Raw genomic sequence first — 70,928 nt, forward strand, 5'->3', positions numbered from 1 at the left:
CTTCCCCCTTGTGAACCCCGCTAGTCAAAGGTGATCACGGGGGAGAGAGAAAGAGGCTCTGATCGAATTTGATAATGAAGACGACCCCTCTAAGCTGCTTTGCTCCACATGTTCAAAATCTCTGCAACACTCAATAAACACTAGGAAGCCCCCCTCCCTGTCACTGGAACATTGTGTAGGTATTGATCCCAGCTAACTGGCTCTTTTAATACCTGGGGTCTGTGGCCCGGCCTGGGGAAATGCATACTGACATGTGACGGGAGGAGCTTAACAGGCAAACACACCGAAGAAAAGATGGGCCTCTCAGTTTAGCATTTCTCTCCCATTTTTTCCCAATTTACACATCTGCTGAAGAAAGGAGAATTACGGCCGCTGCACCTGCTGTTAAAGGGACATATACTGTAGACTACAAGAGACCCGGGTACTGTACTGAGAAAAAGCTGTCACACTGTCAAAAACTATTTGTGCAGCAGAGGTGGAGCAAGTATTCAGATCTTTTACTGGAGGAAAAAGTTGCAATAAAACTGTAAAAATACTAGCTATTCTATACTTCTAGAATACTAGCTATACTAACAAGAAAAAGTTCTGGAACAAAAATATCATCAGCAAAATGTACTTTAAAGCGTAACTCTCGCCAAAATGCAACCTTGGGTATTTTTGTGATATCTGAATGCGAATGAATGGACTCCATAGGAGGAAATGTCATTCTTATATGAAGTTCCTTTCTATGGAAGTAAGCTTTAGGAGCTTTTCATCTTTTCTCTCCTCCCTGTTACGTTGCATTCGGAGATCGACTCTTTTTGACTGGCTAGATGGACGGCGACTGGAAAAACCAACAGCTACAGTGAGTTGTTAAAACCTTTCTTTTTAGTAAACTCTGTGTACACAAACAATGTTCTCAATGCTCGTGTTCATGTGTAGATCCCCTGGTGATACTTCGAGCAAAGTTTCATGTTGTGTCGAGCCTTCTTAGGGTTTTAAAAATAGTGATTTTGATGTTTTCATAGTAGTGACCCTAGCACTCTCATTCAAAAGGCCATTTGCCCGAAAAAACGAGAATACGGTCAATCTTAAAAGTGGCGTTTGCGTTCTAATTATGCTTTTAAACAAAAGTTTGACTCGGGTACAGTCACAAAAAGAGCCTAGGTTGCATTTTGGTGAGAGTTACGCTTTAAGTCTTTTAAAAAACATGATCAACGTATAAGTCAACTTCCCAGCATGCATTGTTTGAGTTAAACCTCTCCAGTCTTTTCTTTTTGTAGTTTAAAGAAAACATACATGATGGAAACCTGCTCTGTTTTTAATATATGTTAAGATAGGTCATGTGTGTTTCTTTTCATAATAATAAAAACAACTCTAAGCACGATTAATGGTGGTTGGTGTCGATTTCAGACCCTACACCCTGTTCACCTATAATTTTGTAACTATCACTGGGAGCAGCTTTACATATCTGTGAACTCCAACATCAGCAGCTGTTGAGTTCTGAATGAAGAACTGACTTTTCAAACTGAGAAAATGTAAACAGAAAGCAAATCTGTCTATAATGTTTGTCAGTGTGTGTTGATTCAACTTCATTCACCATCTTAAGGTTCAATTAACTCACTTTTTTAAGGCAGCAGGAGAACTTAAACGTTAAGTTGAACCATCTTAAAAATTACTTACAGTGTGTGCATGCTGTTGGTTAGTTTAATCTGTAACCAATAAACTGATCAAATGTTTTGTATGTAAAATGTTACTGAGCCAAATGACCAATAACTATAGCTGCAGTAAAAAGTACAATGTTTCCTTCTGAAATGTAGTGGAGTAGAAGTAGAAAGCAGAATAATCAAGTAAAGTACAAGTATCTCAAACTTTTGTAGTACTTGAGTAAATCTACGTACTGTTGAGATGTAAAGACAGAACAACATCATCTTTTAACTAATACCTTTTAATAGAAAAAGATAAACAACCAAAATTGAAGAAATACAAAAGGAAACAGCATATTTACAGCCCTCGAGTATTCTTTCAGTCATTTTCAACATAAAACAGTACAGGTTAGCTGGTATTAACTAAATGATAATTGTCTGTGATTAATAACCCAGGCCTAATTTAACAATACTGAACATAATTTTGTCTGCATGGAGGAATAACATGTCATACCTTCTGTCACAGTGCACAGTGCACATGACACAGAGACACTCGTGGAGATAGTATCACTATTTTGTTGTAACTATAAAATACAGTGATTTATTCCATCAACCATACCAAATAGGTGATAAGCAGATACTTTACATTTCTGCTGAGGATCTTTAATATGATCAAGTATTATAGGATTAGTAAGGTTTTGAGAGCCAACCAACAAAATGAACTGGATAAACAGAGTGTCAGTGAGTGAAAAAACAATGTGGAAAAACACAAGTGCATTTACATAGCAATGTTTGACAGACTATCACATTAATGCACTTAAGTGTAACTAAGTGTAACTAAGAACAGGTAACGTGTTATCCATTAGAAGCGATTGCTTTAATAACACAGATGAGGTACTCAGACTTGGGCCCTATACACCAGAGCGTTTATATAGTGCAATTTAGGCTGAAGACACAGCCTGGCATGAATATCATATTAATCATCATTGTTCAGCGGACAATGCCCCATTATTTTCAAGAGTTCTTCTATATAAAGGGTTAATTCATACATTGTTTGAGGCCTTAAAAGAGATACTGCTCAAAATAAACAGATATACATTTTAACTAACATTATTTAGAACTGAAATACTAATAAGCAAATGAAAACACTTTTAATTTGGGCTCCTATTGCTTTGAAGGGACTGGCAGTTCTCCTATTCAGTACAGTTGGTAGCAACAGCAAACCTCCAACTGCACTGAAGCATCCCTCTCACCCCCCCGACACTCTGACCTTAACTCTCTGAGAGCATGTGCAGGCCTCCCGAACTTCTCTGTCTCCCTGACTCTGACATGAAGGTAGGAAGTTGAACTGTGGAAAGGGTAGCAGAGGGGTCTGAGGTCATCTTTTGACCTTTGCATCCTCCTTGATCTTCCAGAACATCAGCTCCATGCAGGCAGATGCATCTTCGCTCGAGTCGTGGCCCTCCACTGGGGGAAAAAAAACAACAGGAATGCAATTATTCCTTTTGTACCTGAATACTGCAGTGCTGAACACGTAAAAAGCTACAGTAGCATGGTTGTTTCTATTAGATTAATACAGATAAATGCTAGTAATCTGGAAACACAATATGAATAAATTAATAAAAAGAAAATATTGTGTCGATGATGTTAAGGATGTTTAAAAGTTATAGAGCAGCTCTGTGAGGCTGTACTAAGGCACCGAGCTAAAAGCTAACACGTTTAGCAGGTATAATGTTGTTTACAATGCTCACGGTTTTAGTTTAGTGTGTTAGTATGCTAACACTTCATAATAAGCACTGATAACAAAGTACAACTGAGACAGACAAATTTATTTTTCAACCTGATGAGACATTTCTCGCAAAACCATAAATATGTTTCCTTGCCATGGCTGTTGATATGTGTATATTTGTACTATATGTGTAATTGTTGTTTAACTCTGTGTGTATTTTTCTTTTTTTCTTTTGAGCGGAGCTGCTCGAAACAAAGTTGTATCGTATCGTATGGTAAATATCAACCTGATGGTGGCGCTAGAGAAAAAGTCAGGGGATCACCAAAGTCAGTAGGATTCTTCTCCTGGGGATCATCAATGTCTGTACAAAAGCTCATTGCAACACATCCAGTAGTTGTTGAGATATCTCAGTCTGAGGTTGTGGGCCGACCAACCGACAGACTCAAAAAATGTTTGCCCCTGAGGATATAGCCACTTTATGGCACGGTTAAGGTTGAAGGATATGGAAAGGAAGAGATTAGGAAGTAATTGCAACACTGTTTAGTTTCCAAAGAGACTGCTGCTCCTTCTTTAGGAATCTTTGACTCTGAAACTGTTTTCATTAGTCCTAAACAGACCTTAAGTAGTGACGGAGAAAAAAAGACTTGTAAAGTTTGAGGCATTTTAGCAAACTGGACTTAATGGGTGTTAACTCTCTGTTGACACATGAGGGACATCTGCTGGTGACAAGGATGCAGGGCAGTCAAACTGTATTGGACCGCACTGCATTAATATCGGCAGCAGATATAAGATGGACAGATTTATAAGATACAGACGTCCTCTGGATATGATGTGATGCACCACACATACATTTTCACAAGTTTGAATTTAAAGCAGTTTACTTACCCATTCCTTGGACTTATCTTATTGTACATCTTCATACAGGATTTACTATGTTACTATTATTGACCGTTACTATAATTGACCGGTGAGAATCCGACTGTTTATTTTGTATTTCTACTAACTGTTGCATCTTTCCATTGCCATTTCCCCACCTACAGCTCCTGTTGTAGCCCCAGCCATTCAAATGAAGATCCTCTCCTAAGCTTTCTTCAACATTTTGGTTTTTGTCCAGAGGTTTTTGGGAGAGTTTTTCCCTGACTTCAATAAAGCTAGGCCTTGGTGGAGACCTGCAGCTGCTGTGTGCCTATTCAGCCCATTCAAACATTGGGCTAAACATATTAACTTGAGGATAAAGGACAAATCCGGCGTGGATACCGAGTTCGACCGTTCTCTGGGATATGTTTTCATGCTAATTGAATGTGACCAGTTTAAATCGCAAACCGCTACTTACCTTATAACGCTAGTCGTTGGTGCACTGGTAAAGTAAAAAGAAATCACTATTTCTATTCCACTAATAAGGCTTAAAATAGCACCACACTTCCACGGTAGCATAATGAGGGTCCCTACATGTAAACCAAAGCATTGAGAACTTTGTAAGTGTACAGACAGTTCATTAAAAAGATAGTTTATGAAGACAGTACCTTTCACATACATGCAGGCGCCATCTTGGCAAAACAGTCATGACCAGTCGAACGACAAACGCCGTGCTTGAGCTATGTTACTGGTTACTGGTTGCACGGCGTTCGTCGTGTCGTCACTGTTTTCCCAAGATGGCGCCGTCTGTATATGTGAAAGGTACTGTCTTTCTAAACTATCTTTTTATGAACTGTCTGTACACTTACAAAGTTCTCAATGCTTTGGTTTACATGTAGGGACCCTCATTATGCTACTGTGGAAGTGTGGTGCTATTTTGAGCCTTGTTAGTGGTATAGAAATAGCGGTTTGCGATAAAACTGGTCACATTCGATTAGCATGAAAACATATCCCAGAGAACGGTCGACTCGGTTCACGTGTGTTATTAACACCTAGGTTCATTTTGCGCCGGATTTGTGCTTTAATTTGACTGTAATCCTTTAAAAATGTTATTCATTGTAACTTGGCAGGCCTGAATCTGCGGGCTATCCTTCAATAAAATGTGCTCAACAAATAAAGATTTACTGATGCTGACTGATCAATCAGTTCATCTTTAGTTGCATGGAATTCGACATGAATCAGTTACAAATGGAGATTATGCTGCTCTCTGGCCTGTTTGTGTAACTAGGGCCATGTTTGTGTGACAGGGGATTATGTTTGATGTGTGTAATGGGGATGGAAGCTCTGTGCGATTTTTCCCACCGTTGTCCTGGATGATGCGTTTGAGGTGGTCGGACATCAGGTTCCTCAAGGCACGTTTGTATGGCAAGCCGAGGCGGTGAGGAAACACAATGGCCGTGTCTACAACGGAACTGTGGATTAGCTGCAGGCGAGGGAGACAGAAAGAGAGAAACAGTGTTTTATGTCAACCAGTTTATTTTTTATTTCAGTCCAGATTTAACAGTAGAAACAAGGACAATTAACGCACTCCTTTCCTTTAAAGCAAGAATCGTCTAGAGTTACTCCTGATTGTAATTGAATTTCTCTTACTGAACTGCTCTGCTTGAATTTGTGCATTTTTTGGCTCTGCAAGAGAAAACATCTGTGAAAACGTTCTCATGTGTGCTAAGTTTCAGTTTTCAGTCATTCGAATTTGTCGAAAAAAGTTACTGAATGAGTATTTGTTAAAGCCGGGATTCTAAATCATTTAAGATTTGCTTAAGAATTAAAGCCTAGATTTTCCTTTAACCTAATCTGTGCAACTTTTTTGCACAGTTTCACAAAACTTTTTTCTTGTGACTGATAGGGGGACCAAAGCAGTAACGGGCAACAGAGAGGAACAATATTCGCATTGTGGAAAAAGCTACCATTGAATGAATTATTGAAATAAAAAAGCACCTTGCAGTTTAATGAAGAGCCACAATACCTTCAGAGCAAGCAGGTCACTCTCCAGACTGTGTCCTATGAGGATGGATTCAGCGCTGAACATACTGAGCAGCACGGCCTGAACATCTCTCAGAGTGATGGTGGTGCTCTCCAAGTCCTCCTCCGTCACACCTGAAAATCTGGTAATTACACACAAGACATATATACTGTGTTTAAAACAGTGTGACTGTTTCAAAAACACATCAAGACAATGACAGTTAAATTCAATAGCAGACACGACCCATGCAGTGTCGAGTTGCGGGACACAAACTCACCGTGTGTTGTAATCGACCACTTTGCTTTCAGGTTTGACAAACGTATCGTAGATGACTTTCAACTCAGAGTCGATGACCGTCACCCTCGTCAGCTCCAGGCCCTGCTTTGTGTAACACTGATTCAGAGGAGAGAAGACACACATTTATGTGACTTTGAATACAAAATATATATATATAAAAAAAAAACGTTTTGACAAAAAGAGACAAATTATTAATTGTATCTTAATTTTACTCGTGCTGTAACAAACGTATTGAGCACTGAGTGTTATTTGTATTAAACTGGCCTATGATATATTAATTCTAAAATCAAATACACACACAAGATGGCAGTTTAAGACAAATTGTGCATTTAGATTAGAGTTTTCTCAGCACTGACTCACCATCTCACAGTCCAAAGCAAACACCCCTCCATTGCCATCTGGTGATAGAGCTTTACTGAACGTTGTGACGTAGCCATCAAATGATTCTTTACGCCCGTCCTGAACATGTTGCTGCGAGAAAAATAATAAATGTTAAGTCTGGGGATGTTTTCTTTTATAAATGTGCAGAAACTTACTTAAAAACTAGTAGATGAGAAGTTTTATTGTAGGTATACTGGAAATGCTTGATTTTAAGTTTGAGTGTTTCAAATACAGGCTCAAGAATATGTCCAGTTGTCTTCAGTAAAAAAGACACAGCTAAGCATTGAAAGTTACACACAACACTGAATTCTGATATTGTAGCACATGTCGGAGTGTTATCCCAGAGAAGTATATCCTTAAAGGCGAAAGACCAAAAACATTTTCATATTTTTTATCTGACTGATGGATATATGAAAGAGGTTATTTTGTCTACACAACTACAAGCTACAGAGATGAATTAACATCTCTGACAGTTTTTTTAACAACAACAACCAAACATTATGAGCTTCACTAAACTGGTCTTTCCTTTAAGGTTATGGCACTATAATTTAAGGTACTTTTAAAGTTAAATTGTTTTCACTTCCTCTCTCCATTAGCTTCTCTTAAATTTCATTTCATTGTTAAAATATGCGTGCCATGACAGCCCATACATCTGACTATTTAACAAGGTTAACTAAAAGTTGTTGGCTTGAAAAGAATTATACCTTGCAAACTTGGCAGCCTGGAGCGCCAACAGCCGCAGCACAGCAGCTGTAGTTGGTCTCCCAGCCTCCAGTGACTAACAGACAGCAAAAACATGAAAGAACAAGTCGGACAGACAGACGTAAATAAAAGTTGAGAAAAGGGGTGGAGAGTTTGGCAGTATGAATTACAATACAAAGACCAAAATGTGCATTTATAAGATTGTTTTTTATTTTCACTAGATAAATGCAAACAAGCTTACCTTTATGTCTGCGCAATCGTCCCCAGTGGAAAATACATTCCTCTTTTCGTATACAGTTGCCACTGGCATTGATCTTATACTCCGTTCCACATCGACAGCATATCTTGTTGAACGCTGGAAAACACATCACAGAGTGTCAGTCAAAGAATTGCTAGACCACACATGTTAACATCATTTAGTATTGGTCATTAGAAATGAGTGAGAGAGCTATGGGGTCATGCAGTTACTCACGATCTGAGATGGCCTTTTTCTCGGGGAGGTTGTAAATGACGGCTTTGCCGGCAGCCTCTGGGCTTGCTCTCGGGTAGCCGTGCTCCTGGAGCTGCTCTTCCGTCATCAGGTATGCCTGCAGCTTCCTGTAGAGTGTAGCTCCTACAATGGGACACAGCAACAAGCTAAACTGATGTCTTTGTGCAATGATGTGATAAAATCTACACTGAAAATGTGACGAAACACAAATGGATGGAAACAGTGTTTTTCATTCTGACAAGTTGATCATAAATACTTATGCATGTGGAGAGACAACAAATGTTGCAAGAAACTTTCAACACAACCTGATAATTGTTGACTGCATTTAACATTTGGCTTAAGAGTTGCAGATTTATACAATTAATCTGGGGCTGCAACTAATGATTACTTTCATAATTTATTTAATCTATAAAATTTGGTTAAAATACTGACATTTAAAGTTACTTATAAGTTTGACCCAAATGTTATTTATCTGTCCATTTGTTTTTCTCGATTAATGTATTTTTGCAAGTTAGACAGTGAGCAGGAGTTTTGTTTATTCCCTCTGACATCAGGTCATGGGGCAGGACGTTTGCTGTAAACAGGACCTGGAGGTTGTCACATGGTTATTTCAACAGTTCCACTGTTAACTGTCTCGACACGTCACAGACACCGAGACTCGTTCAGTTTCTTCTCATTTTTCAAATTTTTTTTTGTTCTCGTCTTTTGGATTTTATCAGACGCATAATCTGCATTTTTATGTTGTTAGGTATGTGATCAGGTTACTGACGAAAAACAAAATGAGAGAAAAATGAGAATGACATGAAAAAACATGTTCAAGAAATAGGTTTACAACAATTCTAGAGAAAGAAAACTGAAAACACTGCAAATATGGTTCTTCTTGTCATCTTGACTAAGAAAGAAAAAAGGAAGAACTAGATTAACAGCATTGCAGTTTTATGAAAACCAGTGAAGTTGCAGTATACATCCTGTCTGTGCAGAAAGAAACATAATATATGTAGTGAAGACTGAAAAGGAATTTAATAAACAGGTATTTATGGCGAAACATGAATATTTAACCCGGCAGCACAGAGGAGCTATACAATCACCACAGTTTCAAGGTGGGCACCCAAGATTAGTGTGACCAATTCAGTATGCAACCAAATGTCTCCTCTTATGGTGTTATGGCGTTAAATAATTGCCAGAAAAGTATTTTTGCACATTTTAAATGCAGTTATCTTTCGCGGCGTGCAAATGCTTCACCTAAACAAGTTCTTTCCAAGACTGTTTTGCAGAGCCAGAGTTGCTGCGTCCGGAGCTTAGCGCCTCCCAGGACGATTGTGATTGGTTTAAAGAAACGCAAACAACCCAGAGCTTTCTTTCTCCTATCCCAGAATGTATGTGTGGTGTAGCCACTAGCAGACCTTACTCCACAGCGCTGTGGAGATAGGTCTGGCTATGCAAGACTATAGTGACCTTGACCTTTGACCACTAAATTCTAATCCTCATCTTTGAGTCCAAGTGGACGTTTGTGCAAAATTTCCAGAAATTCTCTCAAGGTGTTCCTGAGATATCGCATTCACGAGAATGGGACTGACCTGCGTACTTACGGACATAAGAAAACATAAACGTACTGCTCACAACCACGGCTGTCGCCGGTGTGGAAACATACAAATCGGACTTACCAGTGAGTTTCTCCTCCTGCTGTTTACCCATCCTGTTGACAGTGAAGCTGGTTGTAGCAGCAAGACGACCTCCCAGAACTTCTTCGTGGGACTGGGCCCTCCTTTTAGCAACTAACCCCGGGTCCTCTGCAGAGAAACACACACAAACAAAGAAGTTACCACTGAAACGTAGTCTGACCACCGGATACATCCATTACATTTCTGTTCAAATGCTTGAAACTATTTTTGTATGTTCATATATGCACATGTGAGGACATAAACTGATGTGTTATTGTGCAGTGTATCGTTATTATTACAATATACTGTATTTGGCACATTTGATGCAATCCATAGTTTTGTGTGTGTGTGTTTTTTTATGTAACTAAACAAAAGCATCATGTACATGTTGACTAAGAGTAAATACTGTGTGGTATACTGCACAGGGACTGAGGTGACATACTGGTGACAGGCGACGGAGAGGAGCTGCACTTGCTGCGGAGCTTCTTCAGAGTGTTGACAGCTACATTGAGGTAGATGTTCTTACTGCTGCTGCGCTCATACACCAGCTTCTCCTCGTCAAGGGCCTGAAACAGTCAAACCTCTGTCACTGTCAAAACCACAACTTGTTCAACTGAAGCTGACTGTGATTGAATCTCCTCTGCATTCCAGACAGGGTATAATGAGAGCCTGCAGCGTTCTCTATCTTCTTTAAGACATTTTCAAAACTATACATGGTTTCTAAGCTAGGCTAGGTGTTGATGGGACAGAAGAAAAAAAACATCTCTCTGGGTACAAATAGTGAAAACTGGGTGTGAATCATACCATCTGGAAGGCAACGTCCTCTGATGAGCAAAATTTGACACATTCATCTATGAAAGCGTTAAGATAGCGCTGGCGGATGTTGTTGGGAACTTTGGCCCCAAACTCAATGGGGATGATGGGGCGCTTCATTGAACTACTCTGAAAAAGTCCAAACAAATATGGAGGAAATATTTATTTATAATTCAAATTGAAAGTCCAAAGAGAAATTGAAAGTCCAAAAGGAAAACAAAGCGAGATCAAATTAAAAATATTATTATTTTTAAAATTTTCCATTTGGCTTTGGCTTTTGAATTTAATATTTGGCTTTTAAATTTCAATTTATCATTGGCTTTTAATTTTCATTTAATATTTGGCTTTTGAATTTCAATTTAACATTGGATTTTAATTTTCATTTAATATTTGGCTTTTGAATTTCAATTTAACATTGGATTTTAATTTTCATTTAATATTTGGCTTTTGAATTTAACATTGGATTTTAATTTTCATTTAATATTTGGCTTTTGAATTTCCATTTAACATTGCCTTTTCATTTGCAAATATATTTGCAAATGGGCGAAGTTGGGAACCAGAATCAGCTTTAAATCCAGTCCTAATCTAGTCCTCACTAACACGGGCCCAATTATAGTAACTACATGAAAACTTCACGGTTGTTGCATGAAATGTGGTTTGTGTTTAGCTTACATCATCATTTTCTATCATGTGATACAAGACCCAGCCTAGTGGTGAAGCTGCAGACAGATGCTTAACAGTGTGCTCCTCAGCAGTAACCTCCCCCTGCTGCTCATAAGGTGCTTCTGCATCCCTTTGGTTTCAGACCCTCCCACCAGCCTTTGGGCCACGCCTCCTCATTTACATTGACATGTGTCAAGTCCAAATGAAAAGGCAATGTTAAATGGAAATTCAAAAGCCAAATATTAAATGAAAATTAAAATCCAATGTTAAATTGAAATTCAAAAGCCAAATATTAAATGAAAATTAAAAGCCAATGATAAATTGAAATTCAAAAGCCAAATATTAAATTCAAAAGCCAAAGCCAAATGGAAAATTTAAAAAATAATAATATTTTTTATTTGATCTCGCTTTGTTTTCCTTTTGGACTTTCAATTTCTCTTTGTACTTTCAATTTGAATTATGAATAAATATTTCCTCCATAAACAGAAAGAGCACATTTCTCAAGGTTATGCAGGGATGTTCAGACACAAAAACTATTCATAATAATAATAATAATAATATTCAGTAAAAACAACCAGCAGCATTAAATGTTGTGGCCTGGCCGATACCTTCATGGTGGGTGTGTGTGCCACCCTCCTCTGCATGACAGTGGACATGGTCTTTGGCAAGATGCCAGCGGTGGTTTGGGCCTTGACAGTCTGATGGGTCTGGCTGGGGGACAACACTCGACTGGCAGCTGGTTTAACATCTGCAGGACCTGGTCAGACACGCATGTGACTTTCTACTTCAGTCTAACAGTCAAAATAGTTCCATTCAGAAATGATCAGGGGAAAGCAGTGGTACACTTGTGTAAAAATACAAAACAAAAGCCAAATCCTGTTACAATATAGAATAGCGGAGGCACTCATACTTGTTTTAGAGGATGTTGTCTGTGGGCTGGGACGGTGTGCTATTCTCTTCCTCTCTCCAGAGAAACCGGGGCTGGAGCTCTTTGAGGCAGCTTTGACTGAAGCAGAAAGCTGAGCAGCTTGCTGCTGTGCCATCTGCATACGCTTGTAGCAGACCTCCTGGGCTGAGAGTCTCTTGTACGGACGCACCACAGTCGTAGAAGGTGCGTCACTCTGATAAAAACAGAAGGACATTTTATTAAAAAGTGACCACTTTTTTCTTAATACAGAAAGTATGATGTTGAAATGACAAGGAAATAAGTCCAGTTATTCTTTGGCTTCCTGCAATAGAGTCAAAGACCGCAAGGTAGTTTTAATTTCTAATTTGTACATGCAGTATAAGCTACCTCCCTGTGGAATATCTGACTTTGGTAATGATAATGTGAATGCACAACTGCAAATCAGATAATGCAAAAAGCAAGTACATTTTTAATGTTTATATAGATTATGTATGTCTACACTTATCGTTAAATCGCGTACTGTCAAATCATATAGCCTATTTAAAAAATACAGCCTGTACGAGCTGCGCCAATACTTGCATATTGTTCTTTCACTGTTTACTTCCTTGTTTGTTCTAATGCAACTATACAAGCTTCCTGAAGTACCACCATTAATATTTGTGATAAACCAAAACAAGGTCACAACAAGTTCTAGAGTACTGTAGTGACCGGCAGTGGTGGTCTAAAGGTTAGAGAAGCGAGTGTGTGACCGGAAGGTCGTCGGTTCAATCCCCAGACCGACAGGATCAAATCTGAGTGGGGAAAGTAGAAGAGCTGCGCTTGTCCCTCCCTCATTACCACCACTGAGGTGCCCTTGAGCAAGGCCCTTAACCCCAACTGGTCCTGTGGAGCTGCTCAGTGGTTGTGGTTGTACTGGCAGCTTCCAGGTATGAATGTGTAACTGTGTGAATGTGATCAGGGTGTTCCTCCAAAAGAGAGGCTTCCTCTGAGTGAACCTTCCCTGAATAAATAAAGGTTAAAAAAAAAAGAAAAATCCAAGAAGATGTTTCCTTCCTGCTCTCCCTACCTCTGGCCTCATGTACGTGCTACTAAGACAGGAAGTGAGTTTCCAACACAGAGACATACAGGGTCAAGAACCATTGTACACGTACACATGTATTTTCCTGTAATTAGAGTGATTACTTCTGACTTGCTGTATCTCACACATATTGTGTGTTCACCCCTGATTGGTTAAAGCCAAGGTGACAAACTTACACTTCCTTTGGCAACAAAATGGGAGACTCTCTTCTTTTGACCGGGAAAGAGAGAGGTTAATGCGCTCTCTGTGCTTCTCTCCTCCTCTGAATCCCTGGAGGGCTGAGAGGGCACAACATAACATGTTTAACTGGCATTTGCAAAATATGTAATACACTAGTAAAAAAAGTTAGTATTTGGTAATGGAAAAAGCCAACTAAAGTGCAACAGAATGGCGAGAAAGAAGTACCTGTTTAGCTTGCCTTCCCTTGTCTTCCATCTTCACATCCTTGGATTCATTGAAGATCCGCAAACACTCCTCCATGGGATCGGAGTCAAAGTCCAAATCGTCCTGGAAACTAGAGAAGTCGATTCCAACACCGTCGACCTCGTCGTTACCTGCCCCGCTGCCCTCCACACCGCGATCACCCTCATCGTCAGAAGAAGACGGAGTCAGCTCCGACGCTTTCCTCTTGTTCAAACGTCCCCTCCTTAAAGCATCAGCAGATTTTCTCACCAGCACTTCCTCGTGTTCATGGTCATCATCACCGTCATCATCCACCACTATTGGTTCGACCTCCTCTGGGCTCTCATCTCCAAACAGATCAGCGTGACTAAGACTTCGCCGTTTGTCCTTAAGTCTTTTCCCATTTGATGAGCTGACGTTTTGCTTCACCTTATCTTTACTGTTTGCAGAACTCCCTTTAATGTTACTGCTATTGCTCCCGCCACTAGAACTACTTTTACAAATTTTCTTTATATCCTTTTCCCTTTTGCTGCTATCAAGTTTACCATTTTTGTGTTGCCGGTCCTTATACTTGCTTTGTTCCTTTTCCTTCTCTGATATCTTGCTTTTCTTGCTTGCCCTTGCACCATTTTCTGTATCGTTATCTCGTTTGCTTGAGTCTGTTTTTACTTTTTCCACAGCTTTGATCTTACCATCACTTCTCTTTTCGTCTCTGGCTTCCCTCTGAACTTTATCAGGTGTCTTAACCTTAACTGCGATTTTTCTATCATCTCTTTTTCCATGACTCTTGTTCTCCTTCTTTGCAGAGTCCTGGTTTGAGTTCTTTATTGATCCTTTGTCTTTACTGCTGCTGCTACTACTCTTACTACTAGTCGTTTTGTTTGCTTCCTTTTCAAGTTTATGCACTTTCTCAGATTTGGCAATTTTTTTGTGGCTAGTCTGACTAGCCACCTTCTTTTTCTCTAAACTGTCCTTTTGTTTAATATCTTCCTTGACGTCCGAGTCCCCTGCCAAGTCCTCTGTATTCCTCTGTGTCAGTGCATTTAGCATGATATCAGTTTTTTCTTTTCTCTCCTTCCCCACAGCATCCCAAAGTGACCCACTTTTTCCTTTTCTCTGCTGGAGATTGCTTAGCGAGGTGGGTCGATACTCTGTTCCAGAGCTCTCCCCATCAGAGTCAGAGAAAGTGTACTTTTTTGAGTCTACACTCTGCTGCCGTGGTTTTTTCACAGCTACAACATACTCTGACACAGCTGATCCTGGTTGTTTGTGTGCGTTTCTCTGCTCCGTCTTAACAGCTTGTGCATCCCGGTCCCTCTTGCTTTTCGCTGCGATTCCTGCCGAGTAGTTGGACAGCGGGTCATACTCCATATCTGTAGATGGTTTTGAATTGTCCACAGTGTATTTACACTTAGAGGAGGATGTGCTGTTTGAGTACTTTGGACTGGGGGGAGGAGAGGGGAGTTGATGTGTGTGTGTCCGAGACGTAGGCTTTCTCACTGAAGTAGGAACATATTCCATTGAGTTACTATTGTTCCCCTTGTTGTCTGAATCCAAGGTATACTTGCTGCAACCAGGGGTGGGATTATAACCGCCAGTGGTCATCTGATAACTCCCAGGGTCATAGGCCATGTGTGAAGGTGGTGGTTTACTTTTAACAGCATCAGATGTAGACAACTTTGTACTCTTGCTGGGATCGTACGGTTCATCCCCAATCCGAGAGAGCTTCCTCTTCTCCCTCTCCACCTCGCTGCGGACCTCCTCGATGGCCTTGTTGACCAGCTCCAGAGCACCAGTAAGGTCTCCCGAAGCAGCCGGCTTTCCATTCTGCTGCTCCTGGGGCCTCACGACTTCTGGGTTGAAGGGATCATAACCTTGTTCTGCAGGGATGCAAGACAAAAAGTATTAATAAATGAACCAATAAAACAATAAAAGTTAAGTTTTTAACTAGGGATGCACTGATCCAGTCTGCCCAAATATTGACCATTTTAAGTTACATTCAATCAGTGATCAAAGACCACCCACTCAAGTGTAATCCCTGGAGAATAATGCTGTATTCTTATTTAACTAAATATATATAATAATTCTTAATTTGGAAAAATCGGCAGACTGAGTACAGGTGTTCGAATCAGTACCAGTAGAGAAAACGTTTGATCGATGCATCCCTACTTTCCAATACATCTTGAGGTCTTCATCTGAGGATTAATTAGCCAGAGAGAGTTACATAATACAGCCGGCATCACAAGGTGAAGATCAAACTTTGACGCTCAATCCTAAAAAACATACACGACAATATATGCAACTATAACAAGGTCAGATGGTCTATGGCTGAATATTGTTGAGAGGATTCTAATGGGATGTGAATACCAGAAGTTCATTTGTGCAAGTTAAAGAGAAGTCTGGGGGCTAACAAAACAAAATCCAGGAGGACAAGTGGTGTATTATTCTTCAAGGGGAACATACTCAACAGACCAAAACAAAACACACTACCTAATTGTTCACTATCTGCAATACTTGTCTTTGTAAGACATGCACTTTAATTTGGTGCTACAAGTGCAATAACTATCTTATGCTGCCGACACTGCTACCTGCAGATACAGGACCCTTTAATGATACACCTGATCTATTCTTAAATTACAACTTCCTTGTCTTAATTTATTTGTGTCTATTTTGTCTCAATACACTTATGTTGGTGTTTGGTGCCTTATTTTTGTTTTGTTGCTACGTTTATATGTAGCAGATGTTCATAATATATATATTATTCCGTTGTGTTCTTAATACTATGCATCCGTTCTTTTGTTGCTTTGACACTTCCTTGTGTGGGCTCAATACACGTTATCTAGTATTTCCTAGCTAAACCTAAACCTCAGTTTACAGCAACCATGGGGAGGGGAGGGGGTATAACTGGTAAGATGGATATACTGTGGTTATTTGCAAAAAGCAGCTAACGTTAACAGAAATACTTTAAAGCGTTATCAGTTTTTCGACACATTTTCAACACTGCGGTCCAGTCCACACACGTCCTCGCTGCCGACTCCGCGAGCGAAGACGTTCAAGTATTCGTAGTAAAATAATACGCAGCACCTTTCTGTGCGGAGTGCAGGTCTCTTTGCTTTGTAACATCAGATGGTGCTCTGTAGGACGCCCGTCTCTGCTGGCTGTGCCTGAAGTGACAGTACGGTCTGTTACACCCATTTCTGCTGCCTTTGCCCTCGCTGTATTCCGTGTAAAACGGGCAGTCAATCCCTCGGAAGAAGCCGGTGGATCTTATCATCATCCCCAGATGTTGATCTCATGCCAACATGAACACGCTCAGCCGTTTTCTGCGTAGTTTTCGTCGTACTACAGGAACTTGAAGAAGCGACCGAACAATAACAACGTCCCTACGGCGCCATGTTGGATTGGTCGGAGAGATGAAATCTCGCGTGAATTCCCACGTGTCGCGCTCCTTGACGTCAGAGGTAGTACGTTCTACGTACGTTAGTAAAAAAAAAAATCTTGTCATGTGATATCATGGATTAGGAGAAACGTGTGAAATCCGCCACCCCTCATAAGATTACGTTAAATTTAACTCCGGTTGATCCTAAACCGCCCAACGGTCCGCTAAAGAAAACTTAATGTCAACCTTAGTATGTGTAACCAAAACATTTGCTCGTAACGTAAGGTGTGTATTTTTCAGTTAATATTCGATTTAAATTTCACTCCTTTCCACTTTATTCAGTTCTTTACCTTGCTGGGCTTCTGCTAACCAAAAGCTTAATGTTTATTAGCATTAGAAGAAACACCTGTGCGTGCTCCTCATTGTGAAACTGAAAGGAGTTCAGCCAGCTTTGCAAAATAAGTGAGACAAGTTTTTCAACATTTTATTTCACAGGAATCCAGTGAGGGTCTGGTTTTTAAGTCCTCGGTTCAAATGGCCTGGAGAAAATGAATAAATAAAAAAAAAAAAAAAAAAATTTACCCATGCTTTTGCTCACAATAGACAGATATTTTGTATTCAATAGTAGTATCCCGGATGGGAAAGTCAAAGGCTATAAGCATAATATTCCACTTAACGAGGCCCTAGTATTGTGCAGCACACGGGATACATTTTCAGGGCTTGCTGCCAGAAATAAGGGTCTGGGTTAAAATAAACAGTTTTTGGCAGAAAGCTGAATACCTTACATGGCTTCTCTTAATATGAGAGGTGAACAGGTCTGTGAGAAAAAAAAATGATCCCCAAGAAACTTTGCCCGTCTTTGCTGGGGAATTAGCCACTTGTTTTTGTTCAACTATACAAGTTGAAAGTTAAAAACTAAAAAAAAAAAAAAAAAAACGCAAGTCCCAAAACTTGGTAGCCTACCATTTTTAAAAATGGTAAATTCATTTTTGAAATCGCGTTTCCCTAATCACATGCAAGCAGTTAGCGCATTCTGATAGTCTAGAAACTTACATATTTACTTGTCTTTATAAATGCTACATGAAGGAAATCTTTAAAAACATATTCACTTTACGTCAGTTAAGTTAAGGTGAAGGTCATGACAAATACATTTTTTCCCATGTTTCAGCAGGCCTATTTATTCTTGCATTTATTTTTAAATTAACCAGTAACCTAACTTCTTTGTTCTTGCTATGAAAATCACATGTCCTGACAGGTAGGTTAGAAACACAAAACATATAAACACTAGAAACAGCTTCCTAAAATGCTCCATGATACCTACCTCCAGCTCCATTCTCAAATTTCAGACTAACACGTGTTGAGGCTTTTTGTGCACTCCATGCAGACACGTGATCCAATTAGACCCGTCGTGGTCACCATGACTCTCAGGTGCACTGGGCAGGTAATCAGTGACGTAATAATTGCCACTTTTTCAGCCAGTGAACTTGTGTTATCAAAAGTCAGCTCCTCAAATACTCCTTAACCTCAGAGATGTTTTATTTGGTCCATTGGTTTATACAGTATGTTTGTACCTCTGTTTTTTCACTGCTATTGTTGCACTTATTACTTTTTAGAATTTTATAAAGCTATATTTTATGCTACCTGTTTGCACATTGTTTACATTCTGTTCTACAGTAGAAAATCAATACTTCTGAAATCACAGTTTTATGGGTCTTATACGAAATGCATGTTTTAATTGTTTGTTTGTTTTATTTAGAAAGCAAAAAGGGTGTTTAAAAGATAAATACACAGGCATGTTGAGCTGAATGTTTTACAGTTGGAAGTCTCAGGTAGATTTATTGAAGCAGCTAAAAGTTTGGAGGACATAATAAATGTAATAAAAGTAGCTGTACATGATAATGATGCTTCGGATTCTGGGTCAAATTGTGCAGACTGGCTCATAGACCTTTTTCACAGCAGACATGTTGACATTTCATAGTAGGTAAAGCACAGGTGTATCTAAAACCATTAATGATGGCTGCATTCCACTTAGGAGAGACCCTGGTATTGCTGACTCACTGAAATAGCTTACTGGGACACTTGATGACAAGTCAAAATGTCTGCTGTGAAAAAGGTCCATAGTCACATAACTTACTGACACACTTGAATATAATGGAGGCATCATTAGTGACACCTGTGCTTTTCCTGCTGTGACATGTCAAAGTGTCTGCTGTGAGAAAGTCCTACTGCATGCATCTTCCCTGAAGTAAAGTTTATATTTTACAATGTTTATTGTATTTAACCTTGATGCACGAATAATACTTTGCTGTTTGTATCTTTAGGCATGACTGTTGTGAAAAGATGAGATGAAAAGGAAAACCAGGTAACTGCATGCTTAATTACTTCACATTGTCTTGGAATGCCTCACAGTAGAGCCTTCTGAGAATGCAAACTCACACTAACCTTTAGGTTTTATTACGCACTGAGCAAATCATCCTCTTAGACAATTAAGCAGCTGCCTCATCTGTCCATTAGAAATATTTGTTCAAATTTAGCTTAGATTCTGCTACAACCAAGACAGAAATGAAAGTAATATTGGGGTCCAGCATGAATATTTTCCATATTCAGCATGAATATTTTGTTTTAACATGTCCTGTTACTTATCGTATTAGTATCCCTATTTTATCAGTAATATCTGTAATATATTTCTGATATAATTACCTTTTTTTTGGTTTAGCACAAAAAAAAAGAAATAAGCAGTAAAAGCAAATGTAAAACAATAAAGAGGTCTGAGATCTGTCTCATGACTTGGAATCAGATGATCTGTGGCTCACACAAGGTTGATCAGTTCCTCCCTTTTATCTAATGTTTGATGTAATCAAATAAACAATAAAATGTTCTTAATTTATTGGTTAAGGATATAATTTACAGCATATGTATATAATAGATTATCATAACTAAACACCAGGAGGATAGGCCTACTATTTCAGGTTAATCTTGGCAGTGTTGCAGTTGTGAAAAGTGTCCATTAGAGGGAGACAAACACCTGAGAAATCACTAATCCATCATGTTCTCTGGATGTTATTCTCTGAAGTGTGTGTGTGTGTAATGTGGTAAATTACATTGACATCAATTTGATGATTTAATCGAACATCAGTCAAACTTGCCGATTGCTCTGCTGGTATATCTTTATTATGCTTTTCATTGCTCTTTTTTGACCAAACATCTTATAGTTTATCTACTTAGTAATGTTCCTTCACACAGCTGATTTTAACCACAGGAAGACAAATCCTGACTTGCAGCAGTGACGACACACTGGCATTTAGCTAATTCAGCAGAAGTCATTTTGTATTTCCAGGCAGATCGTGTGGTGGCACTCAGGAGCAGCAGCTCTTGCAGCAGGTTGCATCAGTCTCTTCAGATCAGGCCTCTGCAGCTGTGAACAGCACCACCCCCCACCCGCAGCACTCTGGGTGCCTAACAAGGTGAAACCACCGTCACATGTCAGTGTGTGAGGTGACAACTGAGCTCATATTTACCAACAGCCAAGGACACATATCGCAGTCTGCTCAGATATCAGGGAATGTTACGCATTAGGAGATTTACAGCACCGCATCAGATGAAACTGCCTCAACCTTGGCCAAAAGATAAGCCTGCTAGTTAATATGTAGTCTCTCTTGCCAGACCTATCTCCACAGCACTGGAGTAGTTAATATGAAACTAAGGATACAAGGTAGAGCAGCCCTTGACGCAAACTGTACAGTAACCAGACAAACCAGTGTTGTTCAAAGCATTTTATTGCATTTTTTTTTTTTTTTTTTAAAAACATACAAAATTCCATAGCAACAGTCAGAAATGTTGCTTTGAGTGAACTGCAATCATTCACATGGTACAGTAAAGTGCTTATTTTAAATCAAAATATTTTTGTATTTAAAAAGGATGTATTATTTTAAACTTCTTCCCATGAACATGATGGGCTTGGTGGGATACAGCCAGTGTTAATCAGGTCTCAACTCCCAAGAAAGAACGCTGGAGGACTGAATAAACGTTGACAAAATAACCATGTCCATGAAATGAACCATTTATAAAACATTTGATCAATGTTGCTGGATTGTAAATGCTTTTGCCAGTGGGCTACATTCAAATTGTGGAGAGGTTGATGGACTGTCCATTTGAATGAATGGTTTTTAACACTTCCTTACTTCAAAATGACTTAATATAAAAATTGCGAGGCTTATTCCCCCCCCAATAAAAGGCAGTCCGAAAACCTACCGCCATTTGACAAAAGTAGAAATGGTTATGACCAAGAATACTCTAACATTCAGGATATTACAGAGAATGGCCAAAACCTGTGCGTTTGAGTATCCAACCCCTGTCAAAAAGTAGGGACCAACTCATGAGATGCTCAAAAGGGAGAAAAAAAATAAAAATAAAAGTCAGAATACTGAACTGTATAGGTATTTTCAAAACCCCAAGATTGCCTTGATCATCAGTTTAATGCTTTGAGATTACCGATAGCTAAGTAGTTTCCCCAAATGGAGAAGAAACCGCTGCATACACAAATTCAAGTAAGTCTTATTATAAGACATAGAACCCCTTAACGATTCATCTGTAGAAAGGTTTTTTTTTTTAAAACTATTACAGTGTCCTATTATCAGCATAATGACACCAACAGAGCCATTTCCAGAGTACCGTCACTGAAGTGCTGGCAACAGGACATGGACAATCCAAATCCCTCACTTCTAAGGTGATACATGTTCAATGTCATGATTTGAACCCTCTTTGGTGAAATGGCTAGTGTTGTGAGAAGTCATCACGAGTCCATTACCTGTTAGTTTTAGAATGAGCTTTAACTTAATCTGAATTAAAAAAAAAAAAATTGCCAACTCTTACACATGAAAAAAAATAAAAACTTAACACTCGCTTTCACTGGGCATGAACGCTCCAGATCAACTAAACAAACTTTCCATCTCATACGCTGAACTTTTAAAAACACAAAACAAGGAAAACATCCGGTGTTTCACCTGAACTTAACAGCACCTGCATGGAAATCACCATATAGAAAATAAATCTTAACAGCCATACAAAAAAATAATAAAAAGTGGGGGAGGGGGAGATCAGTGTGGCACTGACATGGAGTTTTCAAACATGAAAAATAAAGTAAACTTAATACAGCTACATGTCCGTGGAAGACTTTTTTTGTTTTTCTTTTTGTGGAATGTTTTTCCTATTTTTTTGTTTCTTTTTTGAAAAATACCATCTGCCTCTTAGTTGTAAGGTCATTATTTTGAAAGGGGTGTCTCATATAAAACAAGACAATGGTGAACCTTTGGGGGGAAATGGTCCAAATAAATGTATTCGATCAACAAATGACACTCAAGTCACATCTGCCAAAATGTGCTTTTCAAACCCCTGATAGGAGTTCTAACCTTTACTGCCAAAATATTCAAGGTTCAATATAATGCAATAAATCATATGTAGAAACCAAAATTACAAACAAAAAATAAGTTCTGGTTGTGGCAAGGGGACAAGTCATGAATTCTTTCCAATTAAAGTAACACTGACCCTGTTTCACTTGCCTAGCCATTTAACATAATTGGCTTGTACCAACATACCAGATATACTGCAGAGCTAGCTCAAATTTAATTTTGGGGGGCCATGCATCATAAACCAATTCAAATGGTTTAAATCAATACTATTAGACTTGCCTGATGGTCTCAAACACTGAAAGTGTTGCCACTGATAATTTGGTATAAATGGTGGTGTAATAAACTGAATAATCTGTACAACAGTAAGTCATGGCTGGCTGGGTACAGACAAACATTCTTTGCTCCATGAGCAATAAGTGCATGGCCACCAAGCTAGATGAGTGCATGTTTAATCTCCGACATTGACAGAGGAGGCTCAGTGTTGAGAAATGTATCTTAAAATTGAGACAAAAAGAATCTTTGAAGTCCCCAGCCATATTAATGAACCGCACCAGGCACAGACAGCATTGGCTTACAGCCCCTCCAACCCCTTATGCTGAATCCCTTCGAGACAGGAACAGCCTTCATCTTGGCATTTTGCATAAGCTTGTACGTATCTGCAGATGGGCCATTCATGCATATACATACAGGCAAAGAGAACATTCTAGATAACTTAATTCACAGTGGATCCAGTTGTTAACGTGGGAGCAGCACAACAGGTTGTCCTTTGGTGTCGGAGCTTAATTTCGAAGATAAGTGTTCTGCTTTCTTCTGAACTGAGTTTTATGAAAAAGGAGAAAAAAAAAAAGAAAAAAAAAAATATATACTTCTCTCTCTCTCCCCCAAATCATTAACTGGACCTTGTCCCCGACCTGTACGTGCACATGTGTGTTTGCTATTTGCAGGCCCTGGGCTGATGTGCTTCAGAAGTGCTGCAGAAGGGCAGAAGGCATTTAGAGGAAGGGCTGCAAGCAGCATCTCCTTTTACAGCGAGGCAAGAACGCCTGAATAGCAGAGGAACCAAGGCCAGCTAAGTCAGAGAGAGGGGCCAGAATGGTGAAGAAAGAGTCTCAGAGTAGACCTGGACTTAAATCTAAACGGAAGGTCGGAGGTCAGGGTTGACAAAGATCAGGCACAGTCTCCTACAATAACGAGAGGAGCCAAGAGCTGACAAAGCTCTGCAGCAGAGACGGGCCCTCCCTTGAGCTGGCTGTTTTGCTGCCTGCGCCTGGCCAGCTTGGAGTTGGAAGGAGGAGAGAGGCGCATAGAAGAGCCAGTAGCGGTAACAACAAATGGGACTTCCTGCTGCTGCTGGTCTTCCATGCCATCCTGTTCGGCCAGCTGCCGGTTAACAGCCATGGCCTTGTCAGCAAAGAATGTCAGATCCCTGGCATTGCTGGCTCTAATGGACAAAATCACAAACACAAAAACAGTCAAATTAATTCCAAGGTGCAAATATTTTAGTAGTGTGCAAAGGAATGCAGTCTGCTGTAGCTGCAACAAAGTTTTCTTACCTTTGATGCAGGATGGATGTTGGCAAAGTGTCGGATGCACCCTGAGGAAAAAAAAATAAATGTTAAAAGTTATAAACCTCAAGACTTACCAATTAACCCCAAACATAAAAATGTCTGTCAAAGACATGCAGAAGAGGCTTCATAATTTTGAACCTACCCCCTGCACCCAGGGGTGCTGCAGCACCTGGCTGGCACTCAGGCGGTTTTTGGCGTCCCGAACCAGAAGTTTGGATATTAGGTCTTTGGCACTTAAGGAGATGCGAGCCCAGTCTTTCTCTGGAAACTCATATTTTCCTTCCTGGATGCTCTCAAACAAAGTGTTCTAGAAATGGACATAAAAACACATACCATCAGTCACTTTGACCTGGATGGAGACGATACATTGTTTAAGTGTCACTAATGTCCTGTACAAGATATAGGAAACTGAAGTGCTGAAATAAGTTGTCAAATTCTTACCTGGCAGGTGTGGCAGGGTTCCCCTAATTCCCAGCCACAGTCCCCTCCACATCGGCCTACGAAAGGTGGGTAGCCGCTCAGCATGATGTAGAGGATGACTCCAAGGCTCCACAGGTCACAGCGCTTGTCATAAATTGTGGCTTCCTCACTGAAGGCCTCAACCACCTCAGGTGCCATGTACTCTGCTGAGCCACACTGTGAAACAAAAATAAAGTGTTAGCTCCAGGGATGACAAAAAACACCAAGTACAGCTGAAAGAAAGTTGAGAGAGAAACACATCTCATTTGGCAGCAGCCCACGTTCCTTCATTCAGCTGATACCTCGTGTTTGCAAGTGTTAAAGCTTGGGGCCTACTCTTTGGCTGTGCGGTGGGAGGCGGCAGCCTATGTGACTGTCACATGCTTATGCGCAGTGATGGGTTCATTTAAAATTAGCTATACAGCTTTTCTCAGTGTTAAGGACACCCAAGTAGAAACATCATGTACAATTACATATCAAGGGTAGAGGAAGGGAGGCCTATGCTATAATGAAGCAGGTTAGTGTGTGTAGGCAGCAGCAGTGACTCACTACTTTGACCATCCAGCTGTACAGAAGCCAGGCAGAAAGGGCTGAGGGCAAGGGTTAGCTCAGCTCTGACGGTACCTTGTTATGCAGCTAAGAAAGAAATTAGGCCAAACACTGAGCAGGGAAAAGAGGATTGGGTGTCCTGCAGAGCCAGAGACTGGGCTGAGCCCTCGCCAGTTACGTAACTTAGAAACAAACACCAAATGTCGTTTTAAAACTTTAGGAACAGAAAAGACTAGCAGGTGGCTAGTTCAGCAGGATGCGTATAGACTACTGGTATAAATTCTGAGAACCTGCTCTGATCAGTTATTTTTAACAGTAGCCCATATGCATTTTAGATGAGAATTTGTCCCGACCAAGGCAAAGCCCTCTGGCCTATATTCTTCCATCTGTAGGTGAGCATGTTTACATGGAGCACACATCTATTGTGTCCCAGTACCATATAGCAGCTGTCTCCTAACTCCTCCTACCCTGCTGCACCCTTATGTAATGAAATTTGCTGCACAGGAATCTCATCTCAGACAAAGCTGCTTCTGTAGGAGAGAAAACCCCAACCCCCACATTTCCACCAACAACACCATGTCTGGCGACCGCCTCCACAGACAAGCTCACAGGATTCAGGCCAAATGCAGCTGCCGCAGAAATAAAAGACACGGCACAAAAGGATTTGTTTGCCTACCAAGGTGCCCCAAAACTGAAAGGCAATGAGAAAGCTGTGCTATCAAAAAACTGCCATCGAAACTAATCTCGTTTTAAAGCCACCCAAATACACCGCCAGGATAAAGATAGCCAGTCATGGACTGCCTGCATTCCGCAGTGATAAGAGCTGAAGAGGGTCAGTGAAATAACAGCAATCTCACATTTGTTCTTCCTGTGCTGCTGCAGCTGCAAACTCTTTCTGAATTTGCATCAGTCACATCCTCCTCAAACCTTCCTGTAAGCTACAGATTGTTGCTATTCAGCTACCACAGGATTTTTTAGCGTCGCAACCTGGGGCTTTCCTGAAACCATGTGACTAGTCAGGCCATACTGACACCACTGATGACACACACACACACCTCTGCCATTTGTAAACTACAGGATTATTTTTAAGAGACTTACAGCAAAGAGACCTGTTATGTCGTCATGCAGCTGCATCTGTGACCACAAATAACAGACGCAGTTCTAGGACTTTTTTTTTTTTTTTTTTTTTTTTTTTTTTTAACTGTCTAAGCTGCTTCTCTGTAATGTTTTCATGTTGAAGTTTCACCCAGTCCAACTTAATTCAATTTTATTTATAGTATCACATAACGAGTTCTCAGGACACTTTACAGATAGAGTAGGTCTAGACCATGCTCTATAATTTACAAAGACCCAACAATTCAAGTTAAAAAAAAAAAAAAAAAAACCGTTCTTAACTAAAATTAGCTCTTCCATGTGTTGTCCATTGTACAAGAGAGCACAGACATTTTTTAAACAGCCCCTAGATGAAGATGAATAAAAACGCATTTGGTTGGATCAGGAACATAAACAATAAATGCTAAGCAAATTATATTGTGCAACTGTAGGAATGGGGAGGTGGGGGGGAGGGGGTAGGGTGAGGGTGCCAATATAACAGATAACATTGTTCCTGTGACCAGGAAAACAAGCCAAAACGCATGAGCAGATAAACAGACTGGGTATTTGTACCTCCCAGTTACCCTCCCCCTTCCACTGGTCGAGCCAATCACATCTCAGTTGCTAGGTATAGGGGGAAAGACTAAAATTTCTAGAACAAGCCTTATGCACAGCCTTTGTAAAAAGCACATAAAAAACACAGACGAGCGCGGTTGGGGCCACTGGGTGGAGACTAAGCAGAAAGACAGGAGGGTGGATGTTTTTCTCTTATACCACAGAGAGAAAAGGGAAATGAGCAAGAGTTGGTGTGTTGTGGTTTCATTGTAACTTTATACCACAGGACATGGCCTTGTAAGAGTTACAATGTATTCCCTGCAGCCTTCAAGACAATGACACTGTGTCCTGTCCTCCGGCATAAACTTTTCCTACACTGAAATGTTGCATTAGAGAAAGTCTGGTGGTTATTTCCAAGAAAACTTTAGAATAAAAATAAATATGTGCACTCTACTGCACCAAACACACACGTTATCAAATCAGGCCCGACAAAGACTGTTCAGACTAAAAACAAGAGGCCTCTTGGGCCCCAAAACTATCTCCCTTTCAAATATTCCAGGGATGGGCTCTATCCATTAGTTCTGCTTAAGGAAGATGAAGTTACCAGTGTAGAAACCCCCCCCACACACTCCTACATTCCTGCAGGCTAAACTGCTTCACCTGCTCTGGTCCATCTAGCCAGCCCCCCAGACAGCCAGTAGACCGACTATGTGCTGACATGTTCAGGGCTTTCCAGTTCAACATTACCATTCCCCTTTGAGGTTGCAAGGGTCCCACTTTTGTGGGCAGTGTTCAGAGGATTTGCTTTGTGTTGTGACGACAGCAGGAGTGTTAAACAATCATAACCCCTAAACTCATGTCCCTCAATATTTGCGACTGATAAGCAACTGGTCCATTTCAGAGTCCAACACTGTACTGCCTTAACCTCAAAACCCAACGTTCTCCCTCTCCAATCAGCGAGCTGCCCTGCCGCTAACACCACTGAGGAGTGCCCAATAGTCAACCAGCCAGTTGGACTTGATAAAGACATTGTTTTACAGTCTGAAAACACCCTGCTTATCCACAACGAGGTCACAAACCACTGTAAGGAAAATGTGACCAAGACCATATGACCGATTCATCTCTTCCCTGGTCTCAATAGCTATACTCATACATTGCTTACATGCATTTTACTGTAATAGCACTTTCCCCAATACCATTTATAAAAAGTGGTCTGAACGGTTTGGCGAACAAGACAAGCACAATATGCAGAACTTACAGGAGTGAGGAGTTCAGGGGTGGAAATGGGTGAGCTGTCGCTGTTTAGCTTGATCCCACTGCCCAAGTCAAAGTCACAGATCTTGACCGGGGAAATCTGAATCAATGAAAAAGATACAAGTTCAGAATCAAATTCATCTACACTTTGATTCATCAATATCATTTTGTGAAGAATATCTACTTGTGGGGCCAGAGATTTTCACTGCCACTTATTATCAGGGTTCATATCTTCATTTTAGGGCACGGTTTTAGTTGCCCTTTGCTCAAACATGTTTACAGTAAACTCACCTTGTCTGCACTCTTACAGAGGATGTTTTCAGGTTTCAGGTCTCTATGTGCCATTCCTGGGAAAAAAATGTAATCAATGCAATCAGTCAGTCTTTAATGTTAGTAAGCAATCATGCCAGAATCAAGTATAATGCATTTTCTTTTAAATATCTTTTTTTTTTTTTTTAACAAAAACAAAGCATTGCTTTTTTTGGATGATCATGAGTAGTAATACAATTTGCTCGCCATTTTGTACAAGTGGTCTTACCCTTGTTGTGCAGGAAATTTAGAGCGCTGGCGATGTCCTGCACGACAACACTTGCTTCCTGCTCACTGAAGTGCCGTCTCTTGTGAATTTGTGCCAAGATAGACCCTAATAGGAGCAACAATGTGAGTATACCAGCTCCATTTGCAAGTAAAAAGCATAGAATGAATGCTTTCCCACACAGACAAACAACTGGCTACACACTAGAAACTGTGCACATGCTTTACAGGAATGTTTAAAAATAAACAAAGCTCTGATGCAGGCATCCTGCAGCAGCTATAATTTACTAACCTCCTCTAAGCTTTTCAAACACCAGGTAGAATTTGTCTTCCTCTTCAAAGAACTCCACCAGCTCCAGGATGTTACTGCAGAAAAGAAAGAAAAAAGCACTCTGAGCCAGTTTCAACTAGGGATGGGTCGTCATTTTCGAAGGGTCATTGTCTTTCCTTGTTTTTGACTGGCCCCTGGTAGCACGTAACACATTGCTACTGTGTGTGGCACATTTAGTTCGGCTCTTTTCCTCACAAGGGCCGTCAGTCTGTGGTACCGTCTCCATACATTCATCAGGTAGCATTACTTTAGTTGGTCATGATGGCAAAAGGACATTACCTGTGGCCCTGGCATTGATAGAGCATCTCAACCTCACGGAAGACACGGCTGCGGCTGTGACCCGGTCTTTTCTCAATGATCTGGAACAGAACATTAATGTTCAGCCATGTTACCATAAGAATCTCCCAAAGATAAACATCTATCCATGCCCAGAGCCCATCTGTTAGAGTTTGTTTCGCTGAAGTCCTCCCCCTCAAATTGCACCGCAAAACTCCACTCCTGGTTGTTTTAACTGTATAGCAGAGATTATATATTCCATATACAGAGCTCTAGAACTAGTTTCCTTCTAGACCAGCATTTTCCTAGCCTAGAAATCTAGACACACCCTAGCAACAGCAAATGTAATTTGCACCCAAGGGGTCTAGCAACTCTCAGTTACCTTGCAAGCTGGAAAAAAAAAAAAAAAAAAACCTAACTCTGGCCAGGCCAATCACATTGTGTATAGAGTCGGTGGGCGGGTTTATGGCTGCTGGGAATAGCAGTCTTTTGAATCTGCTTTGGCCGCGACTCTTGAAGACTTGGAGTTAAGCTTTTCTTTGAGAAAAGAACGGCACTGAAGTCATTCTTAAAAAAATAATGATGTGTTTGAGAGTTTTGCCGACCGGATACGGAAAAAGATTAATCTATCAACTAGCTCTGCTACCTTCTTCGTTGCTCTGCCTGGTTGTAGCGCTATCCTATTGCATGCAGAGAATTTGAAAGACAACCGTTTATCCCACCCCTCGGATTGAGCCCCGTCAATGGTGAGTTCCCAGACCAACATCTTAATGTGGGTCTGGCATGACAGTTGTAAAGAGTGATTAAACTACTTTCAGTGTTGCCTGCCAAAGCAGAGACAACAGCATGAGAATGTAACAAGTCACAGGATCTCTATATTTAGCACTTCATGCGTGACCCATATTTAAATCTGAAGCACTCGAGCCATGCATGTTCTTTGAAACATCCCATCAGCTAATCCAAAACTTTTACGATAAACAAAAAATGCTTGCTAAATATAACTGCGCTGCCTGGAACTAAACCACCGAGGGGCCACCAGCTGCACGATGCCCTGCCAAGAGAGACAGAAAGATAGACTGCTGACACCAAAGCAAAAAGGCCTGAATTTTCCAGCCCTGGTTGGTTATTGTCTGCTTGGGAGGCGGTGCATGTTTTTCTTCCTGGTAGCTGGATTACAGCGGCTATTGAAGCCCAGTGGGGCCAGAGTTGCAGTTGTGTGTCTAGGATTAATAGACAGACAAGAGGCATGTGAGCAGTTTAAAGCCTCTGCACTGTTCCAGTCTGAGTCAGCAACACAAAGAGCCCCCAATCAGCTCACTTTCTCCTGACCACTACACAAGCCTCTCACCCTGATAATGACTGGCAGATAACCGCAAAACATAGCTGACAAATGCACTAACCTCATGATAAGCGGACAGTTAGAGAAGTACTAGATTTATGGTTGCTTATCCAAATCACAGATCTGAATAACCGGCTGCAAAACATGGCCTCTGTTCAATCATCAACCCTGGGTTGGGAAAGAATACCTTTAAGGAGAAGTATTTGTTGGGAGAACCAGAGCTTCAGCTAGGCATGCACTACACAGCCCTCTGCTCACTCTTGGTGCTCTAAGGCTTTTGTTGCAATTGCAACACAAGGAACACACACATGAAACTCACTCCAGTCTGGAGGGGGAGGGGAGACAGGACATCTGGCAGGAGCCCCCCTCCAACTCCTAAGTGACCTTCAATAACTGCTGACCCTCGTGCCTCCTCCCCCAGAACCACAAAGTCTCAAGGGACCTAGCAAACCACCCTGGTGTAAACAATGCCAACAGATCATGGTCACATAATAGAATTTGATTCGATTCCCCTGAAATATTAATTGGTATGCTATGGACACTTGTTCCACTGGGATCTATCTATAGATGTTTGAACTGTTGACACCTCCTTTCAAAAGTTTTTAAAAACAGAATTCAACTGCAAATAGGGATTAATTAGATGTTAAAAATAGCTCAGTGTCTCCATGCGATTAGTGAGTTAGGTGCAATTTTCAAAAAGAAAAACAAGCCTCACTTCTACTTTTCTACATTTCAGCAAAGAAAAAAATCCACAATGTTTTGTTCCTAAAAATGAGGACGTAAGCATTACATATAAAAAGTGAAAAAAGGAAATCCCCAGGAGTCAAGACATGTATTAACAAGTCCACACCTGATTTGGACACAGAAAAAAAAAAAAAAAAAAGTAAAAGTAAAACTGTACTGAGCGAGAAGGAGAACAAAGCAGTGTAAACAGCTTGGGCCACAACCCTCACCCAGCACCCCTCCTTCTCTGTGTGGGTTTTGTTTTGGCAGTTTCCAGTACACAATGTTCTTACAACTAGCGTCCTCTGTAAGCAATAGGCGTAATGAAAAAGGGGTGGGTATATCCCTCCCAGCTTTCTGATAGGCTGACCATCTGTAAAAACAGTGAGGGGAAGTGTCTAACAGCAGCTAGTGTTGCACATTAAGAAAGAAAAAAAAGAAAAGAAAAAGAGTACAGCAGTAGCACAACACAGATGAGAGCCAGCAGACATCCATTATAGAGAGCTAAACAAAGAAAAGAAAAAGAAAGTATCCTGCCCCAGGATCAGAACTTCCCTCAAAAGAACGACCAGGGAAAAGTAGGAAACCTGGATCCCGTAGCTCTTCAACTGCATGTAATGCCACAGGGCTCCTTTATGTGCAAAGGCATTTCATAACTAACCAGTAACCACGTGCAGTTCTAGAAATGCAACGTCTCTATACTGATCTCTAGCCATGGTGACCCACACAGACAACAGGTGAGTGTTATGTGGCAACAAGGACAGTCAGACTCATGAGACAGTAGCACTGACTTGCAGGAATCAAGACTATGCATTATGCTAATGTTTTCAAATACATTTCAGTCATCCATATATGTGTGAAAATGTCTGCTTTCTTACCTTGACAGCATACTCTTTATTGGTGATGAGGTTGATGCATGTTTGCACCCTGGCATAAGCGCCCTCTCCTAGTACCTCTTCCTGCAGTCCGTAGACATCTGTAGCACGGAGTTTCATGTTACGAAAATACTCAATATAATTGAAGGAGCAGAATCTCTAAATGCACCGTACAATGTTTTATGAAGAGATTTATAACAGCGACATAATGATACTTGAAATAAAAGCTTTTACCCTCAAATCGTCCAGAGAAACTGTCAGTTGCCCGGCAACGCTTTTTCTTCTTGTTTCTCTTCTTGGCATCTGGGATGTCGATAGGCTGGCTGGAAGGTATGTCTGTCAAAATAGAAGTGCCTACATTATCATGTGCTGGCAAAGAAACAACCTAAAGTTTAAAGGGATACACCACAGTTTGTTGAAATAGGGCTTATCACGGTCTCCCCTAGCTGTAGATAGGTGGGCCAACGCATTTTTTGTACATGCATTGTTTTAGTCCGGTGCAACACCGGCAGCGCTGCCGGTAGTTAGCTTAGCGTAGTGAATGGAATCCTTTGTTGCGAGTTAGCATGTTGTGAGTAAAAGTGACCCAAAAAAAACAAAAACAACCCAATTACTTGCACCTATACAAAAAATGCATTGGCCCACCTATCTACAGCCAGGGTAGACAGTGATAAGCCCCATTTCAACTAACTGTGGCATATTCCTTTAAGTTTAAGACCGCACTTAAGGGAAATTTAAGGTCAGACTAGTGTTGTTGAGAGTAAATTGTACATTTATTTCAAATTGGAGAAACCAGCCTCAGTTAATGAACTAGGTAACTCTTGGTGCAACTACAGCATTATGGATTAACAAAACTCAGATACGAAAGGAACAATTAGTTAAAATACTTACCATGTCTTGGGGAGGAATCAAAATTAAATGACAAATCAATGAGATGGGATCCATTTTTAGTGAAGTCGTCAGATTCAAAGGGATTTTGGCCCTAGGAAATAAAAACAATATGCTAGTTAGGATTTGCAATCTTATCAATGACCCATTTAGCTGAGAGGATAAATTGTTATTCACAACTGATAAAAGCCTTTGCTATCTCCCATTCTGAAACCATAAAATAAGAGAAGACTCCGAACAGCTGATCAGTGGAAACTTTTAAAAAACTACCATAAATATTTGATGCACAGCCACCTAGTAATCTAAAGACCCACAGCAGTCCATCCTAACATAATACAAACAAAAAAAGAATGCAAGAGCAAGCCACATTCCTGCAACAGTTCTTTAACTCTTAGCTGCCGACCTCTCCAGTCACACTTTCAATAACTGAACATGTCCCACCAGGCCACACAGTACATTTGTCAGCCATAAGACGTGGGAGAGCAACAGATGGGTTTATATATAGCGAGGTGAGGTCCTCTCTTACATGCTGACAAATGTTCTCCGATTATAGAGACTTCCCAAAAGGCATGATGATAGCTGCTCTGCATTTTCCCCTCAACAAATCTTCAAACTCACCCTGAAAGAGCGGTGGAATCCAGTGACCTCGGTGATCTTATTTTGCACCATTTTGCTTTGATTTGGGATGATGTTTTGGTGGATGTGCGGCGGCAGTGGTTTTTTGGGATATCAATTTGCACTTCTCCGAAACAAAAAGTCGTTTCAGAGGGAGTAGCAAGTGATCACACTGCGCTGGCTGGTCAGCTTGCTGCTGCGCTTTAAACGGGAGCCCTGTGGACAATACAAAACACACCGCAACGTTATACCCTTATTAACAGAGCAAATGACACCAACGTACAATAAACGTTTCGCCAAGTTCAAATGAACGCTTAACCATGACTAACGTTATAGCAGATTAACATTAGGGAATATTCGTCACACGTTCGTGTGCAATAAAAACAGAGTGCAACAACAGTTAACTGCATCGCCTTAGCTATTGTTGTAGGTTGGCTACATAACGCTAGATAGATCTATGGGTTCGCTACAGCCATTTAGCTAGCTAGCTAGTTAAATAAGCAAAATTAAGCGGTTACGACACGGAGAAACTCATTACAACACTAAAGTCCGGTTAAGATAAGCAAATATGTCGGAAAGCCACGCTGTTTTCAGTCGTAGAGTGACGGTTGAGGCCGCCTCAACAGCCGCAGGGAGGCTAACATTTGTTTAGTCATAACGGCCAAGTCCCAAGCACTGGTCCCGAGTTGATCGTTGTCACAGATTCAATTTTAACGTCAGACAACAAAGGTTAGCGACCGTTATCTCCGTAGTGTTGCGAGAAGAACGATTACGTTTGAAATTGCCAAAACAAAATGGCAGAATGAACAGCCGCTATCCAAAGCTAACGTTACTTTTTTTGTACTCACCCCGTTGTTAATTTTACAGCTCCAGCGTTAGCGTCGTTGTTTGACCCACTGCTTCACAAGCCGCAGAGGACGGTCAAGGGAGGGGGATAGCCTGATAGTGAGTGCGTGGAAGGTGGCGATAAAGCTACGGTTTATGTGTTTTTATAACCTCTCTGCTGACTCCTCCTTGACTCCTCCTTGTCTCCTCCCTCCTCAGAACTGCATCAACAGACGGGATGCATCACGTGCTTTCTAGAAACGGATATGGCGGCTAGATACCATTTCGTCTCGCTGCAACCTTCTCGAGGTAAGAACGGGTAAGAAGCATAAATAGTTGCTCGACGTGGTGCAGAAGACATACAGTAAGAATTAACTTTAAGAGGTACGTCATTTAGTAGTTTAACATCGACTTACGTGAAAACCTGAACATATTTTAGGAAAAGGTCTCGGAGACTAAAGTAACACACGATATGGTACTCAGCCAGTGAGCTCTGTTTTGTTCTAGAGGCCACACCACGGGATGTATAGAGGAACAAAACCGCGAGTACGTGCACATTAGCACAGTCAGCCCCCCACGGCTGTTCTGAAGAAAGCGATCTCAATGGAGGTGGAGAGAGACGGGACTAGCGCAGCAATGCAGCTGTTGACAGACCAAGATCCAGCCCCAGTTTACACTACATGCGTTCAAATCATAATAACGACCTGCTGCTTCATTAGGCCTACGTGTAAAAGTCCTGCACTCCTGCAAATTTTTACTCAAGGACAAGTACAGAATTATGAGCATCAACATGTCAGTTATTAATATAATGCTGGATTGTTATTGATTACTGTGTATGCAGCATTTTTGTTGTGGCTGCTTGAAGTAGCCTAAAGCTTTTTTTTTTTTACTATTTTATACTGTTTGATCTATTACAAACATATTTAAGATAATAATGATCATATATTTTGTATGTAAAACCTTAAACTTAAAAAAGTAATCAGTAACTACAGCTGTCATGTAAATGTGGTGGAGTAAAAAGTACTAACCAAAAGCCAAAGTGCAAAATGTAGGCCTATAAGTGCATTTTTTAAATAACCATCATATTTTTTCTATATATTTTTTAAAATACAGCTAGCCTACTTAAATTACATAAATGGGAAATGTATTCAAAAATGATTCATACAATGTTACAGCAATTAGTAATTTGTAATTGACAGGGAAGGTGATCACGATGGCAGAAACGTGTTCTCTTATAACCCATCGGTGTGTGAGATGCCAAAGCAACATTGCCACAGACATGACAAGTCCATACAGTATGTCCAGAGATTAAGAGGCACAGTAGAGGAATGGCAAACCCCTTTTTGTTATTTCATATTAATATTGTTCTTTTACATGAATTCACCTAATTATTTCCAGAAACTTACTATGTTGCATTATATGCCAAGAAGTGTAAATGCTTTATTGTGCTACGTGCTTTGTTGTCAAACTGTACAGTATGTCCTCATTGATTTGTTATGTTAACTGTATCACTGCATATAATCCCTTGTCCACAGACCTGCTCTGTATAGCATTAATGTATTGTTTAACAAAGGTGTTCAAGTTAAAACCATGTACGGGTTGTTTTCAGAACTCGACTGTCTTGTGACCGGAGCCTTTCTGCCTCTCCTCCTCCTTTCACCTTCTGCCCCTAAAACATAAACCAATAGTAGCAAACATTACGCAAGCTGTTGGCAGACTATCCCCAGCCAGGAGCACATGGTGTAGTCGCAGGTTTAGTAGGAAAACAAGATCATACTTCGAAGTGTCACTCCAGGTCAAAAGGAAGAGGGATAGGCCATCATAAATAACTATAGGTGGTAACAACCCTTATTTTTGATGTGAATGGCACTCAAACAGGAGATACTTGGGAGCGGGTTCTGTTTTTAGGCAGAGTGTACCAGCGTGAAATGTGATAGAGGCGCGTCTCTGTTGTTCATGAGGACAATGCAGTTCAGGGATTATTCCTCTGATATCCTGATGCTGCATGGAGATAAAGCTGCAGATATTTGTTCAGCCAAAGTGTCATGTTGTTATCATCTGTCTCAGTGGATGTGTGCATCTGCATCATTTCCACTGTGTTTAATAAATAACATTCTCTACATATAGCTAGTGTATCACTTAGCAATGCAGTAAGCTGCACTGAAATTGAATACAACACGTTTTCAAAATGGCAATGCACATGTTTCAACATGGGCCAGTCAGCATATATTCATGCAGTGCAGCGCAACATTGTTCAAAATCATACAACTTTATTTTAAACTCTAGTGGAGGTCCCAAATGTTCCTGAGATGCCAAATCATTAGCGAGACCAGTACAGTATTTCCATTTGATGCAAGGTGCAGCCATAAGAAATATGGAGTCTTAGGTTTGAATACTTCACTCAGTGTAAACATCATGTAGCTTTAATGGAGAGCTACATAATGTATGTGATACTGTCAGCAAACCACTAAGTAGAAGTAGAAAACTTTATGTTTAAGGCGTTAATGATAACCCCTAAATGCTGCTATCCTCATATAAATTGTCAAAGCTTAAAGCTAGATCCAGTAGAAAAGCTACACTAAAAACACTTTAAGGGCTAGAAGTAATTTTGATTGATGTTTTGAAATTAACTTCAGTCTCTGGACCAGGAGGATTTGTTGCAAAAACATTCCTGCACTATCCATTATAAACAGTGCAGTACTACCTGCTACATGCGTCTGTGCATGTGAAAAAGTATGTTGTCATAACTGTGAATGTATTCATGAAATGCACGTCTGGCACGTTCAACTGCAGCTGTCGAGGGCCAAGAAGACACATGAGGAACCAGCCATCTTACACGGTTACAATAAGTTGCATAGCTTTCTCTAGTAGGAAGGTCGCAGTGCCCCAGGGTGTTGATCGTACCATTTCTAAAAAAAAAAACTCTAGAGCAAACTTCTTAGAAAACAAGTCGCCTCCAGTCAGGAAAATACTCAAACATAACCTTGTACATGCTTTAGGTTTTATAGAAGAAAGTCCACATACTGGAGCACTGATATGAATCCAACATTCAGCAAACTCCTTTGACACAGAAAGAGTTAGGATTTTTGAAACCACCTTTGTTTTTGTTCCAGTTGTGCTCTGGAAAAAACTTTTGTATTCTTGTTACATAAGAATATATAACACAGCATTTTAAAATGAATCACATTTTTAAATTCTTAGAATCTCCTTTCAGATTGGGTAATACACCAACAACGGCAATACTGTATATCAACACACAGCTCAAATGTTCAGTAATTCCCATTGACTTTTCGAGCTCGGCTGTCATGTTTATGTCACTATTACATTTTTAATAACTTACACAAAGTTTTAGTGTTTACATGTTATAAGTCATCACCTATGCACTTTTTTTTTTTTTTTTTTTTTTTTTTTTTAAACTACTGATTTAAAACTACATAGAGATGGAATGTTATGTTTTATGAATGTCTTAATACAGAGTGAGATAGCCTATATCTATGTTACACTGATTGTATTGTCTTATAGTGGAGCATTGTGACATTGATTAGGGCTGAAACTAATTATTTTCAGTGTTGATTATTTTCTAAAAATATCGTTTGGCCTGTTAAACCTCAGACAAGATGTGACACCTTCAAATAGCTTGCTTTTTCCATGAAAGAAAAAAAAATTCATGGAGTGGAGAAGATGGCATGTAAAATGTTTTGGCATTTCTGCTTGGAAAAAGTATTTTAACGATTATTTATCAAAAGCTGCATGGGCTTAGGTTGGACCAACTGAGATAGCTTTCCTCTGCCCCCCTTACATAATTCCTCATCTTACTGGAACTTTTGTGGGTCCTCTTCAACTGTGGGCCTCACAAAATGATGATCACTTTTCATCCCTATACTAGCTACAGCTCTGCACTGACTCACAGGCCACAAAACCGTTAAGGGTGTGTGCTCATTCCAACATTTGCTGAGTCACATTATCTCCCAAACCCTTTTCTCTACGTGTCAATAATCACACTGTACCATCAAAACAACAGCTAGACCCTGCTGTGTAAACCCCTGCCAGAGTTGGACAAGCTCCAGTCTGATTCGTTTCAGACTGAAATCCTTCCCCTTTGTTCTTGGCGTCTTTCCAGTACTTTCCTCCATGTCTTGCAACCCCTTCAGGGGCATTCTGGTACATTCCAAAAGAGAAAAACACCAGAGGGAGCGAAGAGCAAAAGGCGAATACACACGTAACACATGCTGCCAGAGTACAGTGGAGAGTTGAGGAGGAAATGACTCTGAGAGGAGGGACAATCCTGTAAGAGGATCAGGTTTCAGCAGGCAATGAGGTCATTTCAGTGGTTGATGTTATGGGGCAGATAGTTACATCATGTTGGTTTATTAAGATTTATATTAGCATGTCAAACATTATGTTGAAAGTGGAAATACTATTTTAGCTGTGAATATATTGATAGACCGTTATGGAATGTAACTAAGTACATTTATTCAAGTGCTGTACTTAAGTACAATTTTGAGGTACTTGTACTTTACTTGGCTACTTCCATTTTACACTACTTTATACTTCTACTGTACTACATTTTAGAGAGAAATATTGTACTTTTTACTCCACTACATTCATTTGACAAGCTTAAGTTACTTCATTTGCAGATTCATTCTAATTCAGAATATTATCAACAAATACTGCTGGTGTATTATCCTAGATTAAACTACACAGTAGGGCTGGGCGATATGGAGAAAGTCAAATATCACGACATTTTTGACCAAATACCTCGATATCGATACCGCAACGATAGTGTAGTTTTGACTATTGGTGCTTTCACCAAATATTTACACAATGAGATTTTTTATAAGTAATCACCAGTAATGTGGATATAATGACTAAATGGGTAAAGGTAAATAATAGAACAGTTACAACAGTCTGGTAAGTTCAGAAAATGACATCACTTTACTGTAATGCAGCCTTTAAAACCAGGAAAAGACAACACTTATGGCATATTACGATACCCAAAATCTAAGACGAAATCTAGTCTTATATCACGATATCGATATAATATTGATATATTGCCCAGCTCTACTACACAGCAGTGTATAAGTAGTTCAAAGCAGCCCCACCTTTATGAGATGCAACACTAAAGTGATGTACACATTAATGCATTAATTATTATAATCCAATAATATATGTATTATTCTGAAATGGGTCATTCTGCATCATGAGTACTTTTGTACTCAAGTAAACATTTGAAAGCAGGACTTTTACTGGCCTATTGGTAATTTTACATAAGTAAAATATCTGAGTACTTCTTCAACCATTGCTGATAAACATGCAGTTGCACAAACATCCAGTTGAGGTTACTGTCAGTTAATAAGTGGTGGAAAGTAACTAAGTACATTTATACTAGTATTTAAGTACTTGTACTTATGACTTTATGTTATGCTACCATTTTTCAACTTTTTAATTTACTACATGTATCTGACAGCTGTAGATACCGGTTACCGTGTAACATTTGCTGAGAATCATTAACTCAACTCACTGACAATGAAATATTTTTGTATTAGAATAGTTTTTACAGTCCAGAAAGAACACGTTCTTAGGTTTTATGATTGTCACAAATTGTTGGCTCATGCAATTATATCTTTACGTATGGGTGTTTGTGTGCGAGATTTCTGCTCGTTATTTGCATAATCCAGACCATTATGACTGATAACTGCTTTAACCGGACCAACAGTTGTTCTCAAGCCTATTCATGCAGAGCCGGTTCATTCAAAACAAAAACTCTCTGTGTATTCATAACATCACAGTCTGGCCTGTTTCTTGCATAACCAGCTTAATCGAATAATTAACCCGAATCAGGTCCAGAAAGGCCCTACTTCCCCTCTTCATGACAATAACTGGGACATTGGGCAGATTGCATAAGGGCTACAACATTAAACTGTAGGATTACACTTCTACTCCTCACTACAGACAGGTTTGGGTGTCTGATGCCACCCAGTGGACAGTTTTACATTCAGTCTGTTAAACATGTGCTGCCAGCAGTTTTGGCATGTGAGGTTTGAGTCTCGTGTGACCTTTAGCTGTCAAGTATCTGTAACAAACACCTGCAGGTTTGAAATCTAATAACCTGCCTTGTGGCCTGAGGCCCAATGTGTGCAATGACACAGACTTGATAATGTCTGAGTCACCAACAGCCTATTACTGTATTATTTATTCATTTATGTGTTTATAACTGTTATATAAATGATACCAAGCCCCAAATGTATTTAAATGTTCTACAAAATATACAATATTCTCTGAGAAACATTTTTTATTTTTCTCATTTTAACATTTGTACACAATACTTTCTCTGCCTGAAAAAAAATACTAAATTACTGCATTGATTGTTCAGATGTGAGTGGTAAAACTGTTGTACAGAAAGATCTGGGACAGACAAAAATCAATGGATTAGGTTAGGTTTTAGCCCAGTACTATTAGCTTCAGAAAGGAAAACCATTCAGTTCTAATTTAAATATTGATTACCAAATTCCAATTATAACAGTAGATAATCATTCAATGTAACAACTTGATTTTATAGATGTACAGTAAGAAATACTAATTTTAGAAAAAACAGAACAGACAGACAAAAAGCATCCTGGAATGATTGAGATTCAAATAAAATAGAAAAACATCAACACAAACATACACCTCTTAATACTGTGCTCTGATAAAATGTTTGAAAACAAAAAAAAAAAAAAAAAAGGAACAGAACACCTCATCTGACAAGGTTAAAACCTACAGTATGTGGCTAAAATAGATTACAGTACTTAAATATAAAAATAGACTCTTTTGTTAATTTTGTTTGTTCTTTTTGTTCTGCAGTCCTCTATATGGACGAATGTGTTGGTCTGGCGTGTCATCAGGTCAGTCGGGCTCCCTCAGTGACACATTCGAGAGGTCATCTCTTTCTGCAAACACAATGCACACAGAACGTTGAGTTAGAGCAGTGAAGGAAATACTCCTCAAAATGTTGAGGCGGGGGGAGAGCAACAGATAGAGACCATAACAAACAATTTTCATCTACTGTTGGAGCTGTGAGGAAATTTCAAAAGCTACCGCACACTACCACAAGACTAGAATTTGCCGGATATAAAAAAATAAATAATTGCAAATAAAAAAGGTCAAAACATCTGCACACTAATTGCAAACATCCAGTTTATTGTCGAAGCTTTTGGTCACACAGGCCTTTGTTACAGCATGAGACATGCCGAACACACACAGAACACATAGTCTCTCCCAAGTGGGCGGAGGGGGTCATCAACAATCAATTAACAATCAGCAGACAATCAATCACAGAATAACTTCAATTAGGGAGGTGCAGAAATTCAGCATGACTGATCGTCTTTTCAAGTAAAGATGTAACGATGCATCGTGGAAAAAAATAAATAAAAAATCTCGCTGCAGTTTTTAAATGGCCAAGGACTTAATCTACTTTTGATTTCACTTGTTTGGCATCAGAAGTCACTACGTCTTCTTCGTTTATTTATTTGAAGAGATTCTAGTTTCTATTTGTTGTAGTTATTTTGATGTGGGATTTGTTTTCAAGATGTTAAGATAAAATACAATTTCAGTTGCAGTTTTGATAAGAGACATATGTTGTTTTGCACACTTTATATAAATAAATGAATATTTTTCAGTCATTTGTCTACAGTGCATTCTGTTAAAAATAATCGTGAGAAAATCGTATCGTGAACTTAAAATCGTGAATCGTATCTAATTGTGGTTTGAGTTTATTGTTACATCCCTACTCTCAAGTGAATCTCATTGTAAAATGAGGATTTCTAGAGATCCTCATTTTTTTTGTTTAAATTGGGAAAACCCAGGGAAGTGACACTATAATTATATTTGCAAGTTTCCCAGCCATGTTCAGAAGATTGTCGTCTCAAGAGTCCATGTTTTTTTAATCCTCCATGTCCTCCTTGGCTACTAGCAACTGCGTGGAGGAGGGGTGGGGGTGGTGCGCGATCACGGAAGGCTTGTATCATGTGGACGCGCCGACAGTTTTGTTGTCATTACTTAGAATTCCTCATGGGGGTGACAGAAACTACGCACTATAGCTTTAATACCTTTTATTGGTTTCAGAAAATGCCTGCTCCAAATAATTGCAACACTGCTTAAGTAATGTATTGTTGAGTGTATTCAATTCCATTATTACAGAACATAATCTTATTTATTTTTGTATTGAGCGCCATGTTAGATCCTATCCCTTCTTTGACTCACCAGAGGCTCCAGCTCTTTGTGGTCCGTGAGGTTGAACTCGGTAACAAAGTAATAGAAATGCTTGTAGCAGGTATTGACGTGAGCCTCGGCCCCCATCTGGCTCACGCGGTCAAAGTGGTGGATGTAGACGTGGACAAACACCCGGAACAGACGAGACAAAATCTTCTTAGCCACCTGCATGAAGGTCTTAGGGAAGGGAGTACCTGCGAGTCAAACAGATGGAGACGGGAGAACGCCGCGGTCAATCCAGGATGACCTTTTGCTATTTGCTGCACAGAAAGGAACACATTGGATATACTGATGTATTTAATGCAATGGTTACTGAATATTTTAACTGAGATTATCTTTCAATGTGTTTCTTTGTCCTCTGGAGTCCCTCAGGTTGGATACCAGCATGTTAAAGGACCCAGCCAGTATCACGTCACACGTGAATGGAAAATCAACACAACTTGGTCTGGGGGATAAGCCTCTGCTTGCACCAAGTTATTAATTTAGTACGTTGTTTTGCTTTGACTAATTCAACTAATTCAATAACATTTCAGGAATCTCTTCCAGAGGACACACGCGTTAGAGGTTGTTTCTATTCATAGCCTCCTGTACATTGTGTGACCCATTTTTAAATCCATTGCTTGGATGGTTCTGTAGTTAGATGCCGAGCCACAGCACAGGGCATGCACACATGTACAGAGCTACAGACTGAGATAATAAGAAACTGAGAATTCCACAGCAGCAGAAGATTAACTGGTAGTGTTTGCAATGTGCAACACTGTAGGTAATCTAATAAATGTGGCCTTGCAGATTTAATCTAAGACATGTTTTGGTTACTGGAAAAAAAAAAAACAGTGGCTTCAGATTTCAAATGCCTGTACTCTGCAGAATGTTATCTGTATCTCATTTTCCTTTGTATTCATCACATGGTAATCATTTAAGTGGCTTTTGCTTTGGTCTTTCGTGTGACTAGTGCTGACAGCCATTGAAAGCAAGATTAATCGTTTAGTCATTTAAGAAGTAAAAATACCAAATATTTGCACGTTATGTAACAGTGGTTCCCAACCTTTTTAAGCTTGTGACCACTTAAAAAAAAAATCTCTGTTGCATATGTCTACCAGTTATGACCAGTTCAACAAAAAAATCATTTTGTGTTATTGGAATATTTTTTTCAGTTCCCCAGAATCTAAACAATTCCGTATTTTACAGGACAAAAGGCAAACATTAGAGGCAAATTAGTGTAGCATGAATATGTTCTTTTGTGCTTTCCTCTTTTGGTAATCAACTTACGACCCCTCAAATTGCGACACATAGTTGGGGACCTGACACCCAGGTTGGGAACCACTGAGTGACATCATCTCAACTGTGATAATCTGAATCATTATTAACTGAACACCACTGGGGGTTTCACTGTTTGCACTGATTCTTATTTTATGACGTTTTATGGGGCAGATAATGTTTTGAAATAGCTTAAATGACACACAAGCAGAGTTAGATACCTGACTCATAGACTTGAATCATTGGATGTTGGATCACAGCATGGAGAGTTGAAGAAACCAAAATCACACACCGTCTGTAGCGAAACTCAACACTTACCAACGTTGGTGGGGAAGATGTTCTCATTGTTGATTTGTACCTCAATCCAATCCATGAGCAGGCTCATGTATTTGGGGGCCGACAGTGCTGTCGGCTTCTTGTACTTGTGCTCGTCCTGCCAGCGGTATTCGTACTTGGGCCCACCGGACATGACGGGGCAGGTTTGATCGGTGCAGGAGTCGCTAATGGTGCCATAGATGAGGTTGATGCGGTTGAAGAAGTCGACCACGTGGACGGCCACCCAGTCGTTGAGGCCCTCGCCATGGGGCAGCTGCACGGCCTGCTTCAGGTCTAGCCCTGCGTTCAGAGACGCCTGGGCCTTCTTGTGCAGGTCGAAGCGCTGTGTCCCGGGCTCAAACTTGCGCTTGGGCCGGAATGTCCTGTCTTTGTTGAAGACTTGTTTCAGGGCCATGGACATGATTGCATGTGAGGCCGGGCGGATTTGTTTGAATGCGTCGGGTGGATTATTTACTGTTGAAATGGAAGCAGTCAAAGGGTTGTGTAAACAACCAATGCAGAGTTTTTGTTATGGACTGTCTTTTGGTATTTGTTTTCGACTCAGGCTGTGATCCTGCATATGATTAAAGGAGGGAAGAGAGAGAAAGAAAGGGACAGAGTTTGAATAATAGATGTACATTTTCATTTAAGCGCATACTTCCTGTCAAAGCTGTTTTAGGGTACAACTTATTCCTTTATATTTTACAAAATATTACAACCTATGGCTGAAACTAACAACTTTTTTCCTTATTGATTACTCTTATGGTTATTTTATGGAGTAATCATTTAATCATTTGGTCTATCAGATTTCAGGAAATAGAGACAACTGCCTATCCCAATTTCCAAGAGTCCAAAACCTAAAGAAAAGCAGCAAACCCTCACTATTAAGAAGGCTGAACTAGGTATTACTTGGCATAGAAGCTTTAAAATGACTTAAATTATTATAGAAATAGTTCTGTTGATCTACTAATCACGTAATCTTTTTAAACATGCAATACATCAGAGCTGGCTGGGAAATTACACAACAATAGCTGTGTCCCAGTTTTTGCATTGTCTTGGGCCTAAAAGTTGCTTGCAGAGATGTAACAAATAATAAACCCCTCACCCACCTTCTTAGAAAAATATAAATCTTAATAATCTTGAGAGGTGGCATAAAAGAGGGAGGGCGTGTCAAAATGAATCCATGCTGTTACGGCATAAAGACATATACATGTGAGAGTTAATGATTATCACTAAATGTACTGTTACTGTATAATCTACCACTTAATGGCGAGAAAAGTGAGGAGACCAAATGTATTAATGGCAACCTGAATTCCCCTTTTGCGTCAACTCAGGTAGTCGAAAAAGTCTCAACAGTGACAGCAGCTTGCATTAAAGATAAAACATCGCCTCAAAGGGAACATGAGTCATTTCCTATTTCAGGCACTAGCTAACGTTAATTCCGCCGTGAAACCAAGAGTCTGCGGAATGACAATAAAAGCAACCCGTCTGTATCCAATATAACAGGGCGTTTATTTATACTTTTATCTAAATATCGGCGCCATCATCTTCATAATAATGCGGACTGTGTAACGTTTAAGCACCGTTAAAGGGATAAAAGCAGGAGATTAAACAGCAGGGCACATGACGACTGTACGAAGTTTATTCGTGACGCGACCCGTTAACTCGGTCGGACTTGTTGCTTTCTAAAAGAGCTAAAAACACAAACAAGCCAGGACAAACCCAAATTATTTATACTTAATTCTGATTAAACCTTTAAATAAAAACCGTGTAAAGCATTCATTATCTCGGACGGATGATCAAACGGTGACGAAATCGCACAGTTGAAAGACACTTTCGCGAACTTACTTGTTCCGCCTTCCTGTTCCGTCAGTTTCCTTCGATCTTTTTTTTTTTTAACCGAAAATTATCTTGTTACCGATCAAAAGCTTTACGTCTACAACCTGCATAGACTACATTATCGATACGTGGTGCGACACATGTTGTATAATTACTGTTAATTCAATAAATATGTCACTTTAATAAAGAAACTAACGTCTGACTCCTCCCTACAAAGCGAAAAGTAACGTTATACCCAGGTTATACCCAGAGTCGAGTTAGAGACGTTGATGGAAACTTCCGGTCAGAACATTCAAAATAATGTATCCATTTGACCAATGTAATGTAATGCAACATTTAAATACAGTTATTTGTAAGCACTTAACTTAAAATAAGTAATATGATCAAGCACAGATGTGTCTTCACAAATATTTTTCACACCATATATTTACCCATGATAAAAGGTTAGTTAGTAAGTTCAATTTTATGGTAGGCCTATGATTTGTACTACCGTTTTAGGAGACTTTCTATTTTTTTATTTTTTTTATTAGTAGGCTACACTTTACTGCTGAATGCAGGATTTTAACTTATGCTGGCGCATTTTTCAATTGTGGTATATTAATGTTACTAATCCATGGATTTGAGATTCCATCACTATCCATGCCATAAGGCCGAATGGTTTATTCTGTAAAAACTTTACGCCATTAATTTGAAGACTAATCCATCAACTTCCGGTGTCGCGTGCCCTTCAGTTGTTGCCTGGCAGCTCAGAAGTACTTCCTTTGAAACAATGTGACTGGGCCCTATGGCAGGGGGCAGCCTGACTAACCTCATTTAATTAACAACACAGTTATAATAAACCACAATACATCAGGAAATATCTGCTTTAAAGTCGTTTCAATAATTCAAGATTTATATGTATTTCAACACATACTGCCCATTTTATTTATGCAGATTAGTTATTTACTAAATGGCTATATTTCTCCATTACATTTTTTGGGATAATATTAAAGAAAGACTGCATGGAATCTGCCTTGAGCTTTTCCAGTGCAGATGTATGTATACATAGCAGGTTTCTAGGATGTTATTCCCCATATCTTTCTGCTACATGCTTTATAAAGTTTTGAAACATCCTGGACATCCTTCTGTAAGTTAGAAGTAAGATGAATTAATGATTATATTGTATGCGGTCTATTGTTTTCACTCTATGGTATCTCCAAAAAACAAATAGTGCATGTAGCAGGCTTATATGATTATAAACTCCACTTATAACCTGCATGTTACAGGTGAACTTTGTGTTGAAGTAGACCAAAATCTTACCTTTAATCACTAGCTTTACAGGAATGTTAGAATGATATCAAAGTGTACAGTTCTATCAGTTTCTTTCTACTTATAGTTTATTTTGCATGAAAAGATACAGGGAAAAATCAACTTGTCAATGTACCATATACTCCCATTATACTCCAACATAGCAGAATATAAAATTACTTTGTTCATCAATACAATGACGTCAATATTTAACATTCAAATCCCAACAGACAAAAAGACGGACAGAGATGCTCCTTACATGGCCGACACACTGAAGCCCAATTTACAAATGCACATTTATTGTCACTGAGGCCTGTTAAGCTGTATCGGTACTGTAGTCGAAGCTGGTCTGTGTGCACCGTTCATAAAAAGTTCTTTGTTTTAGTTGTTTATTGGCCAGTTGAAAGGAAGCTTTGTGCAGCACTGGGACAGAATGTGCCTTGTTTCTGTCTACTTGATAGGCTCGGCGGCGGCGGCGGCTGCAGCTTCCTCAGGCTTGGCCTTGTTCGATATGGAGTAATGGTAAGACTTCATGTACTCTGCAACCTTCTTGAAGTCAGGACGCTCCTCATGCCTGGTGAGAGAGGATGGGCCCAAAACAGCCATTTGAAAGGTTGTGATCAAAGGAAGGCAATGCCACAAGATATTATGATGTCACAGTGCTGTTTGACACTGATATAATCTCAAATACAATACATTATATGGTGCATTGTCTTTTTTTCTCACTGAGGAAAATAATGTCCTTCAGCCGCAGCAGTCAGGCTTTACACCTGGTCATAGTCTCGCATTGTCAGACTTATCTCCACAGCGCTGTGGAGTAAGGTCTGGCTACACCACACATACATTCTGGGATAGGGGGAAAAATGCTCTGGGTTGTTTGCATTTCTTTAAACCAATCACAATCGTCTTGAGCGGCGTTAAGCTTCGGATGCAGCGGCGGTTGCTCTGCAAAATGTTTTGGTGTTTAAATTTGCTGATACATGGTTAAAAGTAATTTGCTCTTACCAGTGTATCGCCGTGTGTACTTCGTCCATAGCAAACCCCGCCAATCGGTTCCAAATGTCCCAGTTAGATAGTAAATGCCGTAAACATATTCTAAGTAAGACCTTACAATCATTCCCCAAAAGAAACCGGCAGGTCTGCCTTGCTGCACGATCCAAATTCTCTTAAAAACTTTCTTCAGCGTGCAGCTTGCTAGCTCAAAGTTTGTTATTTCCCAAAGCGAGTAGAGTGTGAGAATGGCAACAGACAGAGAGCAGAAGGTGAGGGACGTCAGGCAATTATCCTGGAAATGTACTTCCGTTGATCCAGACAAACCTGGTCATAGTACAACAACTGCTGCGACAGCTGTTGTGGTTGGCAAGCCCAAGCCTTTTCTGTTGGTCATCATATTTTGTTAATTAAACTGCATTCCATCGGTGGTTTAAATCAAATATCTCTGGTAGAGTTCAGGTTGTTTTCAAATCAAGTCCTTTGGTTCATAAAGGTGTCCCACAAGGCTCAATATTAGCCTACGCCTCTTTATTAATTTATTATTTGTTCTAAACTCCAAAAAGACATATAGTATGCATTTCACAAGAGCATGTTCCTGAACTGGGAAAGACTGTTTTCCAGTAGGCTACAATGCTGCTATCTTGTAATGGGGATCTTGATCCCAATAAATATCCAATATAACTTAACAAACTAATATGGGTGAGTGTGAGTTTCTTACTTGTATGTCCAGCATTCTTTCATCACTTCATACATTCGCTCTGGACATGCTGGGGGACACTCCATGCGGCTCCCACTGTCAATGAAGCGCATCACGTCTGGTCCTTTCATTTTCTAGACAAAAGTAGGACACAAAAAGAGCTGTAATTCAAGTTAATATGTGCAACTGAAATGTTGATAGAATAATGCTCTGCATAAACACTTGTTACCCTGTAAGGTTTCCCTCCGTAGGAAAAGGCCTCCCACATGGTAATACCAAAACTCCACACGTCACTTTTACTGGAGAATTTGTGGTAGTTTATACATTCTGGAGCGTACCACTTTAGAGGCCATTTACCTGCAGTACGAGCCTGTACAACACAACATGTATGACAACAAGCAGCATGTCAAAGAAAGTTAGCCTACATTAGTATTGATATTTAGAGCCAACATACTGTTAGGCTACTTAAAGGGTAAAGGGCCCTGGGGTGCTTTAAAGATGGGCATAGTGCTCTGCAAAATGTGGTAATTTTCATTTTTTTAATGCAACTTTTCTCCACATGACCTTTACTTTAGCTACATTTTAAATAGAAAGGATATAATGGAATATATTAGAAGAAATAAACCATACATATTGGCATCACTACATGTAAACAAATTTTACTTTGGAAAAAATTAGAAAAACGTAAGCAAATTAGCATATCTATTTTTATCAACAGCTATATGAATAAGTTCAATATTTATCTGTAAATCTGCACAACAGCACTTAAAAGTGTTGTCTCCTGTCTTTTTTGTGATTGAGTCCTATATTATTTCACTTAATAGTGATGTGAGTTCATGTATATGTCACAAGTGTATGATTGGTGGATGTGGACGGGTGGGGTTGCCAAGAAAAAAAGAAATCTGTGTAGGGCGAATATTTATCAAACAATGAAAGTCTTGTTGAATTCTACAGTCTAGTGTTCAGTTGTATATTATTTCCTTGGAGTCAGGGATTCCTGGGACTTTCTGATCCCTACACTCCCTCCAGATGTACGTCAGTAAACCAGTAAAAAGGAAATTAATTGAGTGTTTACTTTAGTTTCAACAGAGCTGGTAACACCTTTATGGAGCGCTCAGTAATTCCCAGGAAAGCGATCAATGTAAGATACGCTGTCTGTTTGTGTTAGCTGCGATGCTTGGAATATTTTTGCTTCCATCCGTTAGTGGTTCAACATTTGTGTCACTTTGTCTTGCAGCAGAACATTCTGATGATGTGCACCTTGTAATAGTTGTCATCTGCTCCGAGGGCCTTGGAGAGCCCAAAGTCACTGATTTTCGCGAACTGTTGGTTGACCAGCAGGACGTTACGAGCTGCTAAGTCTCTGTGCACAAAGTTCTTTTCCTCCAGATACTTCATTCCCATTGACACCTGGTGCATCAGATTGACAATGTTCTCCGTGGTAACAGTATCCCTGTGGGGACAAAAATACTGATCTTCACAAAAATCTGAAGATGATGAAGAATATGGTTGTTTTTTTTTCCTTATAGAAATGGAAATTTTTTCTTATTGAAATCAATGGTCTGAGGATAAGAGGGTGTTGAATGTAACCGGTTCCAAACCTTGGGGGTGCATACATCTGAATAGTCAAAGATGATTAAAGAGATCAAACTTATTTTGCTACACAAGAATGTGTAGAAAATTTTCATTTTTGGGAAACACTGGATACTTTCAACACTTAAAGCATCCACAAATGCTTTAAATCAAACTATATCTGAGAAGGAAAAATCCCTTTTTGAACTCCTCATTACATAAAGTAATGTCCATAGAGGGGTAAAAAATAGACATCACTATATTGTAAGGGGTCACATGCTAAATTACATAAATAAAGATTGTGATTTGGGGCTATATAAAAAAAGACTTGAATTACAGTATAGGGTACTTCCCTTACCAAGTATGATATAAATTACATGGAGCAATTGTACCAAAATCCATACTGATAATGTTTATTCCTAAATTATCATATGCCTATGCTTCACTTACTTTTTGGTGGAGAGGAACTTGTTGAGAGGTCCGGCAGAGGCCATCTCCATGACCAGCATCAGATTCTCAGCCTTGCACAGTCCCAGCATGCGGACGATGAAGGGGTTGCTCAGTTGGTGCATGATCTCGGCCTCCCTCATCATCTCGTCCTGCACCAGCTTCTCGTTGTCACTCTTCAGCACTTTAATGGCAACATCGACCTGGCCCCTGAGACAAGACAAACAAAAGGCGTCTGAACTTTAAAGATGGTATATATGCGTTTGCAAAACCATGTGGCATCTGGATGGGCACTGGGCTCAGTAGTGAAACTTTTATACAGCTGTTGTTTGATAATGTTTTAGTCCTCACGATTCAGTCGTGAGGGTTCCTTTCTTGACGCAGCCAAAGTTCCCAGAGCCGAGCTCCAATTCATCTATCAGCAGCTGAGTCCTCTGGATGTTGAACTTCCTCACTTCATTCGGGTTGTGGTATGGGTTGAATACATCGGAGTCCATCGGCAAAACCTCACGATCTGTAGGCACGTCTGGCTTTAAAACTGACGGTGCTAAAGGTGCAAACCACACAGTAAGATTGCAATTGTTGACAGGTTGTTATGTGCTGTACATGCTAAACAGCTGTTAGTATCTTTTTTTATTATTATTTAAACTATATTGTTTTCATGGAAACACTGCTTTCAAAAGCATGTGTGATTGTGTGAGTTTGGAAATGCTGCTGCAGTAACTGTAAAAGGATTGCAGGCAGTGGTGGAAAGTACATTTTTAAGGTACTTTAGCTTGAGCATTTCCATTTTATGTTACTTAATACTTCTACTGCACTACATTTTAGTGGTAAATATTGTACTTTTTCCACTACATTTATCTGACGGGCCAAAGTTACTAGTTATTTTTCAGATTAAGATTTTACACACAAAGTATATGATATATGGTGCATTGTTACAAATTAAACTACCCAACACTACATAAACTTTCCCTCCACCTGCTGATACATGAATGCAACCATAATAATAATGTAATATTAATATAGGTATATATAAGTACATTTTGCTGATAACACTTATATACTTTTACTTGAGTGCACTTGAAAGCAGGACTTTTACTTGTACAACAGGACTGGTGTATCGGTATTTTTACTAAAGTAAAAGGTCTCAATACTTCTTATACTACTGATTGTATCATTGTTTGTGTTTTGTAGCTTTGTTTATACTTCCTTATTCCGTTTTTTATTTTATTTTAAAGGCCCATCTAGGGACAGGCATTGCAAACTTACTATACAATCTGTGGTATGTGTTTTTGGTTTATATACAGATTCCTTCAAACTTATTTTGCAGACAGAGCAGCTAAATATGTGCGTTTACAGTAATGTTGCAGTATAACTGTATGTGTTCTATCTTTTTTCTATTTAAAGAGTGTTTTGCTAAAATCTGCTGCTGGAAATCTAATTTCCTTGCGGGAGTCATCCCAAAGGGATCAATAAAGAGAAGTCTAAGTCTAAGTGTAATATAAGGGGTTTTAGCTAGTTGTACTTCAGGTGACTGACCTCGAGGTGGCGGTGTGTATCCATTTGTGCCGGGCCGCCTCTGAAAGAGTAACATTCCATTAAAATATATCTCAGATAATGAAACATATGCTTACTTAAACCGTCCAGGATGTTGTCAGTACTCACTGTTGCAGGAAGACTGGGTGTCTCTGAAAGATTATAAAACAGATTAGATTTAGGCCTATATCAACAATTTCAGTAGTAGGTGTAACGATGAACAAGGCTGTATGTTACAAATAACCCTCAAACATGAACTGGAAACTCAGCGAGTTTTGCAGGTATTACATAATGTTGACATGACTGAGAAAAGGAAATAAGATGTTCAGTAGACCTACTTCCAGCAGTTTTTCCGTTAACACACGCTTCCCCGAGGTTAGTCACCAGGCCATCAGCTTTCATCTTCAGGTACTCAACCAGCTGGAGAGATTAAAATAACATTACATTTTAATTCTGAAAATGTCCTCAGCTGCAACATAATCACTAGACAATGAACGAGGTATGACCGACCTGCCAGATTGTGTCAAACTTTGTTCCCTCTGGCATTGAATATTTCCCTGATTTATCTTGGAGGATCTGGTAGTGGTACACTGTTTTCCCGTACATCATGGAGAGAGCGAAAGTACCCGACTCCTCTCTGTCTCTCACTCTAAGAAACAAAAAACAGTGTTGCTTAAAACCTGCATAAAGACCTTTGACCTTTGGTTGACAAAGAAAAAGACAAGTAGTGCAAAAATATCCCCATAAGCAACTTACAGAAACTTTCCATCTGGTTGTGCTCCAGAGTAAAGCCGCCTTTCACCTTCCTGCCGGGAGATTTTACCGTGATACCAGGGCATCTTCTCGTGGGCCGTGGTGGCGATCAGTTTCTCTAGCTGAGGAGCTTGACTGATGATGGCCTGCTCCATCGCTTCTCCCTGAGCAGAAGAAAATAGACATGCAGAATTCACACATTGAGAAACAAATTCATTCAGCCTTGTCTGTAAAAGTGTTTGCCACTGGACACCTGATATCCTGCAGATATATTAATACAGCAATCTAAAATAAGTGCACTTCACATTTGTGTGTCAATCACTGCTCATGCACACACATTCATTCTCCCTTGTGGGGAGGGACTGAGAAGTTGTTGATGTTCAAATGTTTTGGCTAAATCCTGGATCGTCCCAATCCTACCTACAGCACCTTTAATTCTTGCCTTTTTTTGTGAAATACTGGATAATAATAATAATAATAATAATAATAATAATAATAATAATGGACCTTTTTCACAGCAGACATTTTGACTTGTCATAGTAGGAAAAGCACAGCTGAAATTGATAACCTTAACGATGGCTCAATTCGAGTCAGCATGCACAATACCAGGGCCTCTCCTAAGTGGAATGCAGCCATCATTAATGGTTTTGAATACACCTGTGCTTTTCCTACTATGACATGTCAACATGCCGTGAAAAAGGTCTATAATAATTATAATAATAATAATAATAATAATACATTTTATTTAAAGGCGCCTTTCTCGGCACTCAAGGACACCGTACAGGGATACATAAGACATTTAAAAGCAGCAAAAAATATAAATAAAAAAAATAAATTAATGATATAAATTTATATTTAATAAATAAATAAATAATGTAACCTATGTGGGCCTAAAACTGTAATTCAAATAACATAATTTAAGAAGTTTATAGGGGGTATGTCTATGGGGCCACAAGCTGGAAATATGTTTTTTTTATATGTTTCTTATGTGCTAATTATGTGCTTTAAAGGAGAATTCCAGTCGATTTCAACATGTAGCTCTGTTGTTTGTAAATTTGTAGTGCTGTCAGTAGCGAGAACAACGAAAGCAATTGGTGCTCTTTTCGGTGTTGTAGTTTGTAGACGGTCCCTAAGCACTCTGCCGTCTCAACACCGGAACTAAACAGAGCTGAATTAGCAACTTCCATACATTTCTTTCACATCTACTGCAGTCAGCTTCAATGTGTTCACTCAGAAGGAATCACTTCACATGGGTAGGCACTTTTAATGACATTACGAACATGGTAAGAGGCTAAAGTTAAGAGGTTGAAATCAACCGGAATTCTCCTTTAATCTGTACAATGTACCTACATTATTACACTATGCATATTTATTTATTTATTTATTTATTTATTTATTTATTACTCTGTGTTACCTCCAACTGTGCAATATGTAATTTATATTCATCCACACCTTACTCATCTGTATATCTTTGTTTATATACTGTCTGTTTATATAAGGGTGTTTATTGTGTAAATATGTTTGTTTTATTACTATTATTATTATTATAACTAATTGTATTTTTTTATATTTCTTATACTTATACTATATTTTTTATCCTATGTCTACTTAATGTGTATTTGTGTTATTCTGATGTGTGTACATTGTTTTCTTTTGAGCTGTTGTAGCACAGGAATCTCCCCAGTGTGGGATTAATAAAGTTTATCTTATCTTATCTTATCTCTTATCTTATATCTGTCAAATGAATGTAGTGGAGTAAAAAGTACAACATTTCCCTTTGAAATATATGGAGTAGAAGTAGGAAGTAAGAGAAAACGGTATCACAAAAGTGTACTAAAGTACTTGGGTACATGTACTGTTAGTTTCCAACACTGCTGAGAGAGAGGGCCATTATAACTTTTCTGGCTCCTTTTGGTCCTTGCTGAGTCCACATACATCTGGAGCCAGTTTGGCTGTTTAGCTGAAGCCCACCGGTGATAAAAGGCTACTGGTCTCAGTGTGTGACTGTCTGCAGCAGGAGGAGAGGAGGAGACAAATCATAAAACTACAGGATTTTGGATTGAAGTCGGACTTCAGAGGGCTGGACCTCAAACTGAGCAAACAAAGACACAAAAATGTGCACTTTCCAAAATCACATGGATGTTCTGCTTATTTTGTCTGTGTGTGTGTGTGTGTGTGTGTGTGTGTGTGTGTGTGTGTGTGTATATTTTTAAAAATATTTCAGTAAGACTGTTTTTTCTGTAAGGGTCCTTGATGGCCGGCATCAAGGACCCTTAAAGGCTCTGACAAATCAACCCGAAGGCAGTCTAGTTGTTGCTAGACGCTTTTCTCACATAGCCAGACATTACTCCACAGCACAGAGGAGTAGCTAACGTTAGATGCTGGCTATATTGACAGTCATAAAAGCCCGTGCTCACGCGGAGCTCTGTAACCTACTGACAGACACACTTTTTCGGTTTAAAATTACAGTATGAACCGCTAAAAACACAACAACCTCACTGTCCTCTCCACACGCCAGTCAGGCACACTTCCTCGGCTTAGAATTACAATACGAAACGCTAAAAATACCACTACCTTGCCGACGGAACACACTTCATTGGCTTAGAATTACGGCAACAATCGCTAAACACACTGCAAACTCACAGTCCTCTCTTTCCGATTTAAAGCCCCCCTCTCGTGGCTTAAAATAACTCACCGTTGTCGGCTCGAGCCGCTGAACTACACGTTGTAAACAGCCATGGGCTGCATGCCTGGTCCTCCGGTAACGTTAGCAGGGTTAGCATGGCGGCGTTAGCCAGGACCAGTCGGAATCACTTTACTGGCTATGTCTCAATTGTTTTTGCGAGTAACCAACTCGGTTACTCTAGCTATATAATTCAATGTGAGTACACAAATGTTGAAATGACAAAAAAATGCCCGTCCCTAGTAGCTGTGATAAATTAGCCTGAAGCTAATGCTTACCTGTTCAGGAGGAAATAAGCCAACTCTGCGTCCTTTTGGGATCTATCTCTATCTCTCCATCTTTCAAATACATCTCCAATATTTACCAGGGGGTTGTTACGTCTCTGGTCACGCAACTGTTAGAAACATGCTGTTTTCTTTTTTTATGTCATGTAGAATCTATCTCCCTTGATCCTGTGTGTTTGTTTGCTGCTTTCATGGCTGTACTACCGTTACAGCTGTAGCGCGCTGGGTTTACGTTTTTACAGGTATATCTGGCAACCCGGCCTGCCTGTCAAACTGGGCCATAGATAACAACACAGATCAAAACATAAACATAAATTCCGTCACGGAATGTAAATTTCAAAAAGAAAAAATACTGACATTAGCATTGTTGTCAGAAAAGATAGTATTTCAGTTTAACATGTTTCCTTATAAGGCACTGGTGTCATTTTTGGATTTATTACAGTACAAATATTACATATTGGACCTTTAACAGAAAAGGAAATAGTTATTATTGTGGAGAAAGTAATTTGTGTTAACTGATCAGTGGAAGAAGTATTCATATCCTTTAGTTAAACTACCAATACTACAATGTAAAAATACTCCATTACAAGTACAAGTCCTGCATTTAAAATCCTACTTCAAACAATTATCAGTAAAATATACTTATATCAAAAGTAAAAGTAGTCATTCTGCTGTAAAATCTCCCTGTGACATTATTAGATTGTTATTACCGATGCAGCAACGTTAAAGCATTTCTCTGTTGTAGCTGGTCGAGGTGGAGCTAGTTTTAACTTCTTTATTTACAGGACAGGTAATCTAGTCCGGTGGTTCCCAACCTGGGGTTTGGGCCCCTCCAAATCGTCATCAGATAAATCTTAGTGTTCGTAAGATGATTAATACAAGAGGGAAGAAGAAAAAAAATCGAGCTACACCTTTTTTTTCATATTTTAAACTTTTAGAAACTTTGGGAAAAATTGGATTATATGAGCTCTTGTTAACTTCTCAGTTATCATTGGAAACAGTTATTCAAATAGAAACTTTGTGAGAATGGTAGAGGGAAAATTTCTCTTTGGTGCACAGCTAATAGCTGTTGTATTTTGTAAGTTTATTATAAATTGTATATAAAATCTTAATCTTGTCAGTAACTACATCTGTCAAATGAATGGAGTAAAGCGTAAAATGTTTCCCTCTGTAATGTAGTGGGGAATACACACAGAGCTACATAAAAATGCATATACTCAAGTAAAGTACATACAAAATACCTCAAAATAGTATGTAAGTACAATACTTGAGCAAATCTAATTAGTTACATCCCACCACTGGAAACTTTAATTACTAAATCCTAATTTTCCCTAATTTACTTATCTCTTGCATTTACATATTCGATTATACTACAACTTATTTTAACTTCTTGAAAAGTAGGAACTCGTTCACTTTTAGAGTCTACAAACTAAAGGCCATTAAAGGTAACTGTTCCACAGTACTCAACAGCCTCAGCAGAGCCTCACCTCCAAGTTCCAGGTCTGCTTCACGTACTCCCTCAGCATGTTTTCTCTCAGGTTGTCAAAGACGCCGGCACGTATCGGTGTATCCGGGGAGCGGTGACAGGGTTTCTTCAGGATGCACACCAGCCCATCAGGGTCTTTGCTGTAAAACTCACAAAGTTCTGCAGGCCCACAGTGAGGCTTCCCTCCTGAAATGCAGTAAGTACCGTTAAGCTGCTTCTCTATGGAGTAATGGTGAAACTCCAGGTTCCACACAACAGACAGGACGTAGCCTCCCAGACTGCGGAGACACTGTCGCAGCAAGAAGATCCCGTCGGCCATCCCGGCCAGCTTTAGGTGCTGCTCGGCATCTGAGCGACTGATGCTGCCGTAGAAGAAAGGTAGCTCGGCCGCCGGGTCAATGGACATGGTGAGACCTGGGAGAGATGGACTGGACTCTGGCTTGGAGTCCTGGGTGTAGATGGTGGAAACTAGAAAGATAGAAAGAGAAAACATTTAAGCAATGCCTGCATTAAAAAAAAAAAAGGAATATGCTGGTTCAAAAAGCCCAATGTGTGACTAGTACACTCACAGTGTGTGACAGTTGAAAATGGACAACATTCAATGCTACAAGTTTTTACAAAAAGCAAAAGACACTAAATCAGAGTACTTCTATGTTACTCACCAAGAGAAAGTTTGTTTTTCAGGACTTTCAGCTCTGTGAGGTGCCCTATGTCTGGATGAGATATTTAGCAAGAGTTAAGCACCCACAGGTTGTGACTGCATGAAGCTTGCAGACAAAAGCCACAACAGGAAGTTGCAGTCCGCCCTCAAAACCTCCATTCTCCAGCATCTAGTTCTTCCGTTAAACAGGTGCTTTTTCATTCTAGATAATTCCTTCTGCTTTAGAGACTCAAGTTTGTAAGTTTTCCTTTATGAGAGGAAAACTGTAAAGGGGAATTTTACCCCCCTCCATCGTTAAAACAACTACAATGCGATGTGTCTGGTAGGATTCTGATTTAGAGCATCTGTATAGGTGTCTGAAGACATAAAGACGAGTTTAAAATTAGGCTGGTTTTGACTGCAGTGTGGAATGGTTATGTGATAGCGGGCGAAAAAAAATTCTAAACAGAAATTGACAGGGATCACAATACGTCAACTCACACCACACAGAGAGGAGATAATCTCAATATGTAGAAGTGCTTGTAATAAGGATTGAGATAAACTAAAAAGAAATAAGAAAAAAAGGTTAAAGCTTAAATCATTTCCACCGCAGTGTGTTGGAAACTTATGCTAAATTTGATGTGATAGATTTAATCTCCTTCAGTTTCCGGTCTAGGTGTGAATGGAAAGTGTGTTCATATATTTTGTCTTTATTGAATTTAAAGGTCTAAGATATTCCCTGTTGTGCTGAAATGATTAGTAGTTTAATTGAATAGTTACAGAAAATCAATCAACTATTTAACTTAACTTAAGATGAACTATTTTGATAATTGATTTATCATTTAAGTAATTTGTATAAGTCATATATATATATATATATATATATATATATATATATATATATATATATATATATATATATATATATATATATATATATATATATAAACTCACATTTACCTGAAGAGTTTGACATTTGTACATCTGTAAGAGCCAAATGACTTTTTTAGATTAACACCTCATGTTGTAACATACAGAAAAAAAACATTAAGTGAGTGAAAACCTCAGTTTCCTGGCTACATACGTGCCCACATCCACAGTGGACAGCCAAACAGAAAAACACAGTTGCCACAAGACAGAAAACCCACCACAACAAAGACCTCCAGACTATGTGGACAAATGGATAGCTCACATGTCTGCAGACAGGCTGTGACATCACAAGAACGCTTCATAAACTACACCCATACCTTTTTGGTCAAATTACTGCAGTTTGTTGTTTAATCGATTAGTAACAGAAAATTGACTATTTAAATTAACTCAAGATGAACTATCTTGATAATTGATTAGTCTTTTAGATCATTTATAAAGCCAATATTTGCTGGTTCCAACTTCTAAAATGTGATAATTTGCTCATTTCTGTTTTTTTTTTTTTTAATGATTACAAAATGGAATATCTCTCAGTTTTAGACTGTTTGTTACACAAAACAATCAATGTGAAGACATCAGCTTTAGCTCCTGGCTTTTTCAACAACTGTCTGAACTAAACAATTAATTGACAACCGTATTCAATAATGAAAATAATCAAATACTTATTTGCCACCCTAATTTCCTGTACAACATGGATTTTCTGTTGAGACTATACAGATAGGCTATATAGAGATGTAAATAATTCCCTTTAATCTGTTTTCCATGGTTTTCCTTTTATTTATATTCCCAATAAGCACAAAGCAAGACTGATAACAGTGATACAATTTCTAAATTCATCACCGACTTCAACGATATTACTTGAACAAACTTAAACTGAAAGAGAAAGTAAACTTGATAAACCAACAAACCCTGCTAACACACCAGGACAAGAATATTACTGCTGTAATTTACGACACGACCAAACTCACAAAGACATTGACAGTTTTCCAACGAGACATAAAAACTTCTAAAAACTTCCAACTATGACAACATTCAGGTCTTTGCTCAACTCGTGTTCTTTTCAAAATATGATTTTTATGGCTTTTCTTCTTTACTTGCATGCTATGAACCACAAAAGCAAAAGGTGGAGAGAGATGAGGTGCCATATTGACAGCTTTGAACCCACAGTGTTGTGTCCTGTCTTTCTACTGAGCCTGCAACTGTTTTCATCAAAAGATACTTTAAAAGACAGAAACTAGCTGAATGTAATGTAAAAAAAAAAGGTGTTGCAGAGTGATAGTGAGCCAGTGAGCAGTGGAAAAAGTCCTGAGTCACTCTGTTTTCAACAAGCAGAGGGCATACAGTCAGTGACACACGCCAAAATCTACAGGACTGAGTGTTTGTTTTCTACAGAGAAGACAGGGTGAACTTTTTCTGGCATGATTTATGTAATGTAATAAAAAAAAACTTTTTGTGTTTGTCATATGGTCAAACTTTTAAATGTTTGTAGAGAAGTAACTGTTCCAGGTCGATCAATCTTGATGTCACTGATGGCAGAGATGGGAAGTACTCAAGTAGATTTTTCAGATATTTTTACTTTACTATTTATTTTTGTGCCGACTTTTTACTTTTACTCCTTAGATTTTTAACACAAATATCGATACTTTCTATTCCTTACATTTTACAAAATTGACTCGTTACTTTAGTTTCAAATAATTTCAGTGGAGTTACTGTTACCGTTTTTCGCGTCATCAATACCGAATTCAATCTAATTGGATGGGAATATACTGTACGTTGCACTTGACGCACCACTACAAGACGACTCGACAGATTCGGCGGCATTCATTCGCGGGAAATCATTGCGGCTTGATGGCGGTAATGTTAGCACATAGTAGTATGGACGGCGACATGATTGAAAATGAAGAAAACGGAGATCCCAGAGATTCGGCAGACAAACAGCAAGACATTCCCAATCATCCTTGGCCTTATCTGACATTTGAGTGATCCAGGTAGCTTTGCATAAAAAATGGTTGTCATTCGCAAGGCTACTTTTACTTTTATACTTTAAGTAAATTTCCAAGCATGTACTTTGTTACTTTTACTTGAGTAAAGAAGTTTAATCAGTACTTCTACTTTTGAACACAAGTATCTGTACTTGAGTTTGGGAAGTAAGTACTTTTGCCATCTCTGATTGATGGAGAGGTTTTGTGAAGCATGAAGAACTAAGTGAAACCAAACACAAGAGCTAATATATTAATTCTGATTGATCCTAATAATGAAGAACAATACAAGTTCAGGCATACAACTTTCTTATCCAGTAAAATATTGTGACCTAAACATTGGGGTGCCCAGCATTCACAATTATACTCAGTAAACATAACTATAAGCAAACATAAGTAAAAAGCTACCAAATATAGGCCTACTTAAAGTATAACAAGACTAAAATTCTGCAGCCATGCTAGCAGCTATGGGAGACTGTCCTTTGGTACAGCTGTGTTTCAAGCTAAAAGCTAACATCATCATGCTAACATGCTCACAATCACAATTCTAACATGTTGATGTTTAGCAGGTATAATGTCAACCATGCCAGTTTATTAACATTTAATAATTAAGTCAGTCCTGTTGTGCAGCAAAACCTTTGGCCTCATAACTGTTGAAGAAAAAAATATGTTTTTTCATGTTTTTTGCCCTATGTAAGAATAGTGACAAGTTTAACTGTCAAGAAAACACTCAAAGGGCACTCAAATAATAATCCTTAGAATTGGTCTAAAGACCAGGGTGGAAAATTTGAGCTAACTTAGCCTTAGCTCTGTAAGTGATGCAGCAATCTAGTGAATCCAGTGATTTAGCTAGCTAACCTTTTACACATCAACACAACTTTTATAATTATATCAAATATGTTGAAAATATGTTGAAATATTTTGATTGGACCAACTTTCTTTCAAGCCTAACAGGGTGGAACTTAAGAGATGTAGACAGAAATGTTGATGCATAACAGGAATTACCTAATTAGCACTCAATCCATCCAATAGTTGTAGAAATATCAGTCTGGACCAAAGTGGTGGACTGACTGACCAACAGCCCTTGTCATTCATAGAGCCACTAAGCATTACTACAAATCCTTAAAAAACAGGTATTTATGTACAGGATCATTAACCCCATTAAATTATAAACACTACAGAGAATATTTCTACACTGTGTTTCTCTATTTACTATAACATGACACTCAAACATCTAAAAAATGGCCAGACTTCATTAGCATGCTAACGTTAATCTCACGCTGATAGGTCAAGTAGGAGTAATGTAAATAGTAACCTCTTTATGTAAAGAGTAAAAACACAAAATGCAAAGCCCCCCCATAGCGTCGAGACTCAGCAGCTCAATCAGTGCAGAGAAATTTAAACTCTTTTACCCTCATGAATCATATGTATATACCACCATGAGGTCAGTGATTTTGTTTGCTTCTTTAACTACTAAAAGCTGTTTTCTGTAGATTACATTGTTCATATTGAATCAACAGCATTCCCATGATAACTATTCAGCTATTAAAGTTATTTTAGGTCATGATTATTTTGGTTGTGCTATCAGGAAGTCAGCTTGTTGTTATGTAACTCACAGCATTCCTCCATACATACATCAGCGTTTGAGACTGTGTAAGCATCCTTCAACAGATAATGAGTCATTTAAACCTTCATACATGAAATGATTTTCCACAAACTGCCCTTTGTCTTGGTGATGATTTAAAAACAAGTAAAGACGTGGGCGGACTTGGATAAGAGGCTCATCTGCATATCAGATCAGGGGCCGAAATGCCCCAAACTGAAGCATATCTTCCTGCATCAATGAAAACAATTGTCATTCCAATAAACGGTTTGCATGTGTTTCTTTGTCATGATTCCACACCAAAATGAGCCTGTTAAGATCTAAAATCGCACTCAAAAAATTGCAGTTCTCTCTAAATACTTTATCTTACAGACAAAAAATAACACAAGCACCTCAACAGTTGTTTCATTTCTGTCAGTAAAAAAACAAACCCTCACTCATTATAATGAGGCTTTTGTGTCAATTGTGGTTTAATCTGAAAGAATATATAATGTTCAAATTGTCTGTGAACACTCTCACACTTAAACTGTGAATTAACAAGCACATTTTGTACATAAAACCTTCTTTCTGCTGTCCAGGCCAATGTCGTCAGACTGCGGCTAGAACATTTAGCAGATATGCTTCAGTCCAGGACTAAAAATACATCCAGTAATTTCAAGAAAAGTTACAAGCGATAAAAGACACACACAGACCTCTTTACCCATTTTTGGTTTTCTATTCCAAGGCACAATGAAAGCTGCTATTTATATTTGTGCACATGTAATCTCTACTTTTATAAGCCAGCGCAACAATGCCTTAACCCAACTATGGTGCACACACATTTTTATTCTCTTTTAAAGCTCAGACAGAGCAATGGAAATACAAAAACCCCCATTTAAACTGGAGATTATTTGCCTGAACTCAAAAGTTAAATAAGAATATAAATGTCATAGATTATTGTAGGTTTACATACTCAATTTGGACTAAATAACTGTGAGTATTACTGTGATGATCATTGATATAAAAATGTTAAAACCCACTTTTAACACCGTAATGTAGGTTTTTGTTGATATATTTCATCATTTCAATAAAACTTCCTCAGGCCTAGTCTTAACCTTATCATATTGTCACCTACTATATCATCTTTTAGTAGTTTTACATAGAAAATATGTGAAATCCAACCATATAAAGTATGTCTGCTGGTAAATCAGATATAACAATAAAACCTACTTACAGTATGTGTCACTGCTTCACCGCAGCGATGTTGTTGCTTCAGAGACAAAGATATATCTGTCTGACAGCAGTTTAAGGTGCTGTGAACAAGTGGGGGTTAGAGACAATGACACACACACACACACACACACACACACACACACACACACACACAAAGGCAATGCATACACAGGACTCTTATGATCTCTTTAAATCTTGATTGACCTATTACAAACTGTAGAATACTGTCTCCAAATATAAAAGCCTGATTAATTCAACATTAAAGGAATAGTTTGACCTTTTGGGAAATATATTTATTCACTTTCTTGCTGAAAGTTAGATGAGGAGATTGATACCAATCTCATGTCTTTGTGTTACAAATGAAGAGGAGGAAGAGACGTTTAGCATTTAAATAACCTTCAAAGCTCACTAATTTACATGCTAGCCTAAATCTCGTTTGTTTTATCTATATAAAAACATCCAAACAAAAAGTGTAAAATGACAAGTTGTGGCTTCACAGGGGAGTTGCCGGACTATTTCTTGGACGTGCTTATTGATGGATTTTATTTCGCCTTTGTACAGAACCAAGATCCAGTCTTTGTGTAAAGCTAAGCTAACAGGCTACTGACTGTGGCCTCCGATTTAAAGGAATAGCTTGACATTTATATGCTTATTCGCCTTCGTGCAGAGAGTTAGACATGAAGATCGATACCACTCTCATATCTGTATGTTAAATATAAGGCTAAAGCCGGATATCTTAGCTTAGCATAAAGACTGGAAACAAGGGGAAACAGCTAGCCTGGCTCTGTCCCACGGTAACAAAATCTGCCTACCAGCAGCGCTAACGCTCAGTAATTACTATAACAACTTATATCACATTTGGTTAATGAAATAGTTCTACATTTTGGGAATTACACTTATTCAACATCTTGCTATATGAAGCTACTGGTGGAAGCCAATTAACTCAGCTTAGCATAAAGACTAAAAGCAGCTTCCAGTCTTTTTTTTTACACTTTAATTTTGTTCTTAAGCTAACTCTTGTTAGGCCTATATGTTTTTTGTTTTATTTAACTTAAAGTGAGCTTGTGGTACACTGTGATGCTAAAATAATTGTAGGCCTATGTGCCCTCATCTCTATGTGATGTGTGTTTTCTTTTTTTTAAATTACAGAATAACCATTATGACACGTACACACTATACTAGTGCACCTGTGCAATAACCACAGTACACACACACACGCACGCACGAACACACACACACACACACACACACACACACACACACACACACACACACACACACACACACACACACACACACTGACTGCAGCTGCTTCCTTGGAGTCGCGCATCAGACAGCCAAACAGCAAGCCCCCTTTGAATCAAGTCAGACAACCACAGACAAAACAAAACCGGACAGGAAGATGTTTGCCTTCAAAATAAAAGCAGCCCTTGTAACCTAAATGTAAATGGTGGGTTTTCTCAATCAGACCTTAGTGATCTTGAATGGGTCAACAAAGGATCTGCCTTTAAAAGCCCCATTTTGACCTGGTAGTCCAAGTGGACTGCTCTTAGTACACTGTCCACTTGTGATAGGATTACTCCCAACAGATGTTTAAACCAGGTCAAAACAGGTGAATTTGCAAGTGACACGTATATGTGGGACATAATGTGTATGTTTTTAATTTGGATTGTATGTGTCTCCCTTTTACTCTAACTTTGAATCATGACGGCATTTAGAAAAAAAGTTGTTGCCTGGAAAAACAAAAATGAGCCCCCAATTGTTCACCTTAATTTTACCACTGACAGAAGAGACCCTTCCAGGTTGTCTGATGTCTTGCGGTTTGACTTACCATCTAAGCATTAACATAATATTGTAAAAACTTAACACTGATATAGGAAAAGTAATACCACACTTAAAAGGGGGTAAAACACGTCTTTTTTTAAAAACATGTTGGTAACATGTTGCAATTACTAAATACACGCAGGTCAGTATCGCAGACATGAGAGAAGAACATTGAACATGGTAATCCATCTGATTTAAAACCCTTAAATAGTTTCAGTAGCCTATATTCTGTATCTTGACTACTGGCATTTGCAAAGCCACATCCATATGGTGCAAAGAAAAAATAAATAGCCAAACCAGATCGGGTGGTGTGTGGTGTTGCTGTTGAAATAAATAAACAAAAACCCTAAGAACTGCACTAGCGCTATAATTGAAGACATGGGGCTATTTTACATGGTGTTTTTTGTGTTCATCGCATCAGTGATACACACATAAAGGTTTTTAAATAAATAAGTAAAGAAATGTAATAGCCTACTTAGCCTATAAAAAGTCACAGAGTTGGGCAGCAAAACGCACATTAACAATCAGGATTGTTAGAGATTGGATTATTGTAGCCTACTTCAAGATTAAAAACATCCATGTAGGTTTTAATCAAGTCATTTCATTAAACCGGAAGATAAACCCTCAGCGTAGCTCATTTTACCCAAAACCTTTTGCAGATGTGACTATTATTTTGCAAATTGTAACCGGAAGTTTGATGATCTGAGTGTGGGTGACTCGACATCACCGGCGCCGCCTCCTCTCCGCTCGCTGCGGAGGACAGAGGACAGAATCACAGCGGAATCTTCTGCAAGGGGACACGGGGAAGGTAAGTCAGCGAGCTCGGCCACACTCTATGTGTTTTCATGCACAACTCTGGAGGAAAACGTTCATGACATGATGCTGCCAGGAGGCTGCTCTGAACACTAATACGCTAATTTCTCCAGGAATATTTCTGCATACTTTGAATGTCGCTCTTGTTTAGTCTTTTAGTTTTTTCGTTGTGGTATCAGAGGGTCATGATATGGACCTCTATGGATTTAATGTTGTAAATGTGTTTGTATACTATTCCTCCTAAAATCTATGTTTGAATTGGCTCTTCTCCTCAAGAGCTCTTAGTTATGGCTGGGAGCTCCTCATTGGCTGATGTCAATGCAGTCAGTGTGCGTGTTTGTGCGTGTGTGTGCGTGTGTGTGCGTGTGCGTGTGTGTGCAGACATCAGGTACATAAAGTGAAGAGTGGCCTTGATTCGTTCACCGACTGGGGGAGCAACATGTAGCTTCCCATTGATACAAAACTACTGCAGTAATTCTGCAACAATAATTATTCTATAAGGTTTATAACATATTTAGGGATTTATGAATTATAACTCCAGAATGTTACAGCTAACTTTTAGATTCTCTGAAGTAACACAGATGATCTAAGTAGTTGTAGGACTTGTGTGCACATAGATGCAAATACAGTATGTGGTCCCTCAATGAACAGCAGGTTTATTTCTTTTTGTCAACATAATTGCATTCTTTGTGCACCATGTTGGTAGAATTAACATATGCTCTTATTCAAAGTACTATAATTTGTGTCATGTAGCCTTGTTTTAGTTTGCATATGATGGCGAGAGACATATTAGTTTAGTTTCTAGAAATGCACCGATTGACCGGCTGGTGACCGGAATTGGCCGATTTTCACGGGATCGTGAATGCAGATTTTATGCCGGTCAAATGCTGTAAATAAATAACATTGTAAAGGCTACTATACACAATGCATATGAATTATATATAGGCTAGCAAATAATAACAATAAACCCACTATTAATTACATTATCTTAATGCAGTGTAACTACTAGCATGTAAATAATGCACATAAAATACAAACATGAGCAAGGGCGTTCAACAATCGCCATTATAATTGAATCAACAGCCACGTGCAACCTAGCTAGCAGGTGAAGAACACAAACAACGAAATCACCAGCTAACATGAACTGACAACATAAGTTACACCACTTACAGTTCTCAAGATCTCCACTGCTAGTTATACTCCGGACAGCGAGTTTATTTTTCCTTTCTCTACCTTTTCCACCGGGTGGCGCGCGTGCCAGCTCTAGGTGTAAAAGGCATGTCCACGCTATTCTCCGACATGCACTCTAACAATCACAGAAGTTTAGTTTGCTTAATATATCAAATTTGTTTTAGTTGGAAATTGTATGTGAAAAGAAGGAAATGGTTCTTCCATAACATTGCACTTTAGATGTGTGTGAATTTCCCACACCATGAGTCATTTATTTTAGTTCTATTTTATAATGATCATTATCTGTTCAAAAAATGTTTTATGCAAAATGTAAAATGTTCTATTAAAAAAAAAATAGAAGATAAATATTTGTGTGTGCTGTAAAGGGGTTAGAAAAAATTAAATCAGAATCGGCTAAAATCGGTGAAAAATCGGAATCGGCCTAGAAATTGTAATCTGTGCATCTCTATTAGTTTCTCAGGTTTTGGATATACCATCAACCAAACCACACACTAATACATACATGCACATTAGAGATGCCTAGTCTAACTAGGCCAGGCGTAACTGTGGCACTAAAACTGGCAGCCAACCAGGTTATGAATGGTGATAACTATTAGCGTAAACTATTATTACATTTTTTTTTAATAAGGAAACCGTATTGAATATTAATCTGTCACATCATGGTTGCTACCTTTAATGAGGTCAGTTATGGTGGCAATACTGAAGCCCGAAATTGCATTGATGCATCTGTAACTTTTCCCCAACACACACACACACACACACACACACACACCTTCTTTTGCACCACATCAATGCTATGTCTTGATGAGATAGGTAAAGAAGATAAGAGCTGAAACAATAAGTTGATTAATCAATGTTGATTAAAAGAAAACTGTCAGCTATTTTGACATTAAGCAAAAAATGCCAACCATTAATGGTTCATCTTCACAAACGCGAGTATTTGCTGCTTTTCTTTGTCTCATGTGAGTGACTTAACTGAGTATATTGTTGGTGTTTTGGACTCTTGGCAGTCGTAAAGAAGCTGTGCAGAAATGAATATGATAAAAGACAGAAAGAGAAAACCTTCCACCACCATCTGTGCTGTGTTCCCAGTGCTGCTGGCTGACTCACTTCGTGTCGAGTCAGCTCTCTCTCTCACTAAATATTGTTTCAGACTCGAGAGGCACATTTTCAGAGTTAGGGGAGCACATCCGAGGTTCTCCGGCCTGTTTATGTTCCCACTTTTCATCTGCACACTGTTTATTTGGGGAAATTGAAAAAGGAATGCCTGCCTCTTTCTCTTTCTGTCTTTGTACTAGACAGAGAGAATGAGAATTTAGTCTGAGAAATATTCCTCAGTTCTTTGTATTATTTCTATCACCTGTTAAGGTTTTTATGTGGAGATCTGCGTGAAGCTAGACTTCTAGAGGGAGTAATTGCTGCTGAGGCAGACTGAAACGCTGCAGCTGACTTGTGACATTCGTCTTAATCGGCTATTTGATCCCACAGCCTCATGGTCTTATTAGAAATGAGAAGCCACACTGCCGGTTTAATGAAATAATAAACTGAACCTAAAGCTGATTCATGAGCTACTCCCTGATCAAAGTGGAAACACTGTGTATGTGTGTGTGAGTGAGTGGGGGGAGTGCTAGACTTGAAGCTAAGCTGAGGGACACTTAGCATCTGTTCGCTCCACACAGACTACTTTGAGCCGGTCATATGGCTTTGATTAGTGTGCTAGTTTTCGGATAGCTCCACTCTCCCTGGCAACAGTTAAAGACAAGGACAGCATAGTTAGCTCTAGTCTTAAAAAGAAAAAAAAACTCACTGTACATACATCCCTTACACCACATGAAAAGCACCAATAACTAGTGGATGACAAGATGGAAGAGATGAAGAGGATTACAAATTTGGCCCACCCTTATATTCCCACCTAATTATCCCAAGCGCTCCAACTTTTCTCTCTCTTGTTAACAACGACCCCTTTCTTCTCCCCTCCTTCTTTTCTCTTTTGCAAATTGTGATTGCGTTGGAAATTGTGTGGCCTGTCTGCAGCTCGGACCACTTTTTCTCTTGGCCGTGATTACAGCAATATACTCGATATTTGTAGCTAATCCAAGCAAAACACCGAGCTGAGAGTCGACGTATGTGCTCGCTTGGCCTGCTGACAAACATAAGTTTTTTATTTTGCTCAAAAGTGATACAGCCCACAGGGAAAGTTTTGCACAACAGACCACGGAAGATGTACAACACCATCACCTCTGCAAGACAGCTTTCTCTTCATTTAGCTGCATTTCTTTGTAGTTTATAATGGAGCAATAATTTACCAAGAACGCAGTGCATGCATGTTGTTGTGGGGATCTTTTGAAGCCCTCCACAAATCTTTTTAAGCAGCTTTGCTTAAAAAAAAAAACACACCAAGGGACAGCACTGGGGGTCCGGTCTCCCCCTCTTCCTCTTGTTTAAATAAACAAAAGGAGAGTTAGTGGTAATGAAAAGCACTTGATATCAAGCTGCAAGTTTAATAACCCACAATAAATCGAGCGCGTGAGCAGAAGAAGTAATGAAAATGGAGGGGAGTTTGGCTTGTGCAGGAAATGACTGGGAGAAAGCCTGAGGGAGGGGAAGAGAGAAAGACTTTCAGTTGTTCCATGTATGAGGGAAGCTGCCACAGTACAAAGACCCCTTAGTGTTTTTTAAGCAAGCTCTCCTTTTACTGTACCTTCCCGTTACTGTTTGAAATAAAAAAAGAGGCACATTAGGGCTCTTTTCAACTCATTCCTCCACACTCAGTTCAGGGTATTAACACTCAAGAATAATTCTCCCAGCTGGCTCGAACAGCTTACACTCTGCTGTCTCTCTTTCATTCCCCTCGGGCTTTGCGCTTGTTTTTTCCCTCCTCTTTTCAGGAGGCAACTTGTTCCCCCTGCTCTCGTCACCAAAAGGTTTCCCATCTGCTTCCGATTACCTTTGGCTGCAGTTGGTTAGCCGCCAGCCATCTGGGCCAGTGTGGCGTCTCCGCTCGCTCTTCTCTCCCCAGACGGCACTGATGGAGGGGAGGCTGG

At 39.3% G+C, this 70,928-nt stretch overlaps 5 protein-coding genes and 1 long non-coding RNA gene across 15 annotated transcripts in view; 2 read left to right on the forward strand and 4 right to left on the reverse strand.

Annotated features, from left to right (window-relative positions):
• Nucleotides 1–2,480: 2,480 nt before the first annotated feature.
• On the reverse strand, nt 2,481–17,232 carry rexo1 (REX1, RNA exonuclease 1 homolog). The gene is made up of 16 exons (XM_028587751.1): nt 16,711–17,232; nt 13,630–15,506; nt 13,401–13,502; nt 12,150–12,360; nt 11,848–11,996; nt 10,568–10,705; nt 10,206–10,329; nt 9,767–9,892; nt 8,085–8,225; nt 7,854–7,967; nt 7,615–7,688; nt 6,890–7,000; nt 6,510–6,625; nt 6,236–6,374; nt 5,572–5,692; nt 2,481–3,092 (listed from the first exon to the last, which is right to left on the reverse strand). The coding sequence occupies exons 1-16, from the start codon at nt 16,901–16,903 to the stop codon at nt 3,004–3,006; spliced, it is 3,825 nt and encodes a 1,274-aa protein (XP_028443552.1). The 5' UTR covers nt 16,904–17,232; the 3' UTR covers nt 2,481–3,003.
• A 1,960-nt stretch (nt 17,233–19,192) lies between these two features.
• Nucleotides 19,193–20,773, forward strand: LOC114561685 (uncharacterized). Its single transcript, XR_003693382.1, has 3 exons — nt 19,193–19,250; nt 19,327–19,367; nt 20,343–20,773. It is a non-coding gene; the product is annotated as an uncharacterized LOC114561685 (long non-coding RNA).
• On the reverse strand, nt 20,764–34,483 carry mknk2b (MAPK interacting serine/threonine kinase 2b). The gene is made up of 14 exons (XM_028587752.1): nt 34,320–34,483; nt 33,475–33,687; nt 32,860–32,950; nt 32,203–32,304; nt 31,972–32,069; nt 29,035–29,114; nt 28,717–28,790; nt 28,429–28,533; nt 28,182–28,237; nt 27,895–27,990; nt 24,423–24,617; nt 24,124–24,288; nt 23,967–24,007; nt 20,764–23,854 (listed from the first exon to the last, which is right to left on the reverse strand). Exons 2-14 carry the CDS (start codon nt 33,523–33,525, stop codon nt 23,581–23,583), a joined length of 1,428 nt encoding a protein of 475 aa, XP_028443553.1. The 5' UTR covers nt 33,526–33,687; nt 34,320–34,483; the 3' UTR covers nt 20,764–23,580.
• A 6,082-nt stretch (nt 34,484–40,565) lies between these two features.
• On the reverse strand, nt 40,566–46,219 carry mob3a (MOB kinase activator 3A). The gene is made up of 4 exons (XM_028588179.1): nt 45,967–46,219; nt 44,122–44,692; nt 42,538–42,740; nt 40,566–41,225 (listed from the first exon to the last, which is right to left on the reverse strand). The coding sequence occupies exons 2-4, from the start codon at nt 44,537–44,539 to the stop codon at nt 41,196–41,198; spliced, it is 651 nt and encodes a 216-aa protein (XP_028443980.1). The 5' UTR covers nt 44,540–44,692; nt 45,967–46,219; the 3' UTR covers nt 40,566–41,195.
• A 1,092-nt stretch (nt 46,220–47,311) lies between these two features.
• Nucleotides 47,312–64,112, reverse strand: zap70 (zeta chain of T cell receptor associated protein kinase 70). 9 transcript variants are annotated; one of them, XM_028588422.1, is made up of 14 exons: nt 64,058–64,086; nt 58,358–58,408; nt 57,697–58,163; nt 53,246–53,406; nt 53,000–53,138; nt 52,828–52,909; nt 52,619–52,641; nt 52,493–52,532; nt 51,305–51,467; nt 50,957–51,163; nt 50,195–50,387; nt 49,164–49,304; nt 48,956–49,068; nt 47,312–47,818 (listed from the first exon to the last, which is right to left on the reverse strand). In XM_028588422.1, the coding sequence occupies exons 3-14, from the start codon at nt 58,099–58,101 to the stop codon at nt 47,695–47,697; spliced, it is 1,791 nt and encodes a 596-aa protein (XP_028444223.1). In that variant the 5' UTR covers nt 58,102–58,163; nt 58,358–58,408; nt 64,058–64,086; the 3' UTR covers nt 47,312–47,694. The 9 variants fall into 9 exon arrangements, with proteins under 9 accessions (XP_028444223.1, XP_028444221.1, XP_028444222.1 ...); XM_028588420.1 differs by having other exon boundaries at nt 51,305–51,500; nt 64,058–64,085; XM_028588421.1 differs by lacking the exon at nt 58,358–58,408 and having other exon boundaries at nt 51,305–51,500; nt 64,058–64,112.
• Nucleotides 64,113–66,613: 2,501 nt separating this feature from the next.
• adamts10 (ADAM metallopeptidase with thrombospondin type 1 motif, 10) overlaps nt 66,614–70,928 on the forward strand; it is a 64,438-nt gene continuing 60,123 nt past the window's right edge. For both annotated transcript variants that reach the window (XM_028587734.1, XM_028587735.1), the window contains exon 1: nt 66,614–66,688. The gene's annotated coding sequence lies outside the window, so the exon portion shown is untranslated. The remainder of the gene's footprint in view (nt 66,689–70,928) is intronic.

Source organism: Perca flavescens, chromosome 9 (genome assembly GCF_004354835.1).
Source record: "Perca flavescens isolate YP-PL-M2 chromosome 9, PFLA_1.0, whole genome shotgun sequence".
Lineage (NCBI taxonomy): Eukaryota > Metazoa > Chordata > Actinopteri > Perciformes > Percidae > Perca > Perca flavescens.

Coding starts and splice junctions, on each gene's coding strand:
- rexo1 (XM_028587751.1), bottom strand. CDS start 16,903: ATGATGATAAGATCCACCGGCTTCTTCCGAGGGATTGACTGCCCGTTT. Junction 10,706..11,847: donor CACACACACCCACCATGAAG/GTATCGGCCAGG, acceptor GGACTTTTTCAG/AGTAGTTCAATGAAGCGCCC. Junction 8,226..9,766: donor GCAGGAGGAGAAACTCACTG/GTAAGTCCGATT, acceptor GTCCCATTGTAG/GAGCTACACTCTACAGGAAG.
- mknk2b (XM_028587752.1), bottom strand. CDS start 33,525: ATGGTGCAAAATAAGATCACCGAGGTCACTGGATTCCACCGCTCTTTC. Junction 27,991..28,181: donor TCTGTAAGAGTGCAGACAAG/GTGAGTTTACTG, acceptor TCATTGATTCAG/ATTTCCCCGGTCAAGATCTG. Junction 24,618..27,894: donor CCCCTGAACTCCTCACTCCT/GTAAGTTCTGCA, acceptor TTTGTTTCACAG/TGTGGCTCAGCAGAGTACAT.
- mob3a (XM_028588179.1), bottom strand. CDS start 44,539: ATGTCCATGGCCCTGAAACAAGTCTTCAACAAAGACAGGACATTCCGG. Junction 42,741..44,121: donor CATCTTCCCCACCAACGTTG/GTAAGTGTTGAG, acceptor TTTGACTCGCAG/GTACTCCCTTCCCTAAGACC. Junction 41,226..42,537: donor ACAAAGAGCTGGAGCCTCTG/GTGAGTCAAAGA, acceptor TTGTGTTTGCAG/AAAGAGATGACCTCTCGAAT.
- zap70 (XM_028588421.1), bottom strand. CDS start 58,101: ATGTCCATTGACCCGGCGGCCGAGCTACCTTTCTTCTACGGCAGCATC. Junction 53,407..57,696: donor AGCAGACCTGGAACTTGGAG/GTGAGGCTCTGC, acceptor TCTTCTGCTCAG/GGAGAAGCGATGGAGCAGGC. Junction 50,388..50,956: donor AAGTTCCTCTCCACCAAAAA/GTAAGTGAAGCA, acceptor TTGTCCCCACAG/GGATACTGTTACCACGGAGA.